Below are 72,089 nucleotides of genomic sequence, written 5' to 3'. Positions count from 1 at the left end.
GGGCATTGATACATCGATCCACATAAGCAGGCAGAGCTTTGATTGCACCACCGTTACCGCCACTTTTGATTTGACCATGCCTTGAGAACATCCCTGAGCCCATGAACTATGTGAGCCTTTGTGGCTCACCGAACTGATGGCATTCCTGCCCACTTTTTTCTCCTACCACCTCCAAACACTCTTCCTCTCTCCCATCCTTAGCAAGAACTTCGTCACATTCCAAATATAGAAAGTTGGGAGGCAGGACATTTCCAATCAGATCATGTCACTCAGACTTCTGATGACGTCTTAATACAGTGTTTTCTTAAAATAGCTTGAAACAGGGGGTTTTATGTTCAAAATACTTTGAATTTGAAACATTTGGAATGCCTTCATTTTCTTGTTATTAGTAATGGGCAAAACAGCACTACTGCTGACAATAAATGAGGTCTAATCTGCTCTTCCTCTTTGTGGTTTGGAATGACACAAAAAGCTAAAATTTCTTCCACACAGGCTTGTTTTAACCTATTGTTGCTTTCTATGTGGCTGAGCATGCTGGGTAATGTGGCAAATTTGGTTAATTCGTTTTTAATTTTTTATTATTAAGAAATAATACCTCATCTTGTTCTCCATGTCAACACTCAAGGTGGCTTACAGCTTTTTCCAAATCCATAATAACCATTCGAATTAATACTATTAAAATCAAAAATGAAAAAAGATATAATGACTTTATTCCTGACCCCCAATAAATAAAATTGTAATTCAGTGTGTTTTGCAATCCCAGAAGATGGGTCATTTCAGAGCCCAAGTTAAACCTGTCTTGTGAACACACCCTGGTGTCCTGGAATTGACCCACATTTTTAATTAACACCTAAAAGAGAGGCTGCTTAGCCAAGCTATCTTTTCCTATTTACTCTTGTGAGCTGCAAGATAACAAGCATTCTGATTTAACCGCATTTAGGTAATTATTTTCCTCTTTTGTCTTTGCTAGGCATCTAATACCTGCTAGACATGTAAATAGTCACTAATATGTAACCCTCCTTTAAAAAAAAATCCATTCAATCATGCCATTGCCTCCTTCCTAGGGCTGAGAAAGAGGGACTGGCCCAAGGTCACCCAGGAGTAGAACTCATGTTCTCCCCATTTCTAACCTGATGCCTTAACCCAGTGTTTCTCAACCTTGGGAACTTTAAGACGTGTGGACGTCAACTCCAAGAATTCCCCACCAAACTGGCTCTCACAACTTTCTCTTGCTGCTGCCTAAAGTAAGCAACTTGGGGGGAGGGGAGGGGAGGGGAGGGGAGGGGAGAGAGGATGAAGAGCTAAAACTTGCCCAACAAAAGCAACCTCTTTGGCAGTTGATTCCATGGAATTTCCTCCCTTTGGCTCATCATAGGCATTGTGGGAGGAAGCTCTCCAACACTTTAAGTACTGAATTTTCATTAATAAACTCTTATTATTAATTGTAATTATCTTGGTATATTCTCCTGTGTTTTAGCTCTTCAATATCTGACTTGCAAATTCTAAATTAGGCAGCAACACCTAGGCTTAAGTTCCAGATTTTTTTTTCAATCCATTTAATCATGTCCAGTTCTTGGAGACTGCCTGGACTAGTCCATGAAGTTTTCTTGGCAAGATTTCAGAAGTGGTTTGCCATTGCCTCCTTCCTAGGTCTGAGAGAGAGGGACTGGCCAAGGTCACTCAGCTGGCTTTGTGCCTCAGGCAGGGCTAGAACTCACAGTCTCCTGATTTCTAGCCCAGTGCCTTAACCACTACACCAAACTGGCTCTCAAGTTCTAAATAGGTACCCATTTATATCCATAATAACATTAAAATGGCATCAAATACAGTAGTATGTTACAACACTGGAGACAACTGAAAGTTCAGTTTAATAGTCTGAATGTCCTGTTCTTTTGGACCTACTGAAAGATTACTTTATAAATATTTTTTTTCTTTTTCTCTGAAAAAGATTCAAAACGTGGCTTCCCCACATAATTGCATTTGCTAAGTTTGGCTCTTAAACAAGACTTTGGTTTGCTGCCAATGCAAAAGAACCATTTGTTATTCCTACCAAGAATCTAGTTGAAAAGCACTTACGCTTCTGATTCTCTTAATGACCCTCTAGGAAGGAAATAAGTGAGAAATGTAGCTTTGGTTTCATGAACAAATACTTGTACAATCCAATGATCCTTGGCCTGGTGGAACTCTAATCAGAGCTTCGTTCATTGATTGTAAAGCAAATGCCAGATTGGGCAAAACAAATATTGGGCTGGCCTCTGGATAGCACTCTCTTAAGACTAAACTAGCAGCAAAGGTTAGTGCTGTGATTTTGAATACCTGGAGTGGGACATTAAGCCTTTGCCAACCAAGAAAACTGCATTCCTAATGAATACATCTGTAACCATGGGGGGGGGGGCTGTCAACAACCTGTTCAAGTATCATTTCTACAAAACTGAGACAACACCGTCACTTACACACGGATACATGCTGCTGTACTGGTTCTCTGCTAGAAAACTGGTCAGAAACATCAACTGATATAAAATCCACAGAGAACTTGCTGGCTGGATGTCAGCTCTTTGAGATAGTCCAGACAAGAAGAACAAACCATGGGTACTAACATTACCTTTTCAGTACTGTAAGGTTACAGAAACAGAATCTTGCTCTGGGGAGAGCAAAGGGAGAATTGTACTTTCAGACTTGCAAGATTGATGTCAGCCTTAGCAGGTAGACCAGACAGTAAACATGACCAGATAAGCTGTCTCTGTGCCCTTTCTCCCAAGGTCTTTCCCACATACCATTACGGTGGGATTCACTCAATGACAGCAACTGGGATTGCTGGAGCTGCCACTGCTAAGCAGAATGGCCATGTGACATTTTGCTTAGCAATGGAGTTGCCAGTCCCAATTAGGGTCATTAATTGAGGACTGCCTCTAATATGCTCCATTCCTTTCCAACAGGCCTGATCTTGGTACCTCTACCAAATAAAGCTCAGAAGGAACAGGGCTTGTTTAGAGGTGATACCAACTTCATGGAATGAGACTGTGTGTCATTAAGGAGAGAGAGAGAGAAGACTGAGATTTAGTTTCGGCTATGAGAGAAGTCAAAGTGAAAATACAGTGAGTGTGCTCATCCACCGTGAGTGCAGAAATACTAGCACTTCTTTTCCCCAACAATTTTATACTCCATGTTGTCCCATATTAAAACTGTTTCTTTCATATCAGAAGTATTTATAAGATGCACTTCCAATGGGGACATGGCAGACTGAACAGCTGTGCTTGCGGGCTCTGTGGGCAGAATGGACAACATGGCAGGTGTTATGGGGCGGGGGGCTCAGGCAGGCTTTTCCTGAAGCCCAAAAGTGTTTTACCGGGAAAGGAAAAGACTCGGAATTACCCCATTTGTCCTCCAGGACAGTGGCTTGCAGCCAGGAGATTGTAAACAGCATTTGCACTCGACTGGTAAGAGCTGCCGGGAGGCTGGGGGATCACCATTTCCAAGCCACGCTGTAGCCTTAAAGGGACATTAAGACCAGCCACCCCATTTCTAAATCACCCAATTTATTTTTCTTTTAAGGATGTATACCTTAAGAGAGGCTTTATACAGCAAGGAGAAATGGCTCTCTTGATGCTTATCATTATTTTTGTGATTAATTCCTTTTAAAAAGAAGCTTTTTAAGCTTTGGATTTTGCTTTCCATCCAAATATTAAGGAGGGTTGAGACTATGTAATCATCTCCCTGTTATTATTTTTGTACTAAATTTGAAGATTTTAGCATTTTCCTACATGTTGAATTCGCTGTTTTGAACGTTCAGCTTTCTGTTTCTGGGGAACTGCCTGTTATCATACTTTCACTTCTGTAAAGACATCTTGGAATTTTTCTATTACCTCCCACTTTCACTGGTTAAGTACCTAGGGGGCGCCATAATCTACTGCATGAGACATGCAGGATTTCAATCAGATTGTTTCTGACTTTCACTGAGATTTTAAACAGATGCTTTCTGAGTCCTGCCAAGTTTTTATGCAAGGTATTCAGGACATTGTGGAAAACATGAGGTTTATTAAATGTCTCATCTGGTTGGGGATGTCATGGAAGAAATTGAAGAGCTAGAACAACTTCTAATAGCAAGATTGGGGCTTCTGTCAAAATGTTGGATGAAGATGGAATAGTTGAGTTGAAGAAATTAAAGGGACAGATCGAATTGCAGGCCATAAGTGGAATTGAATTGTTGCCTCCTATACACTGAATTATGTATAGGAGGCTTTTTGTTGAGAAGTCGAAGTTCTTAAGGGGTCCATTGGGCTGTTTGATTTCTTTATGAAAAAAGCTCTGTTTGTATTGTGGGGATATGTAAATGTTCTGGTTTATTTTGAAGTGGGGTAAGGGCTTAAGAATATTTATCTGGATTGCTTCTAGGGCTGGTTTGACTTTCATCTTTAATGGCTTGGATTAACAAGGTATTATAATAATAAATGCTTGGTTTTAGGCTCAATATGATTAAGATTATTATAACTGTTGTATTATTAATTATAATGGTAGGCAATTTATATGCTTTTTTAGTTTGATTTTTATTATAGTAGAAATGTATACAATAGTAGTAGGAAGGAAATAATTAAATAACTGTTATCAGTGTTATCAATGTTGTCCTTAGTTTTGGTGAACATATTAGAACCTCCATGGATTGTGTATGATTTCTAGCTGGGCTGAAGGCCCATGTCACTCAAAAAAGTGGGGAGCAGAAATAGCAGAATCCGATGGTGGAGATAAAGCTTGTTTTTTTTTTTCCCCACTTCCTTCACTGCCACTAAGTAAATTCAGTAATGGACTGTGACTAACGTTCAGTCAGATTAAAGATGAGTTGTTCTTCATCTGCATTCTAAGGTCTCCCCTGACTTTGCTTCATTGTCCTCTGCTCAAATACAGGCCAAGGGACTGTACAGTTTCTGCACTGTGAAATAAGACATTAGGAGGGAGCACATCAACTGTCCTGGTCATCAGTGTATTCTATAGGATAGCCAAATCTTCAACAGAAGCACCAACTAAATTAGCCAAGAAGTTCTCCAAAACTTCTGAAATCCACTGGAATCCATCAGCTTCTGGGGCTGACATTTTACTTGTGGGGTCTACTTGTGCAGTGATGAATGGTTGCTGCAAGCTTCCACCTGGACAGGAAGTTATCTGATTCTGTGTGTCTTGGGAGGCCAAAGGAGTAGGAGTAAGTAACCCCATTGTTTGGTCTCTAGGAAATGACTATTTTGTGGTTATGGTCTTTATATACTGTAGTTTCTTTCTGAAAAAGGTAAGAAACCACATCTCCAATTTTTACCAATTATGTTCCCCAAATTTGGCAGCATGGCTTTGGAGCCATATGTTGTTGAGGATCCATTGGCTGATCACATCTCCTTTAGGAAATCTAGCTGGCCCCCATAGGAAAAAGTTGGACTGAGCGGGGCAGTGACCTGATCCTTATATTGTTCTTTTGTTTGTTGTTTATTCGTTCAGTCACTTCCGACTCTTCATGACTTCATGGACCAGCCCACGCCAGAGCTTCCTGTCGGTCATCAACACCCCCAGCTTCCCCAGGGACGAGTCTGTCATCTTCCGACCTGGGGGTCTCATCTTCCAATGGTATACCGACATATCTCTGGTTGTACTGATCCATTTAGTTTTCATGGCAAGAATACTGGGGTGGGTTGCCATTACCTTCCCCAGGGATCGCATTTAGTCTGACCTCTCTGACATGACCTTCCTGTCTTGGGTGGCCCTTCACGGTTTAGCTCGTGGCGTCATTGAGGTGCTCAAGCTCCAGCACCATGACAAGGTAACAATCCTTTGCTGAAGCTATTGTTCTTACTACCCTCTAACTCTTCAACCATAGAATCTGCATATGGCTGGCCAACTTTGAATCTTTTATCATAGTTATGTTCATACATTGCACTTAGCAAATCATGTGTTAAAGCTGGTTAACATTAAACTTTGCTGGTTTTTTGTGGCTTACCATTCTACGCAAACCTGCCTGTTGACTTATTTTTTACTTTAATGAATTGGGCAAGCCCAGTGGTTCAGAAACTGTGTTAAGTATATTGTGTAAAAATAATGAATCACTGTGGAATGAACATCCTGGAAGAGTAGGGCAGTGTAAGATTCTAGTTTTCATGTCTATGGAGAAAACTTTGAACACAGAAGTCATACCTGATCCGGAATTGGGCGTTTACTGTCTTGTAATTTACCTAACCCCTAGGTTTCATTTTATAGCCTATCTATTCCAGTTTGCTTGGACAAAGGATGATGCCTTATAACGGTTTGGATTATTTGTCCATTTCGTCAGCGTGGTCTGTTCTGAAGGGTAACAGCTCAAAAAGTCTGCTGCAGAGCATTTTCCCATCACCTGCTGGCTGATGCTCTTAATGTGCTGAAAGCTGCCCTGAGAAAAGTCGATTTTGAAGAGCAGCTTATCAACTTTAAAATAAATAAATAAATTAGCTAGCTAAAGGAGAAGCTACACAGGTAGTCCTTGGTTAATGATGGCAGCTAGGACTGGAATTGCCATCACTAAGCGATACGGTCATAAAGTGTGATGTCACATGACTATGCCACTTAGCGATGGCAGATCTAGCAGTCCCAGTTGCCATTATTAAGCAAGGACCACATGGGTCATTAAGTGAGACCTTATGTGACAACAACTTCTGATTTCTTGCCAGCTTCTCCATGCAGTTTGACCAATACAGTCATGAAATTTGCCAGGTGTCAGTTCTTTGCTTTCTTCTTGAAAAAAAATTATGCTTAAGTATCATAACTAGGGTTAATTCTAAAATGATAGGGCAGTGTATTCAAATGTTAAACCTGTAGAAAATTAGTAAGACCACACAACTTGACTAGGAAGGGAATACATTTGCTATAAAATGAAAATCCTGCTCTTCCTCACTTTTGTTAAGAAAGAAACACAGTGAGAATGGCTCATCAACATTTTAATTGTATCTCTTTCTCAGCCTTAGGTCCTAAATTCATAGTTTATTTCAATATATTAAGTGCCTGGAATCTTTTTATTTTAATTTTAAAATGTTTAAAAACTTATTTTGGGCTATCTATTACCATTCTAATTCTGTACAAACCTTGCAGTCTCAGGCTGACTTTTTCAAGTATTTCTGTGAAGGACATTACTGTAGAAAAAAATGCTGTGTAATTGATTATCCATGTTATTTTCCCTAGTGGAAAAGTAAATGTGTAGATTGCTGGATTCTTCTTGGAAATATTACTAGAGAACATGACTTTGAAAAACATAAATAAATAATAAATTTTATTTATTTATTTAATTTATTTATTTATCAAATTTGTCACTGCCCATCTCCTTCCACCAGGGGGACTCTGGGCGGTTTACAACAATATAATCCAAAAAACAATAAATATATAATAAAATTCCAATATAAAATACACTGTAAAACAATTTCACAAAGCTACTAAATATAAATAAAATCCAGATCGCTGTTGTCATGAGCACTGATGGTGAGCAGGAGGGGGCCCCTATCCAGGGGGGAAAATGCATGCGTAGTAGTGAGGAGTTGAGCAGCCATTCACAGAGACACAGAACAGACCCGCCTTGCCTTTTGGGGTTTATCTGTCTGGGTTTTCCCACACTTCTTCAGTTTGTTAGGATTTTCTGTCTAATGTAGCAGTAATAAAACACTAGAGACCTATTCCTCATCTCAGCATTGTTCCCGGCTGTTAGGACAGCTGTGGTCTCATTCTGTCATTGCGTAGGAGGGGCACTTCAAGGCACTAGCCAACCCCAAGTATGACTATTCTCCTCCCCACCCCAAGCCCAGTGGCAGAGCCAGGTCTTCAGAGTCCTCTGGAAGGCCAGGAGCAATGGGGCTAACCTCACCTCCAGGGGCAAGAAGTTCCAAAGGGCGGGCTCTACTGCAGAGAAGGCCCACCTCCTGGACCCCACCAGACGGCATTCTCTTATCAACAGGGTCCATAGCATGCCCCCTCTGCATGATCGATTGGGATGGGCTGATGTAGCAGGAAAGAGGAGGTCGCTCAGGTAGCCTGGCCCCATGCCATGTAGGGCTTTAAAGGTGATAACCAACACCTTGAATTGGACCCGGAAGCAGACTGGTATCCAATGCAGCTCACGTAGCAAAGGTGTTATGTACGACCTTCTTGGGGCGCCAAAAATAGCCCGCGTGGCTGCATTCTGGACCAGCTGAAGCTTCCAGATACTCTTCAAGGGTAGCCCCATGTAGAGCACATTGCAATAGTCTATATGGCCAACATTTTTCAGGATTGCCAGATTTTATGAGTTTGGTAACCTCATTTCATGATAACCTAGTGATCTTTTGGAGTCTGATGAAAGAATTAAATTTGGGGATGTTGTAGACACCCTTGGCTTTCGCAGGTACTGGTGGATGTTCCTTCATTAAACTGTGAAGTGCATCTTCTGCTAGATGATTAACATGTTTACTTTTGAAGAATACTCAAGATCTTACAGAAAGCAGTGGCATCCTAGCCAGATGTTAGGGAAGAGCTTGCAACAACCACTTCTCCTAAAATTAACCCAACTGGAGATGATGATTTATGGAATCCACTGCCCTTCCAGGTCCAGAGGAGTGAAAGCAATTGAAGCTACTAGTGTGAAGACATAGTAAGAGCAGGCACAATAAGAATTTCTCCAGCAAAGCTATTAGGCCACATCAAGAGGGAAAGCCCTCCTCTGCAGTTTTAAACCTGCCCTCTGACCTTCTTCAGTGTCCTTTACAACTCTCATTCAACCCCGAATATCTTACGGATCTCTATCTTGAATCCAAAACTATGTATTCAAATGTACCCTTTGACCCCCCCATGACCTCTTCTTGTCTACCACTGAATTAAAAAAGACCTGACTACAAACAGCAGACCACACTACCTGTAAGAAATTATTCCTCTCAGGTTTTCTAATCAGCATCTTTTGTTTTGTTTTCGTCTCTGCATTAGACCAGCCATGCCAATTACTTAAGAGTGATTGATAGCAATTATGGCTGTAAAACAGGACAGATTGCAAGCAACATTCTAATCACTTTTGGCAATGAAAGAGGAGTTATGATAACAAAATGAGATGCTATGCACACAGCTGACTTAGCTCATGGCATCTGTAGCTGCTGGACAAATAGAGCTTCAGCAGTTTCCTCACCTCATTGGAAGATCCCAACTGCTCATCTACAAAAAAAAAATCAGAAGTGAGCAGACATTTCATTGCCTTTCTAAATCAGAATGTGTTGTGTATGAAAGGGCTTCCCTTCCCTTCCACCCCAACACAAGCAAAGTTTCTTATCAGTTTGATGACAGTGGTTAATGCTAAATAAGTTCTCCTTATTTATTCATTCAATTTTTACGGCCACCCATTTCAGAGTGACTGACAGACTTCGGCACCGTCTAGTTCTGAATAACACATTGAATTTTATAGCCCAACTAAAGGGAATGCTTTAGAAGCAGCTTCAGCAAACTGGAAGATAAAGTATCTGAGACAGGGAAACCACCTTGTAGAAGAGTATGTTGATGACATTTAGGTCCTACCAGGGAGTTTAACTTGGAATGAATTAACCCTTACAGATCAATTTCAGGAGAGACTGCATGTTGAGATTTCAGATGAATTTGTCAGGGTCCAGTCATCACTTAGCAAGTCCTATATTGTTGTACCTGCACATCAGTGGATGATTGGAAGGGTGAAGGAGATCTTGCCACCATGAAACTTATGGGAACAAGGAGCTAATAACTGAGACATTCCTAAGATTGTGACCTCTGCCTTAGAAGAATCTCCTTAATGATGTGTTTCAGAACTCTCTAGATCATTGCTTAATTGTCTACTTGTATGAACTACTGGTAAATTCCACTGGTTTATTAGATCATGAGCAGCATATCTGAGTAATGTTATAGCACCTCCAGACTCATCATCTGTTTGCCAAGGTAGAAAAGTCAGTCCACAATAGACTGGGACATTGCACCTTGGCAGTTGGCACCCAAAAAAAATTTTTTTTTTTATTTATTTATTATTTTCTATCCCGCCTTTATTGTTTTTATAAATAACTCAAGGTGGGGAACATACCTAATAGTCTCTCCTCCTCCTATTTTCCCCACAACAACAACCCTGTGAGGTGGGTTGGGCTGAGAGAGAGTGACTGGCCCAAGGTCACCCAGCTGCCTTTTTGCCTAAGGCAGAACTAGAACTCACAGCCTCCTGGTTTCTAGACCAGCACCTTAATCACTAGACCAAACTGGCTCTCTTCCTTCAAAAAAATTTCTTCAAAAAAGAGATGGTACTTTTGGGGTAACAAAATACAGTACATGTGTGTAAAAGATATACAGAACCTTTTAGTTTTTGCCAATTATGACAAGTGCATCATTCCCAACTTTTCCATGAAGATGGTACCCCCTTTCCAATTTGCTGCAAACTTAGCTACAGTTCCATGAGATAGAGGCTCTACAACTGTTCCAGCTGCTGAAAGAAACCTTTATCTACCAGCCAATTCTATGTTACCAGGATCCAGAAAAGGTCTCTGTGGTCAGTGAAGATGCCTCTGCCTAGGCAATTGGTAAGGTGTTCATAAAGTCATCTAGAAAGGACACCCTTTGCATTTTTTACTCCAGAAAACGCAAATTGATTACATAAAATCACAGTAGCTGGGAGAAAGTTTCTGGTCATTAAATCAGTTTTGAGACCTGGCATCATCTACTGAAAGGGGCTCATTTCTCTTTCAAGTATGCACAATCATCACTACGTACGATAATCAAGTTGCATGAGGTATTTGCAAGTTGCATGGAGATAAAACCAGAGACTTTTTTGCCTTTAAGTTCAACTTTACAATCTCTTATATTCTTACTTTCTTCATTAACAGCATGATGCCCTTTCTCAAAAGCAAGGACTGGAATGAAGCTTTGTTTTCCTTCAATTTTATCAGAAAACTTCACAGCTACCAAACAGCCTGTATCCTTACTGGACAAAATTTCAGCTTTAATCAGATCCATATGTTGAAGCCCATCTTGGGCAATTCCAAACATCTTCTAATGGGGAAATCACCTCTTATACTTTGGCCCCTGGGATTTTGGTTGTTTGTTTGTTTGCTGGTTTGTTTTGCAACCAAGATGTGTTATAGGTTCTGCTTAGCTCCATCAGTGAAGCATTTGGACCATGCAAAATTTGTGCATCTGTTTTCCCGAATTCTGGTGGCAACAAGTCCATGCAGATGTGTACACTATGTTTAGAACAAAATGAAAGCTATATTCACTGTTAAAACCATTTTGTTTTCCTATACAGACTCCCTTGGTCTTTGATGATCAGCTTCATTGGACTTCATTATGATTTATTCCTGTGAGAAGAAATGTCACACTGGAATTTCTTGTATTGGTCTTGTCAGCAAAACAGACTTAGTTGTTCATAAGATTTCCACTTTTATGGACTGCCTGAACAGTTGCTTTTTGACCATGGCTCACAATTTATAGAATGTTTTTGTCAGGCTCTGTTCTGGTTCTTAGATGAGCAGTTTCACATATATCAATTTCTTAACAGCAGTTGGATGGGCAGATGGGATGGACCGGTGAAACATCTGGGCTGTATTTATATTATGTAATTTTTAGTTGAATTCACTTGTAATAGTTCAGTACATGACTCCACACAACAAACCTCATATTTTGCTGGATACCATCCCATTTCTTTTTATCTGCTTTACCTTAACCTGCTGTTAACTAGGCATTGTAAGAGTTACAGGTCCAGCAACAGGTTCTCTGTGATGAACTAGATCACTGATGAGGGCCTCAGACATTGTTTTTCAGATCACCATTGGCAACTGTGGCCAGTTTTGTCCACTGAGGAAAAAGATTTGGTTGTCCATCCAGTACCTGTCTACTCAGTGGCCACTCCAGAAACTTGCCAATAATTATTTTGGGTTTCTACCACTGTCACCAGGTTAATGTTGTGATTGGTAGCAATTATGGCTCTAAACAGAACAATGATGAATAGCAAAGACACCACAGTAATGTTGGTATCTCCATCAGTACTATTTTGATCATTAAGGCAAACCAGACTTCATGGTCAAGAGCAAAAGGCATAAAGGTGGTACTGAGTTTTAATTCACACAGCATTTTGCATCTTCTATCCACCTTGATGGTGATGAAATGGTGGTGCACCATACCTGTGTGCAATTCTTTGTATGAATAAAAACAGCCACACTTTATAGACCTCCCTGCATATGTGGACTTTTTTATGTATCAAAATATTAAGCCTTCTGTTGGCAGTGTTCATTTTTTCCTTCTGTATTCGTTGCAATTCATGTTTAGAAGCTGTGTATGCTACAGTCCACAGCTCCAAGAATCTCCTCTGCATCTGACTATGAAAAATCAGCAGATTGCTTTTTGCAGAGTACTAATGATGCTGATTGTTCAACAAAACAACATCCAGCTAAATGCAGAAAAAGTGCTGCCCACTGGAGAAGGATGTAATTTGAACATTGTCAGAGGCAATTGAATTATTTGTTCATTAGGATGTCTCTCCCCCTCCTTATTTCCCCAAGTGAGCTCTTTTGCCACATTAACTGAAGCATTTGCCTTGGAGAATAGGTGCATATGAGAGGTTTCTAACTGCACATAACAAGTTGCTAATCGTGAGGAAATTATAATGGCTTTTTCATGGTCTGTTGTCATTTAGTTATCTTCACGCAACGACTACCCTCTATGTGCAAATGTTCCCATTAGCACGGGGGCATAAAAGGCCAATCTATTTATTTTGCGGTGTGCAATTGCTGTGGAGGTAAAAGGGCTAAGTACACATTACAGGCTAATGTGGTTAACACTGTTCCAGCCCTGGTTTTTTAATCATGGAAACATCTTCAGCAGTGGGCAATTTAGGACAGACATGTAGCAGGGGTGCTTAACTGCTTCCTTGTTTTGCCACTCTTGCCATTGCCACTTGGATTTTTTCTCCCCTAACAAAATGCCAGAGAAGATCTGAAATCCAGGACATGAAATCAGTTTTGGCTAGTCAGATTCTAGCTGAAACTTCCTAAAGTTAAGAACCATTTGGTAGTGGAACCAATGACCTGGAGAAGTGATGGAATCCTCTTTGCTAGAAGGTTTTAGAAACCAGAGACACATCTTTCAGGACGATTTTCATTTGGATTCCTGTACTAAGCAAGATGGGCTAAGCACCCAGCACTAACTCTGATTCTGTGACTCTGTGAAATAGCCCTGGGTTGTTCTTCCTGTGTTCTATTCTAAGTCGTATCAGAAATCCTGCCTCCACTCTAGGTTTCCATCACCAGTGAAAAAGAAGGAAGCAATCAGACAAGGTATTTGAATTTGAGTGCTGTGAAAGAGCCAATAAATCTGTATCAGACACATTTGAATAGGGAGCTTACTTGGACCAGTTCCTTGAATTGCATTTTCTCTTTCTGTTTTCAGCGTTTTACTGGTGCTGTATTATTTTCTCTGCAAATGATGGCATTCTTGCTATCAACAACATCAACCAACTATCAGACAAGGTTAGGAGACATTGCTTTCATTTGCCTGCTTTGCTGTACATCAACATTAATTTAAAACTTAATTCTACATTTGTTAGCATTCCCTTGCTATCAGTTGAATTTGGAGCATGTCTTTTGAAGCTGTCCCTTTTATTCTGATTTAAGATGATGGCTACTCAGCCATTTTCTAAAAGGTCTTCCTGAAGAATTCTTTATAAGCTAACTTATAGCTGACAGAAACCTTAAAGTCAGTCTAAATGGCAAAGAAATTGGTACTTACAAATATGTCATGAAAAAGTAATCATCACAGGACAGAATGACTATCTGCAGAGGTAACCTTCCCTAACTTTATGAACAGTATTCAATGTTTGATTGCTTATTTAGGTCTAAATATTATGTGGGTTTTTTTGGTCAATGACCAAAAGAATGTTTTGATTTGACATGATAGCCCTGATATAAAAATTGTTGGGTTTTTGTATGGTAATTCAAGAGAGATGAAGTGCAACCAGTGGTGGGAATTCAACTATCAAAACAATCTAAACCTACATATTCTTCCTGCAACTGTGGGCTGGGTGTGAGTTATCCCAACTCATCATTTTTCTAAGCTGAAAGGACTCTCACCATTAAACTCTTCCTCCTAAAGGTCTTCCAATGCTTTGGTTATTTGAGTTGTACTTTGTGACAGGTCAGATTAACACATGGCATTCTTGTGAAAAGGATGTTTCTTTTTGTGTAATGGGATGGCTTGTTTAAGAAGCATGTGTGATCAAACAAGGAGAGAATAGGCTTACCCAGTTATCTGGGAGCAGTTTGATCCTGTTGGACCTGAGGAAGTGGACAGGATCCTACAGACAGTAAATGCCACCACATGTCATCTAGACCCATACCCCTCCTGGCTGGTAAAAGCAGCCTGGGAGGTGACATGTGGTTGGGTCCATGCGATGTTTAATACATCCCTGGGAGAGGGGGTGTTCCCGGCTACCTTTAAAGAGGCGTTGGTGCACCCCCTCCTCAAGAAGCCATCAGTGGACCCTACTGTTCTGGACAATTTTCATCCAGTCTCCCACCTTCCCTTTGTGGGAAAGGTGGTTGAGAAAGTGGTGGCTTTGCAGCTGCAGAGGGTCCTGGAGGAAATGGATTATCTGGACTCCTTTCAGTCAGGTTTCAGGCCCAGTTATGAGACAGAAATGGCATTGGTCACACTTATGGATGATCTCTGGCGGGAGCAGGATGGTGGCAGTGCATCCATCCTTGCTCTCCTTGATCTCTCAGCGGCTTTCGATACCATTGACCATGGTATCCTTTTGGGGTGGCTCCGGGAGTTGGGGGTGGTGGTCTTGTGTTGGTTCACCTCCTTCCTTCAGGGCCAGTCCCAGTCGGTGGTGATAGGGAACAAGAGGTCTGACCCTTGGCCCCTCCTTTGTGGGGTGCCGCAGGGTTCGGTACTCTCTCCACTCCTTTTCAACATCTACATGAAACCGCTGGGTGAGATCATCCATCACCATGGGATGAGGTACATCTCCATCCCGTTGTACATCTCCATCCTGGGTGAGGTAAGTGATGCTGTGACTGCCCTCTCTCGGTGCCTGGGGGCTGTAGGGTTCTGAATGGGGAACAACAGGCTTCGGCTGAACTCTGGTAAGATGGAGAGGCTGTGGGTTAAGGGTTCCTCTGTATCTGGGACATTAACATCTCTTGTTCTGGATGGAGTTGCACTGCCCCAGACAGACCCGGTGTGTAATCTGATGGTCCTTCAGGAGAGCCTTTGTGCAGCTATGTGCTGTGCACCAGTTACGCCCTTTCCTGGATCGGGAGGCCCTTCGAACAGTCACTCACACCCTTGTTATCTCTCATATAGACTATTGCAATGCACTCTACATGGGGCTACCCTTGAAAAGTATCCGGAAGCTTCAGCTGGTTCAGAATGCAGCCGCGCGAGCTGTCTTTGGTGCCCCAGAAGGCCACATGTAACACTGCTGCTGCGCGAGCTGCATTGGGTACCAGTTTGCTTCTGGGTCCAATTCAAGGTGTTGGTTATTATCTTTAAAGCCCTACATGCCATGGGGCCAGGTTACCTGAGGGACCATCTCTTCCCCGCTTCATCAGCCCGTCCCACCTGATCGTGCAGAGGGGGCATGCTGTGGACCCCGTCTCTAAGACAACTTCATTTGGCAGGGTCCAGGAAGTGGGCCTTCTCTGCAGTGGCGCCTGCCCTATGGAACATGCTGCCCTGGGAGATGAGATTGGCCCCATCGCTCCTGGCCTTTTGGAAGAGTCTGAAGACCTGGTTCTGCCACCTCGCTTGGGGCGGAGAGGAGAATAGATCTACATGGGGATGGCTGCTATAGACCACTCCTCCCACATTTGGACTGCTTTAGATTCTTTTGCCACTTGGACTTTTTTATTTTTTATTCTTATTTATATTATTTATTATTGTAATTTTATACTGTGGATTTTATTGTTGTTGTTTTAATTGATTACTGTAAACTGCCCAGAGTCCCCCGACGGGAGGAGATGGGCGGGGACAAATTAGATGAACGAATAAATAAATAAAATGTGTGATCAAACAAGGAGAGAAGGGATCAAGAATGAAGGGGTTCTGAATTATTTTGGACTGGACACAAAAGTGACCAAATATAGTTACCTTGAAGCAGTTTGGCCCTAGAGAGAGAATATTCAATTCAATTTCAATATAGAGAGAATAAACAAGGAATGAATTGTAAAAAAGAAAAAAGTCATGAAGGAAAAAGGAAGAGGGGGAAGATTGATAAATCTGGTTGGATGGATTTAATGAGAAACTCAAAAAAAGGAAGAATGGAAAAGTTTAAAAGACAAAAAAGTTATCTGTGAATCAATATATGGACATGATGGAACTGTGTGCAAGAAGAGAAAGGCATGGAGGTCTAGAGTGAATAATGTTTATTAATAATTAGTTTAATAATTATTAACAATTAATAATTAATAATAACCAGATGTAGTTAGAGTTCTTTTCCTTTACTCTTATTTCCTGCTTTAACGTCTATGGCTAATTATTTCTTAGTCCTGTTCTGCTTTTTTTCCTAACATTGCATACACCCAAAAGAATAGTGCAATCGGTGTGTATGCATGTTGGATTTTTTTTTAGACTTCCTTTTTAAAAAATGGAGAAAAAAATAATTTCTGCTTACTTAAAGAATCACTTAAGGACATACTAGCCTAGCCAGCAAGGAGTTCCTCACACTTTGGCAATGTTACCAAGTTTGCCATTAGAGGAAAAGGCAATAACTAAACCATTGTGAACTAGATAGAGATCTGTCAAAGGCAAAGAGTTGACAGTTGGCTTGTCTTAGACCATGCAGCAGTTGACGGCATTGTCAGATAAACTTAGTTTAGGATAGGAAATGGAGTTCAACTCAAGAAGAGTCAGTTAACAAAATAACTTGATATTCTTGGAGTCTACTTGAGCGCAAAACTGTCCTGTAGCCTGGAGAAAGTAACCCAGTGGGTGAGGAGAGTAATAAGTGACTAAATAGACCTTCCTGCACATTTTGGAGAATTTCATGCCTTATTTGTTATTTTTATTAAACCATAAGAATTTTACAAATTCCTTTGCTTTTTGAAAATAAAAATACTTGGCCTCCAACTATGGCTGTTTTTCAGATTTCCTCTTTGTTAAGCTAAATGAATAAATACAACTCTGCAGGAGAGTGCACATAGAAAAGGGTGAGGCTTCATTCAGACAGCTGCAGACACCATCATAACTTTTTTGACCTCCCCCCACAAACATGCCTGCTTCTCCAATTTTTTTTTTTAAATTGCTTCCTAAATGTGTCCTGCAGATCAATTGATAAAACAACTGACAATTGTTTTCAAGTTATGCTGAGACACAACACTGTTGTGTTGTAGGGAACTGAATGGAAATTGCACACACAAATAAGCAAACAGCTGTGGTAATTTTTCCTCACTGCACTTTATATTATATTTCACCTATATTAGGTGGTAACATATTATTATTTGAACCTGTAAAAGCAATCCTCACAGAGAGAGGATTACATAATCTAAAGTCAGATTTTTTTTATTAATTCAGGACAAAACACCAGCGCTGCAGAACTTTATTCCTTATTTTATTAAACAAAGGAGAAATGAAACAAAAGACATATATGTGCCATGTGTACAGAGACATTAACACCATCTCAACTTAGATCTTTACAGCTGCAAAACCAGGGTAAGCTATTTAGTTAAACAAGTTCTCTGAAATGTAATTATATATTTTACAATTAAGTACTTTTAGAGAAGAAAAACATTCATACAACTTAGTAAGCTGAGTTATTTTTTCTTGATAAGGGTGTTAGGATTTGTTTTGTTTTGCTTGGCTTTATTTCTGAGGCTTAGCATGTTGTTTAGTGTATTCATTCATTCATTCATTCATTCATTCATTCATTCATTCATTCATTCATTGTTGCTATTGCCACCCAACTCCAATGGACTCTGGGCAGTATACAAAACCAAAACTTCCTTAAAAACAGATAAAACATAAAACCACACAGATATCCTGGACTAAAAAGATCTTAAAAGTAACAGAAATCAAACAAAACCCCCAAAATACAATACATAATACATCAACCCCAGGCCTGGGACCACACCCAGATTTTAAGAGCTTTCTGGAACCCTAGGAAAGAGGGCACCATCCTTATCTCTAGGGGGGATGCTGTTCCAGAAGGTAGGGGCCATGACAGACAAGGCATGTTTCCTTGGTCCCACCAGATGGCAAATTTAATAGAGAGGACCTGAAGTGCACCCACTCTGCCTGGGATGGACACAAGTGATTGGAGACAAGGGGTCCCTCAGATATCCAGGCCCTAAGCCATACAGGGCTTTACAGGTAATAACCAGCACCTTGAATTCCACAGAAGCTGATTGGCAACCAATGAAGCTCATGCTGCAGTAGTGACACATGGGTAAACTGACAGGTGCCCATCACTGCTCATGCTGCTGCATTTTGAAACAGCTGTAAATTCCAGGTGGACTTCAAGGACAGCCCCATGTAGACCACATTGCAGTAATCCAATCATGAGGTGACCAGGGTATGAGTAACTGTCTGAAGGGTTTCTCAAATGAGGAAAGGGCACAGCTGGCATACCAGGTGAACCTGTGCAAAGGCCCTCCTGGCCACAGCTGCCAGCTGCTCTTCTAGCAGTAGATGTGAATCCAAAAGGACCCCCAAGTTGTGCACCAGTCTTGAAAGGGGAAGTTCAGCCCCATCTAAGACCAACAATGGTAACATCCTTGACCCCAGAGGGGCAAACAGCCACATTCACTCAATCTTGTCAGGACTAAGCTGAAGTCTATTCCATCTCATCCAGACCCAAACAGCCTCCAGACATGGGGTCAATACATTGACAGCTTCACCTATGCAGCTCAGGTTGATATGTAAGTCATTTTAGTTTTGTTTATTATTCAGTGGATTGCAAAAACCAAGAATATTTATTACATCAGTAACTTACTCAGCACATGTGAATGCAGCCAGTGAGTAACAGATGGGAAAGGGACACAGAGAAGGGGAGGGGTATGGGTCAATCAACCCATTTAAGGCTTACAATATTTTGTACGATGGGATGGCTCTCTGAAGTGACTTCTCCACTAAGTTACTGCATCCCCTATAGTCTTCCCATCACCGTTGTGCTAAACTAACAATAAGGAAGGTAGACTTTATATTAAGTAGTGGCTAAGTGATGTTACGAAGATGTTATAAGCCATTTGTGGGGAAATGGCTTAAACTGAACGGGTATATTCCTTGGAGGGCAGAGCTCAGCAAGCAACAGCCATTTCACCTATTACAGCTTCTGAAGCACTTTTGCAGCCCCTAGCCCTATAGGATTGGGGGCTGAAATTTGGTAGCAAAATGACCATTTTCAGTAGAATGAGTTAAACTCTAAAAATATTAAGCTCCTGGGAAGTTCAATAGAATTATTTTGTGTATGCCTTTGCAAAATAGGAAAATGAGGTCCATTTTTCTACTGCAAAATTCACTATGCCTCCAAATACCAGCTGAAGAGGAAAAATGGTGGGAAGGGAGTACATCTTCCTCATGTTTACAACTATCCGAGAGACATCTCAAGGGGCTTCCATGGGAAACCTAATGCTGAACTAAGAGGGATCTTGCCATGGTCCAGCCAAGCTATTTTTATGATTTGATTTTGCTAGCCTTTCAGAAGAAACAAAAAGTTGGTGGTTCAGGAGTAGTACGTGGATACATTCTTAGTCCTCCAAGTATTATTTGGAATCATCCAATGAAGCTGAATGGTAGGAGATTTAGAATAAATAAGTGAAGATGCTTCTTCATACAGTGCATAATTAACTGGTAGAATTAATTACCTAACTCAGATGGCCTTCGAAGAGGATTTGATATATTCATGGCCAGAAGGTCTACCAAGCAGTCCTGGAGACTTAGTATGACATATGATTGGGAGAGCATGCCCCCAAATAATGCTTGAAAAAGGTTATGTCTCCATCTCCTGCTTATAGTCACCCCACAGACATCTGAGTGGCCATTGGGAGAAATAAAATCATTGACTAAGATGGGCCTCAGGCTCATCTAGCAGGCTATTCTTAATGTTGATGTTCCTGTGTCACATTCTTCTACAGATTCCACCTGTTCAACAGAATTGCAAAACATAGTTCCTCAAACTTGTATGATGCCATTTTTGGAGCTGGCATTTCTTTGGAAAGAAAACAGGGCATCATCCTGCAAATGGCTCCAATTAAAGAGGCAGTTTATGGGGAAGGGAGGTACTATAAAACTTTCCTTCCCCATCAGTTTTTTTTTTTAAAAAGCACCAAAACCAAATACTTGCCAGAATGCCTATTCCATAGGAGTAATATCATCACGTACTGCAAGTACTGTAAACACTTAGTACTTCTATTAGGAAGTAGAAGGGATCACCTGCTTGGATCATGGTTGCTTTATTAAAATGCACAGCTGGAAGTGCGGGCGATGACATTACTGCTGAAAGTACCATATGTAGACAAACAGAGAGGCGGGCTTGAGGGTAACTCCGAGTTTGGAGACAAGTGGAACGTGGCGATATCCTGAAAATAAACCAGTAAGACAACAATTCAAGTGTGTCAAGCAAAAAACATCAATGGAGAAACCTACCAATCAACACTGACATACTGAATTAGAGGGATCAATGGTCTGACTCTAGCAACTTCCTAACATTCTCTGTTTAGCATTTGCTTCTAGAGTGGCAACCCTGTTATTAGAGGATCCATGCAGGTTCTGTCTCTCACACCAAATGAGAATCATTAGCCAACCAGGCAAGATGAACAGAAAATATCTTCTCTAGCATGGTTGCATTGAGGTGGAGAGGAGAAAGAAGCCTGCAGAGACCCAACAATCAGCTCAAACAGCATAAGATAAAATGTGCTACAATACCGCAGAACTTCATGACCCAACAAATGAAACACTCCCCCAGACCATCAGGGAACGGAAGCATCCTCCTCAGTCTATGTCTTGCAGAGGTTCCGATATATAGTGTGATGGAATGTGTTCCTGAAGGAGGGGGTGAAGTGGTGCAATTTGGTGCTGCTGCTGATTCCCAGGAAGGAGGGAGCGCATTCCAGGCAGACAAAAGGATTGACAGTCTGGAGTCTGTTGCTGGGAAAGTTAAGAGGTTTAAGGGAGCTCTGCCCTAGAGTCTCCTAGGTTATTTCCCCTTAGGTCAGTTAGAGTAGCTTTAGTCTGGCAAGATTGACGTCAGGGTCAGCCCACGAACAGTGTCGAGTCAGTGTATTCCAAACTCCAGTTCTTTATTGCTTTCACCATACAGACAGAATCTTGCCAGACTAAAGCTACTCTAACTGACCTAAGGGGAAATAACTGGGGAGGCTCTAGGGCAGAGCTACCTTGAACCTCTTAACTTTCCTAGCAACAGACTCCAGACTGTCAATCCTCTTATCTGCCTGGAATGCGCTCCCTCCTTCCTGCGAATCAGCAGCAGCACCAAATTCCACCACATATAATTTAAATGAGATATGGTCTTGTTATAAGCTAGATTTAATTATACAGGAAGTCCTCGTTTAGTGGCCACAATTGGGACTGGCAACTATTTGTTAAGTGAACTGTGCTTACGATCATACTTCAGCTTTCATTTGCTTTACAGACCTGTGAAGGTCCTAAATGAGAGGATTGGTCATGAAGTTATTTTTTCATCACCATCATAACTGTGAATGGTCACTCAATGAAGCAGTTGCTAAATGAGGACTACCTGTATTTCCATTTCTTTTTCTTATTATCTGGCTTTACTTTATACTGCTTACTATTTCTTAGTTTGTTTGTTTTTCCCTAAGCTTTGCATAGCATTTCTTAGCCTGAAAAGAAATAGAATGGTGGGTAAGGCATGTGTTTACGTGAATGGATTGGAATGCTCACAGTCCAGCTACTGTATGTTTAAACCATTTAAAATCAGTAGCATTAAGGATATCTGAATGGACTATGGCTGACATGCACACTGTGGCATATATAGAAAGAACACTTCCACAGAGAGAATCATTTACTTTTCCAAAATATTAACAAATTGTTCCTCTTTGTGCTATTTACAGTTAGTCAGACAAAATAGAAAGAGGTTGATTTTTCTGGAAAATCTATAGCAAAATTGATCTCTATTAATAGGGATCAGTTTTGCTACAGATTTTCCAGAAAATCAACCTCTTTCTATTTTGTCTGGCTAACTTCATATGGACATGAATGGGTATATATTTTATCATTGCTTTTAGGTGCTCTGTTATTGATAAATAGATGTTTTCTTCTTCCCTAATAACACTGGTAGATGTACTCTGACAGCACACCAACTTTGTCATCTCATTAGAGTCTAAATATTTCATGAGTGTTCATGCAGTGTGAAATACAGCTTAATATTTCTGTGGATATTTTATGATATTGTATATGCAATATTAAACCCAGAATAATATTTTACAAATGGAATGTTACACTTTTTGTAAGTCTGTAGTGGCAGAAAAAATGAACTAGAGAATACAACTGATTTCCATCACACAAACCTTACATTCATTTAAAACACTCTTAGATAAAATATCTGCCCTTATCTAAATCTGATTTGGTTAATCTAAATCCTCCAAACAAGTCAGGGTGATTCTAAAGCAGTCAAGGTTCAGTCCAGTTCAAAGTTTGGCAGAGGTTTAAATGTGCAAATTACAGTGTGCACTGTAATTTCTATAGACATAAATGTATTTATATAACCGAAGTTCCAATGAAATCAAGAAGGGTCTTCCATCCGGACACTGAAGATAGCAAAGGGAGCCCCAAGTTTAGTACATTCCTTTTGCGATTTTAAAAATATTCAAATTATGCTCACTCCTTTTTTACTGATGACTTATCTTTTTTCCATGCACAGTCAACTTTTTATTTTTATTATGGTTAAGGGCCTCAAAAGCTTGCACAAAATATAACTGACTATTTCAATGGCTATTTTATTGGATGGTGTATGTCATATCAAATTCAAAGTACTATTTTACAGCCTGAATTTGTAAAGGGAGACACACTGTTTTCCTGTAGCTCCAGGAGTCATCATTTCTAGATGGGTTGCTGGCTAGAAACTGGAGCTGAGAGTGGTTTGACTTCAGAAGACTCCACAGTGGAACAATCTTTGTAGGTTAAATACGGTCTGGCATTTTCCTACTCTCTAGACTCAGAATACAGTCCATAGTTTCTTCCCTTTTATGTGGGGGGAGCATATGTGTTATATCTTTTCTGCTGATGAATTAAAGATGGGAGTAAGGTTTGTTTATTTATTTATTTATTTATTTTCTATCCCGCCTTTATTATTTTTATAAATAACTCAAGGCGGAGGACATACCTAATACTCCTTCCTCCTCCTGTTTTCCCCACAACAACAACCCTGTGATGTGAGTTGGGCTGAGAGGGAGGGACTGGCCAAGGTCACCCAGCCGGCTTTCATGCCTAAGGTGGGACTAGAACTCTCATACCACACCTGATTGGCTCTTGGTCTGAGAGTGAGTGGCCCAAGGTCACCCAGCTGGCTTGTATGCCTAAGGCGGGACTAGAACTCTTGGTCTTCTGGTTTCTAGCCCAGCACCTTAACCACTAGATCAAACACTTGCTTTACTGATAATTCTAGAAGATCCAACACCAGTGAATCTGTGAGAATTACAACATATATGGGCAGCCCAAGTAACTGGTAACAGTACAAGACTAGCATGCTTAATTGATCAATAACTACAATAATCCATTGCACCACAGTGTGCATGATCATAAACAACAAGAACCACAACTGGCAGGTTTCCTTATCAGGTTGTAGAATCTAGACCTAGCATCCTTCAGAACTTTTCTAGCTTTTCTTTAACTGTTTGGCTACACATAGAGTTTCAGAAAACCTCTTGCTAGACCACAATCTCACAACATGAAGTTACTTATATAATGTATGATCTGAACTCTGTGACACCAAAAATTGCATTAAAAGTAATGTTTTAGGTTAGGATGGGCAAAAACATAGCCATTCACCCATGCTGGATGACAACTTCCAGCATCCCTCACCATCGGGCACAATGGCTGAGACTGCCTGGAACTGTAGTTGAAGTACAAGTAGTGGGTTATAGACTTCCTCCCTTAAATTTGTATGAGAGTAAATAAGGAAAAAATTGGCTCTTCTTCTAAGGAGCAGAATTCCATATTCCAACAAGGGGCTAGCCCCTTTAAAAGAGTAAAAATCACAGACATTTCACACTATAGTTTAAATCCTTGAATGGCAATAAAATTTGCCAGTTTGAGAGAATGTGGAAGAGGAAGATGATAAAGCCAATGATGGGACTTTTAAATCAAACATCATGTTCCCAAATATTGTGCTACAGACTGTAATTCTCCTCACCTTTGATTGTTCCTTGGCTTTTTAAAGGGCAGGAAAATGCTTGTTATCTCCCATTAGTCAGGAAATAATGGTCTTACCTTTATTCATGCTCAAAAGTGGCAAAGTAAATTGGCCAAGGAAGTCATTGGCAGTAAGCGCCATCTGATCTTCTACTACAAAGCGTACTAAGGCAAGATCTGGAACTTGGATATTAAAGGTGAATGTCTCATTCCATCTAGGATTCAAAGCTGAAATAAACAGGGAAGAAAACTCTTGTTAATAGTTTTCACTTTAACCATGAGAGGTGTTCTGAGTTTTGACTTTTTTTTTCCTTAATCCTTATTTTAGAACCTTCATGGTTCCACAATGAAGATTGAGATCCAAAAGAAAAGAGTAGGTTAAAACTCAAGAGATTTTTGGATAATGGGACTTCTGCAGATGTTTACCTGGTCTTGTCCCCAAGGGGAATTAACCTATTGTAATATCTTCATTGTTCTGTTTTTTTAATGCAAAACTTTGTACGAATGTATAGATGCAAAGCAACTAAGTGCCATAAGGAAGCAAAATTCAGGTGATGTATAAACAGTTGTATTTACATTTTATCTGTATACAGCTCAACCTTATGTAGGTGGAACACCCCACAGCTGATACTACTGGGATTCTTTTTGTCTAATCACAACAATATTTTATTTATTTAAAACTTTTATATAGCCACCCATCTTAAAACAACTCTGGGTGGCTTACAACCAATATATATTCACCAAGGTCATAGTCATCCATGTACAAAAGAAACTGGACATTCATATTACCCCAGTCTGTACCAGTTTAACTTTTCAAAAAGGCTAGCAAAAAATTCTATGCTTGTGTATATGTCTGTTCTTTTTCCTCCATATACTGTATATATGATATTTTCCTAATATATGCATATTGTATTTTTTCTTTCCTAGTGCACTACAATTTTACACAATTTTTCCTTAATGTACACATCTTGACTTCATTTTCTCCAGCATATCCTTTTTTTGCATGGGCTTCACCTTAAGGAATTATTTTTTGTGGACATTTCCCCCTAATATAGTTATGTCTGGGATACAAACTGCATTGCATCTTTTTAAAAAATTGCAGGTCTCAGTGTTAAATTGGTTTCAGTGTGTGCATAGCTTAAAGGGGTAATCCATGGTAATATAAAATAATTTGTACCTTGTGACTCATTGTTCTACTCTTTACGAAGACTGCAACTTTTTGGCACACCAGCAAATAGCAACTTTGATCAGGGAGATTTTTTTTTAAAAAAATGGATCCCTTCTATTCCAAAAGGTCATGACCTACTAAAATAATAGGTCATAATAATAATAATAATAAGTCAGCTATAATTCATGGATTTTGTGTCTCTTGTCTTCTGCTTATCATCTAAATTAAAAATGGAGATATATATTTGGGAATGATATACACAAAAATGTCTTCTATTTGTGAACATTGTGTACCAAAAAGGCAGAAGTAGTTGTAATTGGGTTAAAATCAGTCCTGGGGCTGAAAGTTCCATACAAAAATGAATATGAGTAATAGCCACGCATTATGCCTATAACAGCCATGCATTAAAAATAGCACGCATTAGAGAAAGATTTATGTAAAACATTTATAAGAAAAAGTTGCATCAGAAAGCCCCTGTGGATTAAAAAAAAATCTGAAGAACATTTGATATAACAGAATGATAAGGAAATATATGCAATATTGCAACTGACAGAACTTAGATTGTTCCATTCATCCTTAACTCTGATAGGCTGTATAAGTCATTGAATTAACTTATAGAACTTCCTATCCCATTCAACTTACCATTATTCTTTATGACAGAAGTCTGCCGTTTTGACATATCCGCTGAAACACCATGAATTTCTATTTTGACTAGGGGATCAGCCTTGTTACTCTTGGAAAGATTACTTGGAGGCAGCTGATAACCACTAATAACCTGCAGAAAAGGCATTTACATCAGTATGCATCCATTGTGTCTCCATAAAACAGTGCTGGATTGTACCAGTGCACAACTCATTCTCCAATTGCACACTCCTGGGTCTTTTCACACATGGATGGAGTTTTCCTCCCACCCTGCCATGTGATGATAAAGTGAACCCAATATTCACCTGGTCAAAAGTTCTTTACTCCCTCTGCTTTCTGCAAGGGAGAGCTCAGTGGATAGAATGGTATGTGGGAATGACCTTGGGGGACCGGGCAATGTGATGCAACCAAGGGAATGGTCAGGTGAAAGGCAGCTGGGCCTGCAGCAGGAATGTGGGTGGGGCAAGAGGCTCAGAAGGGACCCTCCCTAGTTCTGGGGCTGTAAAGGGGACCAGAAGAGAAAAGTACTTTCAGACTTGTGAGATTCTGTTAATGTAACCTTACAATAAAGTAGAACTAACTCATGTGGTCATGTTTCCTGTCTGGGCTGACATCAATCTTGCAAGTCTGAAATTCTGAAAGGATACCCATCCTTGGGTCAACAAGAGACAATACTAGCATGAAATGTGTTGCCCCCATTGCCAGTCCCTATCTGACATCTATTGCCTCTATTCCCAGTCACTGACAGTCATCTGACTTCCTTCCAAGGTCACAAAAGCCAAATGGATTTTGCACACATGGAGACTGTCCTTGGATGGGGCTGGAATAAGGTAGATGAATATATACCAGTACAGCTAAGGGTGACTCAGGCCTGTCTCATTGATGGCTGGGGATGAGATGAAAGCAGCAGAATTAAGAGGGTACCAGGCATTTTTGTGGTGTGGTTAGGAGCAAGTTGGGAAAAACCACCTACTTGGAACTCCCATTTCCAACATCTGTCAGCCAGATGTTTCTGGGAAGCCTACCAGTGTTACATGAATACAAAAGATGTCTTGTGTTCCTGGTCTTCTATATTATGAATATATTGCCTTTTAATGTGAAGCCTTTGTTTTAATAATACTCACTGAGAGACCAACTCTTCAAGCCTTTATTTAATCCCCTACACCGGTGTCCTTTATCAGCCTTGACTGTAGTGAATTCCAGCATGAACAATGCATTCAGTGAAAGAACACTTCTTTTTTAAAAACTGTCTTAAATGAATTGCTGATCAATTTTATTAAGTTAGGGTTATGCATGCAGGAGAGAATTCTTCAGCATTCTATAATGGCATTTAATAAAACACTGAACCAAAATTTTATGCAAGGTTGGCCTCAGAATACTTATTCCTAACCTAAATGAATGAATAATGAAAACAGGATGTTTGCTTTCAAGAAAACATACACATCTACAAGGATGTTGGGTCAGGCCATTTTAACAGGTCTTCTACCCTTCAAGTTAATATAAAATGAATACTGTGGGAGAAGTTGTCCATTCACAGATTGCCTGCCCCAATCTCTATGGCCAATCACAAATAGTGTTCTCATGGCTAACTTTTTTTTTCTTTTTGTACCTTCAAACCAGTCTTCAACGTGGGAACTACATTCCCTGCAGTTTTCTTGGCAGCATTTTCAGAAGTAATTTGCCATTGCCTTCTTCCTGAGGCTGAGAGAGAGCATCTGGCCCAAAGTCTCCTAGCCAACTTTGCGCATATGGCAAGATTAGAACTTGTGGTCCTCAGCCTTCTAACCTGACTCCTTAAACCACTATATCAAACTGGTTCTCATGGTTAACCATGGCTTTTAAAAACAACCCTCAATTTTCTGGTTTTGCATCACGTGATATATTCAACTACAAGCTGACCACCTGTTCTAGGCATGCCAATACCCTTGGTTAAAATGTGTTTGATTAGTTTGGTTCAATGTATTATGCAAGCAAAGCCATTCACTGGTAGGGGAATTAGTAATATTGCTCTTGTGGCAATTCTACAACATGGTGAGGCCAGATCTGCTGTCTAAAGACTCCACGTCTAGTTTCCAACAGGCTTAAGTATCAGTTATCTACTTGAGAATAAATGTCTTCTTAGGAGAAGAGAAAACCAGAGAGATCAGATGTACCTTAGAACCCAGCATAGGCCAAGGATAATAATCAACTGGATGTAGAGGTATAACTCTCTCAGTTTCTTCTAGCCAAGTGCTTTGATAGTAATTCGTGATACAAAGGAATTGTTTCTTAGATAAGCTGAAGGTTCAATGAAACCATCTTACCTTTATTGTTAGTGTAATGGGATTATACCTTTCGGCAACGTTAAATGGGTCAAAAGCAGAGTCTCTTCTTCTCAAGTATTCTGGTTTCAGAACGTAACCAGAGCCTCCATTGTCCAAAAATTTTCCAATGACTAAGTCCATCTGCACACCCGGTGTTTGGAAGTTTAAGGCCACTGTAGGCAGAGAAAACATACTTCTTATCAAATGCATCACAAGGTTTTGTTCAAAGCTGCAAAATGAGCCCCATGCCCAGTGGAGCAATTTTAGGGCTTTTTCCTAGTATCCTAATAGTACACTGCATCCATCCTTGAGTTATCTATCTATCTATCTATTGGCGGGAAATTTCCCATGCTGGCTGGGGAATTCTGGAAGTTGAAGTCCACATACCTTGAAGTTGCTAAGGTTGAGAAGCACTGCCTTAAACAATGGCACAACAAGATAGAAAGCACTGTTTTAATACCAGTAAAGCTAAAAATGCCTCAGAAATGGGCTCATCTGCATAGCCTTGTCAACGTGCTTTCCTTCGGCCCTTGAGATGATGTGAGAGAGTGAAGTTGGGAAAGGTAGCTGCAGCCAGGCAGAAACACCCCTCAACCCATTTTCCTCATACATTCATTCATTAACCCACAATGTTACTCACAAGCATCCAAACCGGGGCTCCAGCTACCTGTGATACAGAGGCAGCCTCACCCCACCCAGGCTTTTAGATTACAAAAACAAATGCTAAGACAGAGGGGGAGGGGCAGGAGGAAAGGTGATAGCAAATGGCTACAGTCAGGGAAGCAGAGGCGACCCTGAAGATTGGCAGAAATTCCAAGCGGGCAAGAGGACTGTCCTTTAACTGCCAGGGCCACCAGCTATTGTGAGCAGCATATCCTGGTGGGAGTCCTACCAGGACCTTTGCCGGGAGCTCAGCAGCAACTAGAAGGAAGCAACCACACTGAGGCAGCATCTCAACCCAACTAGTGCAAGAACTTTTGGGAAAAGTTTGTATCTTGTATATCACTTTATAGACTTTGAGACTTTTGTTTGAACTGAGTATCAAAGGACTGGGTACTAAAGACATATTTATGTGGCCACAGCACCTTGCAAGTCCTAGATGGGTGGAGTTGACCCCTAGCAATACCCTGTTGTTGGGGAAAGTGTGTGCTGCAGCAAAGCATTGGGTGCTGATTTCCAACGCTGTGGTGCATCCGGTCCTTGGAAAGCAAAGGACCCTCACAGATGGGTCATCCTGAAAGCCGCTTCCCCCACTTTCAACATGCCCCAGGAACGGAGCCAGTAGAGCTGCTGCCCTCACTCAATGGCAGCAGTTCCTGCTGCCATTGAGGAGCCAAAGAAGAACCAGCAGCAGATCCAACCCTACTATGAATCCAAGCGCTTCCTCCTCAGGCTTTGGGGCAGCATAGGGATCAGAAGTGCTGGAATGGTAAGGGGTAGAAGAGAGGTCAGTGGGAAAGTCACCATGAGGCCCACCATCAAACAGAAGTGGCCTACAGGGAGAGCCTTGTTTCAGTTCAGGTGCTTCATTCTCACCCCAGCAACCCAACAGCCACCTCCCTGGGGATGTAGAATCAAGGGTCCTTCCTATGATTAGGCTTGCAATTGCCTGTTTACTTTGGAGTACCTTTTCAAGATTCATTCATCCCCTTTATTTTTGTGCTTAGATGGGGATATCAACTCCGATCGTGGATTGGAGGAATTGGAGTTAGAGTTGAACCTAGTCGGGGGTGGTGGGAGGGTTGCCTGAAGACAGCAGTTTTGTCAGAAGGAAGAAAGAAATCTGGGAGAAGTTGACATGAGGCAGTGAAGTAAACAAGAGCTGAAAGGGCATGGGGCCAAAAAGAAAAACAGAGGCAGCTGAGAGCAACCTGTCTGAAGGTTGTTCAAGTGCAGTGTTTCTCAACCTTGGCAACTTTAAGATGGGTGGACTTCAACTCCCAGATTTCAGTTCTAGTGTGACAGTGGAAACTGTGAGAGAAAAGTTGAGCTTATTACCAAATAAAAATCTGTCAAAATCTGGATGATCACTTGATGTTAGCAAAGGGGTTTAAAACGTTTCTTTGCTGCCATCTAATAGTCATCAGGAATTTTGCAGACCAGATATGGGAGCCCAGCTAAGTATACAGAATATAAGGCATTGATTTGGTTTTTTTTTTATTATTTTTATTAAATACTTTATTAGAAAGCAAAATAACATAAACAACATAATACATACAAATACATACAGAATATAAGGCATTCATGAAGTACTGTACATTCTTAATAATGTTCTTTGATATTATTAGCATTATAGATGTGCATCATTCCAAATATTGCTGAATGACAACTCCTAGATTCTGTCAACTTTGGTGAAGCTGATGGGAGTTCCTACCAGTTCCTCATTTCAGCCAAAATTCAGACAGATAATAGGAGATTACTGTCAAATCGTCATACCTCCAAAGGAAACAACTCTCTGATTGAGATCTTTCTTTTCACTTCATAAAAGAAAAGTCACTCCTTCCCTAGGTATCACTATTCTGCCCTGATGCCTCTCTTGATATTTCATAAGCATGCAATTTTCTGCAAGGCAGGCTTCCCCAGACCTGAGCAACATGCAATTAATGTTCCTTTCATGCTAGGAAAATCTGCACTAGTATACAGCGCATCTCATCAAAGCTTTTGGTGCCGAGGAGTTCCTATCATAAAATACATCAATTTGTCTCTTGTTATACATCACACCAAGGCCATTAAGAGTGAAAATAAAGCAATGACTGTTGAATGCAGCAGGAAAAGGTGGCATTTACCTGTCACCCCCATTGCCTGCAAGACTCCCACCAGCTGCTGTAGATACAAACAGTAATCTGATTCCACACAATAAGCTTGTTTGTTTGTTTGTGCCTTCAAGTCAGTGTTGACTCCTGGCAACTGTCTAAACAAGTCCCTCCAGTTTTGTTGACAACATTTCAGAAGTGGTTTGCCCTTGTTTTCTTCCTAGGGCTGAGAGAGAGTGACCTGCCCAAGGTCACCCAGAGGCCTTCATGCATAAGGTGGGATTAGAACTCACAGTCTCCTGGTTTCTAGCCTAGTACCTTAACCACTACCCCAAACTGGGTCCCTTTGTTATGAAGGGGCAAAGACAAGGAATCCAGGCTCCAGAAAGAGGACAAATACAGTTGTTGAGAAGACCAGCACTGTAGAATTACTGTCTCAGAACTACTATTGCAGAAAGTTGACATGGGAAGACTTCGATTCTCTCTCAGAAGTACATCTGCTATAATCAGATCAATCTTTTCCACCCTGACCCACTTCTGGGATAGTGGACTTCATTTCCCAGAATTCCAGGTGAGTTTGGACACAAAAGTGGGTACTTCCAATTTTGTTTCTCTGATACTCCGAAAAGGAGAGGGTTTCTCATTATATCTGTATGGTTCCCATAAGTAGCATCTGCAGTCAACCTCAGTGATGTCAAAATGAAACATGTGCAGTGATATCATCATGTAAATACCACCTTTACATATTTGCATTCCAAAGGTCAATGAAAGTATGCAGATTGTGGAATTTGTGTGATGATGGTTGTCATGCCCATTTCTTTGTTTTCCCCCCTGCCCTTCTCACAGACACCCCTGGGTCAAGTGTAGTTATGTCCTTGTCCTCACAGGCAGCTTTTCCCAGTTGGCAATGCACATAACAGCTTCAACCCAGATTCAGCATAAGAACCAATATTAAGTTGTTCACGTACTTAATGAGATTTGTAGTTAACTTGAATAAACAAATCATAGCTTAGAGCAGTGTTTCTCAACCTTGGCAACTTTAAGATGGGTGGTCTTCAACTCCCAGAATTCCCCAGCCAGCCTTGCCCTTTGTCAGTTTTTACCTTGCTGGCTGGGGTATTTAAGATGGGAATTTAAGATGGGAATTAAAGTCCACCCATCTTAAAGTTGCCAAGGTTGAGAAACACTGGCTTAGAGGGATGTATATTTTGGTTTCACTGTTCCTGTGAACTTTCTGGTCTTCTTAGCAGTAGCTCACAATTGTAGCCTAAAGGTTTTCCTGTACTTTTGTCTACTTTTCAAACAATTTTGTCTCCCAAACTGGCACAAATAAAAAATAGAGGCCTCACCTGTTGAAAGTTGAAGCTGTCATGTTCACTGTTTCAATGTGCACTGTACATCATAACGTTTCACATGCCATGGCGCTGACGCACGTTTCTGTTGGGAGGGAGCTGCTGTGAAACCTTGTGCCAAGCTCTGTATCTGAGTTCATTTCAATGGAATGTGTTTGGGTTATGTGCTCTGCTCAAGGACTTTTCCCGCGGACCAGCAGAAGCCGTTAGGAGCACCTGGAATTGTGAGCCTGGGAAGATTCTACGGGGGGAGGGATCTCATTTGCACCGAGGGTTTTTAGTTTGCATTTGGCGCGCTTTCATCATCCTCAGCTTTCTCTGTGATCCTGCACACTATTCTTTAATAAATCAGATATCTTTGCATTCCTGCTCATGAGTCTGAGAGTGTTTTAGAATAGGCATTCATTACAGAAGCATTCTGAGTGTGTTTGTGTTTGTGTGAGAGACAGTGTGTGTGTGAGAGAGAGAGACAGAGAGAGAGAGAGAACATATGCCTAAGACCAGAAATCTGACTTGAGCAATGATTAGTGAAGTAGGCTTGGTAACTAAAACAGAAAGTTTTACTTACTGGAAATACATTATAGACATAAGCAAAACCTACCACCTTGCTGACTACATCCCACCTGGAGGAGAGTCAAAGAGATATGCTCCATGCATTTGAGTTTGAGAATTAAAGCAGAAGGAAGTGACCTCAGATTACCAATCTCTTAGACCAGCATTTCCCAACCTGGGCACTTCATGATGTGTGGACTTCACCTCCAAGAATTCCCCAGCCAATATGGCCATTGCTAAGAATATTGGGAGTTGAAATCTACACGTCACAAAGTTGTCCAGGTTGGGAAATGCTGTCTTAGACCAAGAACAAACGTGAGAAGTAAAAAAGGGGCACAGGATAAATCCTTCATTCTACTTCCCCCTTTGGGTCAGTAGATCATGAGGTACTGAAGAGTCATTGCCATTGGATTTGGACCTCCAGAACTGCCATCACACTTACAAAATGAAAAGGCCTTTCAAAAAAGGAATGGAGGGCATGGAAATAGTGGATATGAATCTTCGAATCTAAGTGACCTACCTAGCTGGCATCCGACGTTCCAGAATTCTTGAGGATCATAATTTGAAGAGTCTGTCCTGGTTCCCTTGGGGTAGATTCTTGTAAGGAAGCGGACTGTGTGTGTGACAAAGTCAGGAGCTGCAGAGAGAAATGTTCAAAATGTTATTGCAGAGGAATATGCCTAGCTTATTTTTTTTTTACTGCTGCTGTTACTCTCTATTATTGGTTCACTGCTTCTTTTGCTGCTTCTTTTATTATGCATATTTTTGCAATGTTTCAAAGCATGCTTTTCTCAACTGCTTTAACCTACTGTCTGAATTCTGCTGCAAACTGGGTTTTTTTTTGCAATGGGAAGCAATATATAAATGTTTTAAATAAAATAAAATAAGTGTGGGAAAGGCCACAGGCACTTTTTCAATAACAAATATAATAAGTTGGTAATATTTGAAAAGGGAGATTGTGTGTGCTGATGACAAATTCGCGATATGCCTGCATGCCTTTGTCAGGGCCAGGGGGAGAGCACTAGAGCCAGAGTGATGTTGTGGTTAAGGCACCAGGCTAGAAACTGGGAGACCGTGAGTTCTAGTCCTGCCTTAGGCATGAAGCCATCTGGGTGACCTTGGGCCAGTCACTTTCTCTCAGCCCTAGGAAGAAGAAGGCAATGGCAAACCATTTCCAAAAACCTTGTCAAGAAAACTGCAGGGACCAGTGCAGGTAGTCACCAGGAGTCAATACTGACTCAAAGACACAGTATATCTGAAATTAATTTAGCCATGAAGAAGCTACATTGATTTAACAACAATTAAGATAAGAGAATTTCAAGGGAACTGTCACGGGTATTCTTGCACTTCCTTATCTATGAGGCAGCCAAGGGATGTATATGAGTGTGAATATGAGCAGTCAACCTGTCTTCCCATGACTTCATTAAATTCCAAGGGAAGACATCAAGAGGAAACTCTCCCTATTGTTTATTTATTTATTTTTCCAGTAGGAGTGTTGTCCTCACTAATGAGGGGTATATGGTTTTTGTGAAATTGGTGCAGAATTTCTCCTCTTCCTGAAGAAATTCAGATAAATCATCCACCCAGTTTCTCTATCTGCACATTTGCTGGAGAATTTCAAAAAGCTACTTGCAGCTAACTACCCTAAAGATTTTGCTTTGAGCCACATCTCCTGCAGACTGCCTATGCAAGCATTAAGGACCACATTCTGAGTGAACTTCCACTTCAGAACAAGAGAGATGACATGATTAGGCAAACTGCTGGAAATCCTATTTACAAGATTTATTCCAGTTTGAGTAATAGGAGGGAGAAAGGGAGATAAATTGAGAAGCCTTGAAATTACATCTACTGTAAATATCAGGCAATATAGTATGCCTCTGTCTTGCCCGGTTAGGTGGCAACATCTAGCTGACTTGGTTGATCTAAAAAAAGCTAAGTAGGGTCAGTCATGGTTAGTATTTGGATGCAGTCTAGTGGGAAATCCCCAGACTGAAGGCTAGATTGGGAAGTAAACAAATAAAAAACAGAAGATGGCACTGGAAAGCCACATCTGTGTTGTTACCACAACAACTACGTGGAAGTGTCCATGAAATCCCAGGGTTAAATTTGATTCAAGGGAGTCTTTATATATCCTTGTAATACAGTGAAAGAGCCAGTTTTGTCTAGTGCTTAAGGCACCATCCTAGAAACCGGGAGACCATGAGTTCTAGTCCTGCCTTAGGCACAAAGCCAGCTGGGTGACCTTGGGCCAGTCGTGCTCTCTCAGCCCCAGGAAGGAGGCAATGGCAAACCACTTCTGAAAAACCTTGCCGAGAAAACCACAGGGACTTGCCCAGGCAGTCTTCAAGAATCAGACACAATTGAACGGATTAAAAACAAAATACATTGAAAACTTTCATATATTAACACAAGGCATTCCTGTTCCTGAGGGCATTTTGAAAACTATGCTAGCTCTGAAACAAATAGAGAACTATGCAGCTCACTTAAATATTGTTTGGTGGTTGGAACTTCTACATTACCTCTCCGGCTGATGAGCTTCTGACCTTTCACTTCCCCGATGGAATTATTTTGGTAGCATTTCTGCTTCTCCCTGGAATCTTCAAAGCTGACAAACTTCCGAGAAGCAGTATAAATCACAAGTTCAGAGAGCAGCAAAGCCACTTTGACTTTATGGCCCTAAGAACAGAGATTGACAAATGTTATGACTCTCAGAAGTAAAAATAATGTGTAGTGTCAAGCAGGTTTTTAAATACATCAGGGGAGACAACTGTTGGAACACAGTGTAGGGTGCAGCGAGACTATTATATGCCCAAAGGTCGAAAGATTTGATGCTACCCGCAGTGGAGTAATGGATAGTGAAGATGATGGAACTTGCTGAGATGGCCAAATTGATTTCTTTGATCAGAGAAAAGAAAATATCTACATTTATTGCTGACTGGAAAAACCTTATGGACTTTTTGCATGAAACAGGAAAAGTGAATTTATGATTTATGGGTTTGATGATTGGACAGGATAGATTATAGAAAAAAGAGAGTTATGTTATGAAAGTAAGAGGTAAATGTTTAATTGTACTTATAATTTATAAATTTATAATTTATAACTTTATAATTGTACTTATAACTGCTGTAAAGAAGATCGGAAGCCACTTCTTTGTATCTTTTTTTATTTTATCTCTTTTTCTTTTAGTTTTTTCATTAGAAAAAAATAGGTTATAGAAAAATTGAAAGTCCTGTTGTAACCTTAGAGAAAGAGGTAAATTTACACTTATAATTGCTATAAAGAAAATTGGAAGCTACTCCTTTATAGTTTCTTTCTTTTCTTTTCTTTTTGCACTTTTGGCTTTTTCTTTCTTCTCTTTTTTTTTCTTTCTTTATTCTGTATTAGTTTTTATTAGTTTTTATCTTTCTTTTTTAAAATTTCAATAAAATTATTTTTTTATAAAAGGAAGAAAAGCAGAATTAGGAGCAAAGAAAAAACAAAAAAAAGATGGTGCCATGATGATGTCATCAAAGCTCTGCATTGCACATCAAAAACAAGAGGAGCTTCGATCACACCACCATGGCACCATCCTGACTTTGTGGACCACACCCTTGTGCTTTAGACATTTTTTTCTGCAGAGAACACTTTGATGAAATTATCCAGAATGGATTGTGGCAGACATGTCTATGGTGGAGGGTTAGGTAGAGTAATACAAACAAAAGCAGCTTTGTGTTGTTGTGATAGAAGCTCCACCCCTTGTGTATGTGCACTGTGATGCCACTTGCACGCCCAAACAAAAAGGGGTGGAGCTTCCATTGTGATGGCACAGCTGCTTTTTTGGTGCCGTGGCAGCAAACGTGGTGATGATGTGATCCCAGGCTGGTAACTGCGCAACCCCTATCGGCTGCTTTCAGTTGCAGGGTCTACATTGACCCTTTTCAGCCCTGGCAATTGTGTAGTTTCATCTTCTGAAGAGAAAGGGGTCTCCCTGTGCAAAGATAGGCATTCTCTTCCCATTTGTTCAATGAGAGGTTTACTGTTTGCAAGCTATATAGGTGAACCTGGAATAATTCAAACCCTCCTGTGTTGGCTCTCTTGCAAAGACACCAGTGCAGCAATATTTTCTGGCAGTGGAAGCATCAGAGAGAATGACCCCCCCAATGCCAGGGTTGAGGAAGGATGTGTAACGGTATGTGGGAATGACCTTGGGAGACAGAAGGAAGAGCTGCAGCCTAGACAATAGTCTGATAAATGAAATTTGAGTCCGAAGGAGGAGGGGTGGCAAAAGTGTCTCAGAAGGGAACCTCCCTAGTTTTTGGGAGAGTAAAAGTGAGGGATCGGAGGGGTACTTCCAGACTCGCAAGATTCTGTTAATGTAACCTTACAATAAAGACAGAGCTAGTCCTCCTGGAAGTGCTTCTTGTCTGAACTACCTCACAAGGCTAACAGGATGGCAAGAGAAGTAGGGAGTTTACTTGTCAGCACCTGCCAATTGCCCCCATTAGCTGTTTTTAGAGAAAGGGAGAGACTGTGAGTGAGACAGCAAAAGAGAGAATGAGAGTGAACAAGCAAGAGTGCACAAGAGAGAGTGTGACAAAGCAAGAGCATGAAAGAGGACAGGGGTACCCCTAAGGCAAGGTTTCTCAACCAGCGTTCCGTGGAACCCTAGGGTTCCAGGAGAGGTCACTAGGAGTTCCCTGGGAGATCACGATTTATTTTAAAAATTATTTCAACTCTGGGCAACTTCACATTAAAGAGGTAAGTTTCATTCTCTATTTTTAGTTTAAGAACACTGTTAATGAGAGCAAGTTTGGTCTAAGGCAACAGGCTAGAAACCAGGAGACTGTGAGTTCTAGTCCCGCCTTAGGCGTGAAAGCCAGCTGGGTGGCCTTGGGCCAGTCACTCTCTCTCTCTCTCTCTCTCTCAGCCCAGTTCACATCACAGGGTTGTTGCTGTGGGGAAAATAGGAGGAGGAAGGAGTGTTAGGTATGTTCGCCATCTTGAGTTATTTATAAAAAAATAATAAAAGTGGGATAGAAAAGAAATAAATAAATAAATAAATAAATCGTATATACAGGCCTACCCATGAAACGAATATAATAATTTTGTAACTCCTGGCCTATATTTGAGCCTGAATGTGCAGGAGGTCCCTGAGGCCTGGAAAATATTTCAAGGGTTCCTCCAGGGTCTAAAAGTAGAGAAAGGTTGCCCCAGGGTATGGTCAAAAAAGTCAAGGTGGCAGCCTTGACCGTGGAATTGAAGCACCACCCTTTTTGTTTGTTGGTTGGTATTGCACATAAAACATATATGGAGCTTCAATTGCACAGGCCTGGATGCCATCTTGACTTTTTTGACCATACCTGGTGGATATCCCTGAGGGAAAAAAGGACTGAGCAAGTGAAAGAATGAATCAGAGTAGAAAGATGCAAGTGGAAAGAAGCAAACAAGAGAGTTATAGACAGAGAGAAAGGTGAATGAGCAAGGGAGAAGACGGAGTGAGAGAGACTGTGAATGAAAGACAGATGGGGGAAAGTGCGAAAGAGAAAGCAGAAGAGTAGAATAATTTGGGGATCATCATAGTGCAGTGTCAGCCAGACTAAGAAACCAGTGCCATGTAGGTCACTACCACATGTATTGTCTGGATGCGTCTTTGCATTATTCACTGCAGGGTTATGACTTCAGGACGCAAAGTCTGACTTGCCACTTGTTAATGTCCCTGTGGTTGGAATGGAGTTAGTTCAGCAGGGATGCAGACGCTTTGAAAATAATATGGAAAAAGTGCTTTAGACCAAGTGCCAGTGCAATTAAAGCAGGTATGTCCTTTTTCAGGCTGGTGCGCAAGCTTAAAAAAAGATGTTCCTTTTTGACTCTGTAACTAATGGAAAGATAGAGGACACGTTCAGTACATGTGAAGATTAGCACCAGATATTTTGTTACACAAAAGACAGAATTCACTCTGCTGTCTTTAAGCACCAGGAGAGGACATTGGATCAGAAACTGAGTCTTTCAGTGCTGCAAAATGTACACAGTTACTGACTAGTTGTATCTGCATAGTATAGAGTGTGGACATATGTGGGAGCTTGCTACTTTTGCTAAAATGACAAGAGCAGTGTTGCACATGCCATCACGCCACAACCTCCACCCCTTTCATAAATGAATGTGACATCACGATGCATGTACAAAAGTGGCAGGTCTTGCATCACAACGGTACAATGCTGCTTTCATCCTTTTGCTACCCCTCTGATGGCACTAATATAGACTACCACTGAACAAGTGGGAAGGAGGAGAGTCACAAGGCTGGCCCCAACACTCTCTACTTCCATTGGATAGAGGAACATTTGGCAACAGTGGTTTACCTTGTGAGTAAACTTGCAGTAACCAGTCAAAGCCAAACATTAGAGTATGGGGTGACCAAAATTTGCACCCTCAGGGTGTTGGTGCCCTCGGAAATATCCCATCAGATTATCACTTTAATGTTTGACCAAAGAGGCAACTTAGTAAACATGTAAATTGTATCAGGTAAACCGTATATAATTAACTAAATTTTGATTATCTCAAATTTAAATTAAGCCAAATGCAATTTTCTCCTGGCCTCACTCTCTTTTAGGAGATGCCTCCAGCTATTAAACTTAGAGACCAAGTGTGGCGACCAGTTGAGAAAAGGTTGCCTACATTTGTAGGAAGAAAAGATACTCAAGCACTGGTGTCAAGATGGTCTTGTAAGAGCCAGTTCTCCTGTGGTCACAATAAACAGCTTGATACCAGACCAGTCCATTGCCAAAACAAGAAATTAGTAGAATTAATCTCTCCATTCGAAGGAGAGTGGCTTCTAGCTCATTATACTGCATTGATGGGAGCAGGAGGCTCAAAAATCTGAACCCTTTTTGCATTACAAATATGGCTTACAGTGGCCGGAATTCTTTTGTAATGGCTTCATTCGTTTTTCTTCAATAAATCTACTCATCAGGACTTCCATGTCTTTGGAAGTCCATTGTTGCAGTTTCCTGCCCAGCTAGCCCAGGGAAGCCTAACAGGCTTCCAAACTATTGAGAAAACCCCCATTTCTGTTTTATTATTTTTAAAGTATCACAGCAGCGTTGTCGTACAGGATGGCTTACCTTCTTATCTTTTTTGCTTTTTTGCCGAATGAGTGATTTCTTTACCAGACGTATATTACTGTCATCATCGAGGTCATCTTCTGACTCCATGGTATCTTCAGTTTCTTCTACCAGGCCCTGATATCTCTCACCCCTCCGTTGAAGGGTTTCTTCTAGTGTTCCAGCTTTCTTATTCTTGATCAGGATCTTGAATTTCAATTGCTATGGGGGGGAAAGATGCATCTGTTCAGCACAGTAAGCCACAAAACTAAATGGCAATGACAATTAAGTTTCTTACCTTCCATGCTAGGAAAATACTTGATAAGCAAATACTGAACAGGTTCACTCATCATATTAAGTAGCAAACAAAACCACATTATGGCTTAGTACAGAATGTGAATTTGGTCTGTGTAAGTTTGCACCAGGACAGGGATTGTGCATCATCCAGATAGATTTTTCAAACTCAAAAGGCCTTTCACATGTTGGCATTCAAGCCAGGGACTGCTCTGATGTCTCAAATATTCACTGAATCAGTCCCAAGGCAGCCAAGCAAATGAAGATATCATGGCTCTGCACCAATTCACACATGCCTGTAACGGGATGCATATGTCAATAAACTCAAATAATGCTGTTGCAACACCAATAAGCACAACTGTCATATAATCTCTGACACAATGCATCTCAGTCCCTTAGCTATCAAACCACATATGTGAGCTCCACAACCTATCAAAAAGTCTGCAAACATCTCTCTCTCAGCAAGTGGCAACATCTAGCCAACTTAGGTCTCAGAAAAGCTAAGCAGAGTTGAACTTAATATTTGCAGAAGCGACCACCAGGGTATTCCAGGGCTGTGGACTAGATTGGGAAGTTGAAAAAAGATCCCTGAAGAAAACAGTGACAAACTTCTTCAAAACCGTTGCCTCAAAACAATATGGATCTTTCCATATAGTCCTAGCAGTTGACCCGGACCTGAGTGAGACTTTTTTCTCTGTCTATGGCTTAGGCTGCATGGTCTGAAATGGATGACTATTAACAATCTCTTTTATATTGTTTCTGCTGTTTGAAGAAACAGGGATGGGCAACTTTCTCACAGAGGCTTCAGTCATCTGTTTTTACCCCTTACCTCCCACCAAAACAAAAGGAAAAACTAATGATCCAGTTTCAGAGGAGAAATGGATGCCTTAACCTCTGCAGTTATTAAAGCAGCCATTTTACTCAGTTCCATCCCCCAAATATCCAGTCCTTCCCTTAAATGCGCTGAAAAATTGGCTCTGTCCACTTCAGAGGTGTTCTAGGAGGTGCAAATGGAGTGCTGTAATGGCCTACAAGGCTGGTCATCCTGTCCTAAACCATGGTTTAAAAACCAGAACGGTTGGAGTAACATAACAAACAAAACCTTAAAAAAAAGGCAAATTATCATTTAGGGTAATGTGCAAAGCCAGGTAGTGAATTTCACTGCTGATTGGGAGATTTTGAATATTTCTCCAGCCCTACTCCAGCGCTATTAGCAATTGACCATAGTACCAGAAGACCATTAAAAGCATTGGTCTTCTCATAGTCTTGATGATATAGACACCAGAATAAACTGGAAGATAAAAATGAAATGATGTGGTGGGAGGAGAAGGGAGATACAGGTAGACCTTGCTTAACCTGCCCTGTTTAGAGACTGTTCAAAGTTACAACGGCGCTGAAAAAGTAACTTTACCACCAGTCCTCACATTTATGACCATCACAGCATTCCTGTGGTCAAGTGATTGAGATTCGGGTGCTTCACAACCAGCTGGCATTTACGACCATCACAACATCCCACCATCACATGATTGCCATTTGCAGGCTTCTCAGCTGGCTTCCAACAAGCAGAGTCAATGGGGAAGCCAGCAGTAAAATTGCAAGTTATGGTCATGTCATGTCTCACGTAATGATCAAGTCGCTTAGGGGTGGAGTTGCTGGTACCAATTGTGAGCGTTAAGCGAGGACTACCTGTACTTGGAACCAGATTTGCATTGATCGGAGGCAGAATGGGTGTCGCCATCTCTCTTTTCCCGGGTCAGTTTGTCACAAACTCAGTTTTTATTCGGGAAAAAAGAAACCTTAGCAGATCTACCCAAGAAATATCTTTCACCCACAAGTTTTGTTTTTCCTAAGGAAGAAGGAGCACATGATTTTACCTCTGGGGAGGGTAACTCAGTTGGCATAGAATTGTCAATGGTTGTAGTACACAAAGTATCACGGAGGATGTCGAGCATATGAGCTGCCATCCTTTCCTGCTGTGGAGGGCTGCAGTGGTTCTCCAGTGACAAAATAATGGGGTAATCTGAAGCCTGAAAATAAATTTAACAGGTATATAGGATGTGCCACATAATCAAAACATATACACTTAGTCTTCAATTTATGACCATTCATTTAGCTACTGTTTGAAGGCACTGAAAAAGGTACTTGTGACAGGTCCTTGCACTTATGACCATCACAGCATCTCTGCGGTCACATTTTGGGCACTTGACAACTGGCATGTATTTATGATGGTTGCAGCATCCTAGGGTCACATGATTGCCATTTGCGAACTTCCCAGCTGGCTTCCAACAAGCAAAATCAATGGGGAACCACCTGATTCACTTAATGACCATGTGATTCACTTAACAGCCACATAGTTCACTTAAAGGCAGCTGCAAAAATGTCATAACATCGGGTGCAATCACATGGTGCCTCACTTAATGACTGCACTGCTTAATGATGAATTTTCCATCCTTGTTGTGGTCATAAGTCAAGGACTACCTGTAGAGACTGACAAAGACTATGCCTATCAATTTGCATACACTGTGGGTTTTTTAGCTCTTTAGCCTTCTGTGTTATTGCCATTTCTTTTTATAAGCCATTTTATTTTACACCACCCTATTCTAGTTCTCAGTTACAATATTGATATTAAATGTAGATTTAGTGATATACTGATTTTATGTTTTGTATTAGCCATTTTAAATTATATTTAGTTATTACCCCACTGTTTTATCCAAATTGTATACATTTCTACCATACTCACTCTTGTCTTTATAACCTTAATCTTAACATCTTAATGGTATTAGTATAACAATTTTATAGTTCGTGCTAGTGATTTAAATCTTTGGCATTTCTGATAGTATATAGGTAGATAGTAGATAGTAGATAGTATATGTAGTATAGAGCCACCCAGAGTCCCTCTTTTGGGGGAGATGGGCAGTAATAAAATTTGAATAATAAATAAATAAATAAATATAGCTTAGATTACTGTTACAATGGGACAGCTGTAATTTTATCTGTGAATGTTATGTAAGTCAATGACCAAAATAAAGATATTACTACTAAAACATGTAAGAGGTTTACGTTGATTTATTTCTAAAAATAAGGAAGTTCATCCTGCCATTTTGAGAATATGGAATAGATACAAACCCAGGTTGTGCCCAAGAACACTTTTGTGGCTCTCAGCGCAAGAAGCATTTTATAGACAGGAAATAATAGGCAAATACAAATGGCTAACTTATTGTGAGATACTAGAAGTTTGTCAAAGGGAATACAAAATAAAATCAAGAGAAGAACTGATGGCAGAGTGATTTGGTTGTCAATGATTTTCTTATCTACAGTTATTAGAAAGATTTAAAGTAGACAAAAAAGTTTATGGTTTTGAACATTGTAAGACTGAGTTTGAAATAGAATTGTGTACAAATGATGAACATGTACTTGCTAAAACTTTTATTGAAATCTGAAGTAGAAGAACAAGTGAAAGAATGCATAAGTGGGCTAAAATATTTGGAGATAATATACAGATGGAACAATGGGAAAATATGTGGTTGAAAGGATTGAAATTTACACTGTGTTATACTCTTAAAGAGAATTTTTATAAAGTGATGTACCATTAGTATATGTTGCCAGAGAAATTGTCTAGAATGTGTAAAGGCACTTCAAATTTATGTTGGAAATGTGAACAAGAAGGGACATTTTATCATGCTTGGTGAACATGTAGAAAAGCTAGAAAATTTTGAATTCAAATACATACACTGATTCAGAAGATTTTAAAGATTACTATACAATTGAGACCAGAGGCTTTTCTTTTAGGATTGATTGACAAACAGCTGGAAAAAAGTCATGGAACTTTGTTTTTGAATATGATAACTGCAACAAGATTATTATATGCACAAAGATGGAAAGATTTGGCATTACCCACAATGGAGGGATGGTTGGTGAAGATGATGGAACTTCCTGAGATGGCCAAATTGACTTCTTTGATCAGAGAAAAGACAATATCTACTTTTATTGCTGACTGGAACAACCTTATGGACTTTTTGTGTGAAACAGAAAAAGTGAACTTATGATTTATGGTTTTGATGATTAGATAGGATAGATTATAGAAAGAAGAAAGTCATGTTGTAACTATAGAGTAAGAGGTAAATTTATAACTGTACTTACAATTGCTGTAAAGAATATTAGAAGCTATTTCTTTGTATTTTTTTCTTTCTTTTCTATTTTTCTTTTACTTTTTTTTCTTGCACTTTTAGCTTTCTCTTTGATGTCTTTTTTTCTATTCTTTTTCTTACTTTATATTAGTTTACATTAGTTTTTATCTTCCTTTTTAAAGAATTTTAACAAAATAATATATATAAAAAAATAAGGAAGACCATCCTATCCCCTAACCGGTGGTTTACAATTCCATAGTACTCCATGAGGTATTGATTGCAGGCAGACCTTTGTAGAATTATATCTAGCATTATTCAAGATGGGGAAGGATGCAGCAGGATGCTTTGCTTGCAAGAGTATTGATTTATGTCCTACAGGACTGAATAGTCAACTTAAAATTCCAGATTTTAATGTGGGATGAAATATAAAAGTTCATTAAGATTACTGGTATGATAATGGCACAATTTAGTTTGGTGTTCCTAAATTCAGTCTAACTGGCAGCAATTGTCCACTCAAATGCCTGCCATTTTGACTTCACGCTGACAACTATCTGTAGCTCTTCCAAGGAAATTCTTAATCCTGGCTATCCACCTTATCTGTTACCTTTATCTTTTTTTCACTTACCTCATTCTTGCCATGCAGAGTTGTTTTAGCCCATCTCTCGCATGCCTGAAATGTGAATTTCTGCTAACTCACCACCATCTCAAGAAAACCATCAGCCCTTGAGTCCAAGATCAATTGAGTGGTTCTTCCTGCATTCCATGGTACTCATCTCCAAATCCATAAATTGAAAGCATCCATCTTCTTTCTCCTGCTCTTTCTAAATGTTTCACTGCCATACATCACCACTCGGAAAGACCCTTGCTTTATTTATGGTGAACTTGCTTGTCATAACAATATCCTTATCCTTCATCACCTTGTCTATGTTTATCATTGCTCTCCTCCCTAGGATTAATCTCTTTACTACTTCAGCACACTGCCCTTCTTTATCTCTATAGATAAATTGATAAAACCATCTACCACCTTCGTCTGTTCATAGTCAGCCGTAAGTTCACAAAAGATGCAGATAGCCGTGTGGATGACTTCTTAATATTTAACATTAACTCAGATATTTCATTTTTTCACTTTTTACTTGCTGAATGAGTTTGCCTAAGTCTTCTTCACTTTGCCATTGTCTGTATATTTACTGCTTTTAACCCTACTATAACAAATTGCTGCATGATTTAAATAAACACAAGGACTATATACTTCCCTATTTTGAATCAGGCTGTTTTTCCAAACTCAGTTTTTACACAAGTTTCTTGTTCTTTATAAAGATTCCTCACAAGCGTAATCAGGTGTTCTGGCACACTCATTAGTCTTATTATGTTGCAATTCTAGCATTATTTACACAGTCAAAGGCCTTGTTATCAATGAAGCAAAGTTAAATGTTCTTATTATAATATCTTGCTGTGATGTTAGATATCTGATCTTATGTCCTCCGTATTTTACATTATATTGTATTTTATTATATTATGTATTATTTAAATCAGTGTTTTTCAAACTTGGCAACTTTAAGACATGTGGACGTCAACTCCCAGAATTCCCTGGCCAGCATGAGTTGAAGTTCACCCATCTTGAAGCTGCCAAGTTTGAAGAACACTGATTCAAATGTAAGTAATGCTCCCAAATAAAATTTTTTGAAGTGATTACAGTAAATGCCTTTCCTGAACCCTGCCTTTTCATTTGGCATTTCCTCCACCTATGGCTTCGTTCTTCTTTGTAAAACCTTAAGCGAAACTGCTTGTGTAAGGGATTAGTGCAGTGGTACAATTGATAGCACGCTGACTTGCTGGGGAATTGGGGGGCGGGTTCCAAAACTGTATGCCGCTATTACCTTGCATTTCCATTCCTCAGGATATATGGAGCCTTCCAATCTGTAGGCCACACAGTCTAGTTCCACAGTTGTTAATATACAGCTGATAGCACTTTAACTGTTTCTTCTTCTGCAACTTTAAATAGTTCAAGGAACATTTAATTTGCATGTTTTCCTATTGGATAACTTGTCCATTACATGAGAGCCAGTTTGATGTAGTGGTCAAGGCACCAGGCTAGAAACTGGGAGAACGTGAGTTCTAGTCCAGCCTTAGGCATGAAGCCGGCTGGGTGACCCTGGGCCAGTCCCGCTCTCTCAGCTCAAGAGCCAATCAGGTGTAGTAGGAGAGTTATAGTCCCGCCTTAGGCATGAAAGCCAGCTGGGTGACCCTGGGCCAGTCCCGCTCTCTCAGCTCAAGAGCCAATCAGGTGTAGTAGGAGAGTTCTAGTCCCGCCTTAGGCATGAAAGCCAGCTGGGTGACCCTGGGCCAGTCCCGCTCTCTCAGCTCAAGAGCCAATCAGGTGTAGTAGGAGAGTTCTAGTCCCGCCATAGGCATGAAAGCCGGCTGGGTGACCTTGGGCCAGTCCCTCTCAGCCTTAGGAAGAAGGCAACAAGAGCAAACCACATCCAAAAATGTTGCAAGGAAGACTGCAGAGACTTGTCCAGACAGTCGCCAGGAGTCAACACTGACTCGAAGGCACGTACACACAATCCTTTCTAGTGGATTCATTTCATGGATGCATTTTGTTTTCACAAATGTTTCCATCATTCTAAAATCCGATTCCTAATGGGGTTCCATAGAGTCTTAAAATTTCCTTTGTCTTTATTTGTCTTCTACAACTACTTTTGAGTATTCCTAGCTAGCTGTAAACTCTCCTACAATTTCTCTGGCCTGCTTAACAAGATATCTCTTTTTCCCTTTCTGGTTATCTTCTGTCATTCCTGATTGAGATCTCTTTCCCTGTCCTTTCTGGGTTGCTACTGCAACCTGCATTCGGTCATCATTCATCTTTTTCAAGGACTGCATCTTTTGTCTTTCCCTGACAATTCTGATACTTTGCTCAGCACGCGGCTAGATCTTCTCCTCTCTGAAACGTTGCAAGTGTTTTTCCTGTCTCCATTTTCACCGCGTTTGTTGACTCTTCCCACAGTTCCTCATGTTTCCTTTTGCCTGAGTTAAGCATAAATGTGCTTATGGCCGTATGTTGAGTAACTGTAACTGTAGGTCCTCCGAGCCCACCTGCTCTCTTTAACATCCTAAATTTAGGCCATATATTTGATGTCAATTCATGATCTGTTCCACATTCTGTCCCTGGAGGTGTCTCGGTTGACCAAACTCTACTTTTCCATTTTATGTTCGGTTGCTTCCTGTTATATAGTTTTATATAATTATATAGTTTTATGTAAGTATTATATTCCTTTTTCTTTCTGTCCAGTGATGTACAGGTACAGAGTCTGTGTTTAGGCTGCCTGAAGTAGGTGCTGGCAGGGACAGAGAATTATCTTGCAAAACTCCATCAGGTGCTCTTTTGAATGATTGTGTTTACCCTGTCCAAGTAATTCCAGATGTTTCCAATGTTTGCATTCCCATCTCATGTCTTTTCTGGATGGTGTTATCTTACAAGCTGAAGTAGAATTCTTCGGTGTCTTCCACCACTGCATATGTAGTAGGATCATATACTTGTATAATATTTATGTGTACAGGAAGTCCTCACTTAACGATCACAACTGGGACCAGAATTTTGGCTGCCAAGCAAAGTGGTGATTAAGTGAATCCGACCTGATTTAATGAAGTTTTTTGCAGCGGTTGTTAAGCAAATCACTGCTGGCATTCAGCAAACCATGTGATCATTAAGTGAATCATATTTCCCCCTTGATTTTGCTTGCCAGAAGCCGGCCGGGAGGTCAAAATTGGTGATCACGTGACCACAGGACACTGCAACCAGTCGCAGTGCATAAATGCAAACCAGTTGCCAAGGGCCCAAATCGTGATCATGTGACCAGGAGGATGCTGTAAATGTCGTAAGTGTGAGGACCAGTCTTAAGTCAGTTTTTTCAGCACTGTCATAAGTCAACAAATGGGTGTTAAGCGAGGACTACCTGCACTGAATATCCACAAATGCTAATAGGTATGACCCTGTCATTGATTAGGTTACAGCCAAGCACATACCCAGCAATGTATAATTCCATAAATCCAAATCCTTCAAAGATTTGCATTTTCATTGTTTCCCAGTTTTGTTTGAGAAATTTGTCTGGAGACATTTGTAAGCCTATGAGTTTTTGTGTATTTTGGAAGAATTTTAAAGCAATACAGATGAAATGTTTCAAGGCGTTAGGGCCAGGATACTGTATTAAGTGATCCTAACCCATGTGGTTGAGGGAGAAATGTTGTTTTTTTACTGGCCCTTGATGCATTGTATATTCCATATTGTTTTGATGGTTTTGTTGATGTTATAGTTCTTTTTCATTTCATTTCATTTTAATTACTTTACTTTTTTTTTGGTGGGGGGAGATTTCAGTGTTGACTTTTTATGTACTATTAGTTGCCCATAGTTGTGAGAATGTGATGGGCAGCCATATACGTTGTTTAAATAAATAACTACAGAAATATAGCACATATACATAACAAAAAAACCAGATCTACCCTAGATCTTTAATCACTTAGTTGGGATCCAAGTTACCTGAACGTTTGCTGGCACATACTATAATACATGTTGTTTAAGTACCAGGAAAAGTCATTTTGCTATTCTACCTGATCTGTTAATCTTTCTTAGTCTTTATTTTCTATGACTGTCCTATATTTTGCTGTTTTCTAATGCTTATAATGGCTTTTTTACCTGCTTTATTACTTGTTATAGGCTATCTTCTCAGAGCTGTTATAAGGCACTATATAAATAAAGCAATCAAATGCCAGTGGTGGGATGGCTTGTTGCCTCTGACAAGACCCACAGAGCAAATCCTTTTATGTCCCTTTCCAGCCCTTGCCTATAAGCATGTCTAAAGCCCAACAGCTTGAGGCTTCTCTCCATCCTTTGGCAGTAACACATAGGGGGGACAGTTACATAAATGGGATAGGAAGCCATCTGTGCTCATTCATTTCTATGACTTATGGACAGTTGCATCTGCTTTGGTCAACATAGGCACCACCTACCTCAAATGCATGTTTGTGTATAACATTGATGACATTCTTGAAGGTAATTTTGCTTGTCAGAGTATGTCCATGATAAACCACTGGCTCATTATTTGGCCCATCCCAGCAGTCAATTTCCACGCAGCGGCATCCCCTTCTAAGGGAACTTTTAAAAGAAAAAGTATGTGTTTGGGGGGTTTCAAGTAATGCAACAAAACAAAACATCCTATTTTAGCATCCTATTCATTAGAACTCATTCTGGATTTTTTGGTGTTTTTGATTTTGTTTTGATGCTGTCCGTAATTGGTCAGGAACCTGAATGTGGCTTGATGATTTACAAATCTTTGGTCAGTAAATCAGAATTTGCTTTATAATTTGCAGGTTTTTTTTTTTTTCAACAGCTCATTTTCATGTAGAAGCCAAAACCTGTCACAACTGTTTGTGCATGCAGATCAGTATGTTGCTGAGTTTCTACATCTTTATTTTCAAAGCATGATGTATTTGACAATTTCCACCAGTTGAGGATTGCCCCTATTTGTGAGCTACGAAACATGATATGGCCTTGATGTACCATCATATATAGCCTTTCCTCAAAATAATTGGAGGCTATATTAAACAACTTTATCCTCATATCAGAAGATAAAAGTCACAACAGTAACTTGACCAAAGTAATTCGTTGAGCGTTGTGGCCCAGGAAAGATTTGAATGGAGAATCCAATCTTCCCCAAGCTGATACCTTCCATATGTATGGATTTCAGCTCCCTGAATTTTCACTAATTTTCAGTAGTAGCTTTAAATTCTGGGAATTGAAGTCTGCAGATCTGACTGACTCCCAGAAATAAAGTAATTGAGCTGCACGAAATGCCAGTGTCCTTGGTGAGTTTTGTGATGATACTACTGACTAAAATGCAAGACTCTAAGTAAGTTTTTCCCAACTTTGTGTCTTCCAGATGTTTGGAACTACAACTCATAGAACTCAAATTGGTGCGCCATCTTTTTCAATATACCCAGAGACCCAAAGTTTCAGAACACTACTATAGTCGGTTTTATGACATTCTTAAATTGGGAGTGCCCATTTCAGAATCCTTCCTGATTCCCTATAGAAAGTGTAAGCTTCAGGGAAAAAAAATCAGATTTTAAATATGGGCGTGCTAAAACCGTTCAGAGGTCTTCTCTCATGTTTTCAGACCAGAAGTCCTTGGAGGTAATATCCTTAGGTGCTACTATGTTTCAGCAAAAAAAAGGTACCCCTCTCTAGACTTTTCCAGGTCCACCAGTTTTCTTAGTCCATTCTCCAAACCATGAAGAAATAAACATAGGTCTAGGATCAGAAAAGTATGAGCATCTTCCCCATGCATCTCCAAATCCCATTGCCCAGAAGCCCAAGGCTACACAGAAAGCAGGACCACAGTAATTAACTAACCACAGCTCTCAGAAGGCATGGTCTGAAGACTGCTTACTAGAGATCCATTGCCTGTGAAACCCATGCTTGCTCTTCTTCATCACATTTAGTCTCTTTTGATAATGGAAATCGTGATTCTTTGACTTTCTAAAGTCTCTAGCTTAATTCAGATTACCTTTCTTGATCAGTAGGTGAATTGTTTATTTTCCTAAAGCAAGAACAGATCCTTCCTCCTGAAAGCTGATGGCATTAATAAATTTGATTGATTGATTGATTGATTGATTAATTAATCTAACTGTTGCTTCTTGCAAAGAAAAAGTGTGCTCAGGAACACACACTCCTCAAAGAAATTGCATTAATGGGTTGGCTGCGGCAAATCCAGTGAAGTTGTCAGTATCATCTTATGATGCATCTGCTATGATGATGTCATATTTATTTATTTAATTAATTAATTTCTACATTGAATTGAAACAAGTCAATTCAGCAAGCTGAGTATTCCTTTAGTCTTCTGTTTGGCTACAATAAATCTCATTTTAATTTTCCTGATTTGTATGCTATTTCTCTTCTTAAACTCTGGAAGCAGCCTAGTGTATGGCTCATTTCAGGTGGTCAGTTAAATTTTACAGATAAATAATATTAAACCTCAAAATTTCGAAGTGAATCACAACCTTGCAATGTATCTGATGCAGGAAGAGTTCCTCAGTGTCAATTTTATTTATATATACATTTACAGATATATCATATTTGAAAATGTTTACATAACAGTTAACAAAAATATCATAAGACCAAAAACAATCAGCAGCAAAAGGAATTAATCCCCAATAACATTAATGTGTGTGTATCATTAAACAACTCACAAAAATATAATACAGTAGTACAGTGTATATATGTGTGTGTATGTATGTATAAAAGTTAAATGTTCACAGTAATAAATCAGTGATACATTCATCTTTAAAAACAGTAACAATATATTAAATAATGCTTCAAAATATAATTAAACATTTCAATAACAAAGTTACTCACAAAGCAAAGAAATTTACAATTGTTAGATCAGAACAGTATTCTAAAACTAACAATTCAGTGAGAAGGATATAATATTAATCAATAAATTACCCAGTACAGGAAATATTCAAACAGGTCAGAAATAAATCAAATTAAAACAGATTAGAATTGACTTACTTGTTAGTTATGACTTACTTGTCCCATTGATTTCAATGGGGGAAAATGTGACTAAATCTGGCTCCAACTTAATAAAATCAAAGGAATAGTTAAGAAAGTCTTAATAACAACTCACTTAAGTATATTATTTCAAATAACAGCATTAGATATTATGGCAAGGTATCAAATAAAGATCCCACTGACATACCAAGTTCATATTCCATGAATGGTTACGTAACTGCATAAATCAAGGTTCTGTCATGGTTAGAATAGAGAAAAAGAACACTTGAATAAAATGGGTAATCATTTTGATTATTCTAATCTGGATTTGAGGTTTTGCTTTAGCTGTTATTTTTCAAGCAGCTTTCTTTTATACACCCATCCATCATCCCTCCTCTCTTCCTCCCTCAAGAGTAGTACATACTTGGCATAGCCCCACAGATGACTTGGCCCTATAAGTTGGTCCTGGATAAGGTAAGTGTTGTGTGAAGATGATATGAAGTAATCACACAGCGGGAAACTCATATCTTGGTAAATCGCTTTGTTCTCCATTTTGAATAAACTGCACTCTTCTGACAGCATGTATCGTGTAAAGCCTTCGATGGTCATCTCCTTTTGGCTTCTCGCTAAATGGGGAGGGGGGATTAAAAGAAACAAGCTCAGTTTTGGGTATTCATGTTCCGCCTGGAACTAAGCAGGCTGGAAATAGTGCGCATTTCATTTCCCCATGTCTTAAACTGCACACTGAGACTTACTTTATTTCATGTTGTGAAACCCTAGGCCAGCCTTCTCCAGTCAAGAAATCTGCAGAATTTCCAGCTAATTTGACCAAATATTTTTTATTTTTATTTATTTATTTATCAAATTTGTCACCACCACCCCCATCTCCTCCCACCAGAGGGACTCTGGGCAGTTTACAACAAAATACTCACTAAAACAATAAATATATAAAAATGCCTTATAAAATTACATATTAATAAATATAAATAAGAGTAAAGTCCAGATGGCTGTGATCTCGTTCAGTCTTTGCGTGGAAGGGGTACTTCAAGGCACTAGCCAACCCCAGGCATGACTGTTCTCCTCCCCACCCCAGGCCAGGTGGCAGAGCCAGGTCTTCAAGTTCCTCTGAAAAGCCAGAAGTGATGGGGCTAGCCTCACCTCTGGGGGCAAGATGTCCCAAAGGGAGGGCACTACTGCAGAGAAGGCCCACCCCCTGGTCACTGCCATATGGAATTCTCTTACCAATGGGGTCCTCAGCATGCCCTCTCTGCAAAATTGGAGGGGGGGTTGATGTAATGGGGAAGAGGAGGTCCCTCAGGTAACCTGGCCCCATACCATTTAGGGCTTTAAAGGTGATAACCAATACCTTAAGTTGGACCCAGAAGCAAACTTGTACCAAATGCAGCTCGCATAGCAAAGGTGTTATATAAGCTCTTCTGGGGGCACCACAAATAGCCCACGTGGCTGCATTCTGGACCAGCTGAAGCTTCTGGATACTCTTCAAGGGTAGCCCCATGTAGAGCACATCACATGAGTGACCGTTCAAAGGGCTTCCTGATTCAGGAAAGGGTGTAACTGGTGCACAACATGGAGCTGCATAAAGGCCCTCCTGGCCATGGCTGCCACCTGCTCTTTGAGCAGGAGCCATGAGTCCAAGGGGACCCCCAAGTTACACACCAGGTCTGTCTGGGGCAGTGCAACCCCATCCAGAACCAAAGATGACAAAGTCCCGAATACAGAAGAGCCATTAATCCACAGCCATTCCGTCTTGCCAGGATTCCCCCCCATTGGGGGAGATGGGCGGTGATATAAATTTAATAAATAAATAAATAAATAAATTCAGCTGAAGCCTGTTGTTCCCCATCCAGGCCCTCACAGCCTCCAGGCACCTGGAGAGGGCGGTCACAGCATCACTTACTTCACCTGGGATGAAGCTATACAATTGAGTATCATTGGCATATTGATGATACTTCATCCCATGGTGATGGATGATCTCACCCAGCGGTTTCATGTAGATGTTGAATAGGAGAGGAGAGAGGACCAAACCCTGTGGCACCCCACACAAGAGGGGTTGCAGGGCGGATCTCTCCTCTCCTATCACCACTGATTGGGACCAGCCCTGGAGGAAGGAGGGGAACCAATGCAAGACTATGCCACCCACCCCCAACTCCCTGGGCCACCCTAAAACGATACCATGGTCTATGGTATCGAAAGCCGCTGAGAGATCAAGAACAGCAAGGATGGATGCACTGCCACCATCCCACTCCCACCAGAGATCATCCATAAGCATGACCAATGCTGTTTCTGTCCCATATCCGAGCCTGAAACGTGACTGAAAGGATTCTAGATAATCCGTTTCATCCAGAACCCTCTGGAGCTGTAATGCCACCACTTTCTCAACCACTTTCCCCAAAATGGGGAGGTGGGAGACGGGATGGAAATTATCCAGTACAGTAGGATCCAGCGATTGTTTCTTGAGGAGGGGCTGCACCAATGCCTCCTTAAAGACAGCCCCTCCCTCAAGAATGTATTAACCATCACCTGGACCCACCCACATGTCACTACCCGAGCTGCTTTCACCATCCAGGAGGGACATGGTTCTAGATGGCAAGTGGTGGCATTTACTGTCCGGAGGCTCCTGACAACTTCCTTGGGTCCAACAGGATCAAACTGTTCCCAGATAACTAGGTAAGTTCACTCCCTTGGTATCTCCACAGACCATGCCTCACGCTTGGAGTCTAGCGTAGAGAGGATCCGAGCGATTTTATCCTGCAGATGCTCCGAAAACTCCTCTGCATGGCCCTGTAGGTGGGTCACTGGGCCCACCTTCCCCAAAAGGGATCAAGTGATTTTAAACAGGGCCATCGGGCAGCATTCTGCGATGCAATAAGGGCGGAGAAGTATTGACACTTCACTGCTCTTATCACCACCAGGTAGGCCTTAATAGTGGCTCTAACTAGTGTTTGGTCAGATTCAATCTTTGTCTTCCTCCAGAGGAAGGCTCTAGAGGTCTCCTAATCCTCTTCAGAATCCTCAGCTCCTCCGTAAACCACGGAGAGTTTTGGGTTCGATGGAGTAAGAGAGGTCGCATAGGCGCGATCCTTTCCAAGGCCCCAGCCGCCTCTCTACTCCAAGCGGCAGCCAGGGCCTCCGCCGGACCATGCAGCAGATCCTTGGGTATAACCCCCAGCTCCCTCTGAAACCCTACTGGGTCCATCAGTTGCTGGGGGTGGACCAATCAAATGGGTCCAGCCTCCCTGCAGGGGTGGCATAGGAGAATCTCAGGGCCAAATATGGCCATAGAAGCTAGAAACCAGGTACAATTCTCTTGTAGGCTTGTAAAACAATACTCTTCATCTGGGGCAACCACAATAGTTTCTCTGAAACTTTGAGGAAAATTCTCGGTTAGTTTTTATAACCCTTCTCTGCGGTGCCTGGGTTCACTCAATATATTCCTCTAAAGCTAAACTGACCCTGAGTAATTTTGATTCCTCCTGTTATGGGAAATCCAATCACTCTGTTAGCATCTTGTCTGAAGCAAGCCGTCACATTAAACCATAATTATTTGGGCATAGCATGTGACCCAAACAACAGAGACATCCACAGGATCCAAAGCTTTTGTCCATACAAGGAAAAGAGCATCACGCTGTTGAGACATAACTCTGCCTTTTTCATACTTCAGTGTGACATCATGATGCATTTACATTACATTGCAATGGTGTGATCCTGGTTCTGTCATTTGCCCTCCCTATGGATATTGCTGGTGAACACATCAGTTGTGTTTGATAATTTGGAGTTGTTGGTTAGCTTGTTGTTCCACCATTAATAACTGCCTCTTGCAATGCAGAAACACCCAAAAATGTTGCTGGGCATAAATTGGGATCTACTGGTACAGCATTTTTAGGGCAGTGACCATGGTTTATCAGGGCCAACACAGAAAAGTTTTTCTCTTTCCCATTTTCTTTCTCTCTTAATGGAGCCATTTACCCTTCTTTATCCATACTGACTCAGAAATATACTTGAATTATAGATGTAGGTTATCCCAGAACCTCCCTATCGCAAAGAGTGTGATAGGTGACTCACTATTTCACTCAAGTTTCTTCCACAAGATACTCTCACAAAGGGATCTGCAGGGTGTGGTAAAAAAAAATCAAGACAGCGGTCATAATGGTGCAGACAAAGCTCTGCAGGCAAATCATACCCTGAGGACACCCCTGTACTCTCAACTTATGCAGCACGTTGCTTATCACACAAGAGACTTTTTTCCTGCAATGTGTGAATCTCCTGCACTTCTAGAAAGTGCCCCCTAAATTCCCTGCAGCACAAAGACAACTTCCCACAACTTAGTGCCTTAGAAATGTGGGGATGATCAGAGTGCTGAAATGTTAGCCCAGTTCTTCCAGACAGGACCAGGTTATAAGATGGTGCTCTAGGACAGGAGAGAGGCTGTTGGCAAGCAACAGGACAGAGCTGCCACAGAGCAGAGAATGTGAAAATGGTTGTTCTAAGGATGATAAATGTGTCATCCTCATTACTTCAGTTCTGCTGTGTCACACTTCTAAGTGTAAGAGATTGTGAGGAGGTTGGGAAAAAAGAATGGAAGGGAGAATAGAGAAAAATAATCAACTGACTAAAGGTGAACCAGTTGGCAGCTTAGCTCATAAATGGGAAGTTAGCCCAAGAGGGAACAGACAGGAGAAGAAGCGTTTCAAATCATTCAAAGAGATTCTGCCTTAATTAACTCAATAGAAATGAGGCTGGGATGTCCTTTATGCAGGTTCCGAGATTTCCTATTTACCCTTGAACAGCATTAAAGAGACTTTTCTGAAGTCTGTGTACTTCTTGCATAGCTACATGGGGCTTAACAAAGAGCAGTTTCTATGGGGGGTGGAGTGTCAAAAAGGGCAAGATGGTGGATGTGTTATCATGATGCAAGCCTGCCACTTCTATACATGGGCCTTTTTGCCTTTTTTGACCCCCTTCCTTATGGACCCCTTTCCCTGTGGATATAATTGAGTAGTTTCCTAGTCCCTTTTTTCCCCACCTTTAAACTTGGATGGAGACCTCTCTTGGCACTGTGTGCCAATAGTGTAGTAACAACTTCATAATTATTTTTAACAATTAACATATGACTAATAAATTCTTAACTGAATTAGCTATCCAGATTGGAAGTGTTTCTATGATATAGATAGATGATAGATAGATATATAGACAGACAGACAGACAGACAGACAGACAGATAGACACTGTATATTTAATTGGTTACCATTGCATTGCTCCTGTCGAAAGTTCTTTTTAGCAAATCTAAAATTAGCCCACTATTATTTTTTTTAGAATTGTGCATGCTTCAAAAATTATTTGGAAGAGGTGCTTCAGAATGCATGGGAACACCAACACAGCATCTCTTTAAGACAGGTAAGCCTGAAAAAAAAATGCAGCTGCTTTAATGAGTTACATTAAAGATGTGGTTGTCAGAATGATTAAACTCATGTAATGAAGCATCTTAATGAATTTAATCAGCTGCATTAAAGACATGGTTATTTAGAAGAGTCAACTCCTTAAAGCTGGTCCTGTTTTAGGCTTTTGTGCAATTCATCACCCCAAAGTAGCTGCTTTAAAGAGATGCTGCTCTTGCACTCCTATATGTTCTGAAGCATCTCCTCAAAATCATTTCCAAAGCATTCACAGCCACAATTTTTTTTGAAACTTTTACTTATCTCGGTACTTTTTATCCTTTTCTTCTTTCTGTTCCTAGCAATTTCTTTCCCTATTCCAGCCTAGATTATTCTTTTATCTGTCTGGTATGTTCAAGATATTTTTTATCCCTACCCTTTCCACCTTTGCCTTCTTAAACCAACTAAGTATGTTTTTCCCTCTTACTGAGATATGTTTCAAAATGTATCCCCTCTTATTCTTCCCTCCATGAAAATAAGGTGTGATGGCAAGTGAAAAGCCAAGAGAGAGAGCCTCAGCACCATGGAATACATCTGTTATGGAAAAGCTTCTCTTCCCCATCTCCATTCCTCCCCTGCTTTTTAAACTTTGTATTGATTCCCTCTGTTATAGAATTGTGCTACAAAACAATATTGGAAACCAGAATCATGTTTTAAACCCAAGTACCCTCTTACTTTCATGACCCTTATTGCCTCCAATTCCTTTTGATTCATGTCTCTTGAAGCTTCTTTGACTGTGAACCATTCATCCAATATTTTTGCCAAAAGCTTAGAATATTTTGGGTACTACATTAAGTTTGTAATAATAAAAGTGTATGTCACCTGGAATATTGAGTTATTCAAGGCTATGATCCAGGGTTCCTCCCATTACACCAATTGCAGTGATTTATTTTATCTATAAATAAAATTCAAGCACCAAGGAAAGCAGAATCACTCCAAACTCTATTACTCAGCTGGAAAACAATTGTCTCAGCTTGCGAGTCACACTGAGCCCAAGGTTTAGAATTAGGGTAGATGTAGCTAAGAGCTCGGAAGCTGCAAGAGAGAATGTGTACTTTGATATGAAAGTTATCCTTCCCTGCTATATTTTAATAGAGCAAGACAGGAAAGGAGAACACTGTTCAAGAAGCATATCTTCTATATCTAGGTTATTAGAGCTGTGCAATGCTTCAAGAATTTGCTTCAAGGGTGCAAAATAGTTCTTTGAAGTCTGCAATGGTAGCATTTGTCTGCAACCCTTTAAAGCAGCTTGTCTTTTCCTGGAGGGTAGTATAATATAAATATGTGTGTATAGTACTACATTCACATCCCTGAATCTAAAGCTCTACATTTATCTCAATCTGCTCCTGCAATAGCATCCCACTATCATCTACCTAGCAGAACCATCCTAGAACTGGCTGAATACTTGAAGAAATCTCCCACCAATCATATGTACAGGGATCAGAGGAAGGGTAGTCCTAAAATGGAAAACTACCTAGAGTCCATTTTTACCCATTGCACTTGTAGAAGTTGCATAACCTGGCCAGTTAAAGACCAGCACTGGAGATTTGAATTCAGCAGGAGTTCTTGTTAGCGTCAGGTCGAGCCCGAGAACAATGAAGAGTCAGTGCATTCAAACTTCAGTTCTTTATTTGCTCACACCGTATAGACAGAATCTTGCCAGACTAAAGCTACTCTACCTAACCTAAAGGAGAATCAACTGGGAGAGCTCTAGGGCAGGGCTATTCTGACCCTGTTGTTTTTCCCACCATTGCTTCCTCCTCTTATCTCTTCCAACTTTTTGGAATGTGCTCCCTCCTTCCTGAGAACCAGCACCACCGTCGAAATCCACCACAGTTAGAAATGTACTCCTGAGCAAATGCAGAGCGCTAAAAGATTACCAAGTAATTAGGCAGCACCATTTAAGCTCTCTGAGCTTGGTTGTTTTCTTGAAGATAGTTAATTTCTAGGCTAGGTAACATCATTGTTTATCTGGTGCTGTTTCATGCAAATCTGGAAACACAACCTTCTTAGTAGCCAACATCCCAATAAGCAGAAGGAACAATCAAGGAAGAAACAAGACCGTAACCAAGGAACCACAGGTCCCCCGTGTGGGGGAGATGGGTGGTGATAAAAACATGATAAATAAAAATAAATAAATAAATAAAACCATCAGAGAAGAAACCACAGCCCAACCAAGACTGGCAGGGACACTCTCCCCTACACCGATGATGTTAGCAGCCTGGTATTGAAACATCTGCAAGAAAACAACCAAGCTCAGAGAACACTAAGAATCCAACACTACAACCTGGAATGACGTAACTTCTCTACGATTTACTCACTTAAAAAAGAAATACTCATAATACAGTTGTCTTGGATGCAGAGTATGAGCTCATCCCAACTATCAGTGAATGCTAATAGACATTCATTGCATTTGAGGTAAAAGAGCATGGAGAGGTCAACCTACTGAAACTACATCTTGAACAGAGGGAAGCACAAGAAGGAGAGAGAGAAGTAGGACGTTCCCTGTTGTTTCTTAAATCCAAATACTCATTTAACAATAGGACCAATGAGAAACAGCCACAAGGAGAACTGATAAAGACCCATCCCACAATCTCCTCTTGCCAGACAACTGACCTGAAGATAGAACCCCCCCAAAAAATAGCAAAAATCAAATCAAAGGGGCTCAACCACCATCCTAATCTAAGGCCTGGGAGAACAACCAGGACTTTTGCAGTTTGCAGAAAGTCAAAAGCAGTGTGAATCTCTGGGGGATATCATCCCACAGGATTGTGTGAATCCATGCTAGGTCCATTTGGTTAGTTTGAGTTCTAATGTGTGAACCCAGAAAAGAAAGAAAATAAAATAAAATTTTAACAGCCACTTTAAGAGTATTGTACAAACCCAATTAGATTATTTTAAATTTAACTCCTGTTCTAGTTCAATTAGCATAATGGTATGTGGGAATGACCATGGGAGACAGGAGGAAGAGCCACAGACTAGACAATGGTCAGGCAAGCAGCAGCTGAGTCCACAGAAGAAATAGGTATGTGGCAAATGTCTCAAAAGGGACCGTCCCTAGTTTCTTGGACTGTAAAGGCAAGGTGAGAGAGATGGACTTTCAGACTTCCAAGATTCTGTTAATGTAACCTTACAATAAAGTTAGAGCTAGTACTTCTGAGAGTGCTTCTTGTCTGGACTACCACACAAGGCTGACAATTAGGCATTGCAAAAAGAGAGCAGTGTTAGTCTGTGATAGCCCAAAATCAGGAGTCTGGTAGCACCTTTTCAGACTAACAGTGAATACAATGGATTTTTAACACATTACAATTTTCAATTGATAAGGTACTTGTAATGTCTCTGACATGTAACCTACATCTACATAACTGCCCTGTCTTCCTCTCTTCATCCCAGTTTAAATCCTACATCACTCTCAGCCACTCCCTTGCAATCTAATCAAGTGAACTGTAGCTCCCCAGAGCTTATGTCTCTTAATAAAAAATGTTAGTCTGAAAAGGTGCTACCAGACTCCTCCTAATTTCAGGTCAGCTAGGGGAACTCGGGAAACATCAACGAGATTCCAGTTAAGGTGTTAGACTTCAGAAAGTAGATTCACTCATTGCACTAAGACGTGGTTTGAATAAGCATGGATCACTGAAGAAAACATCGTTGTTTGGGTTTAAACACTACACTGAATCATAAATCACAGCTGATGAATCACAGTGTAGTCACTGATTCCTATAGCAAGCTAAGGCCAAAAAAAGAGAAACACGTGGTTTGACACATTATAGATACCCAACCTTATTCTCAACAACCTGCCAGCCTCAAAACTAGATTTTTTTCCCCTAGATCCCTTTTCCCCCCCTAAAAGTTTAGTATCCCTTAAAATCCCAAAACCATCTGCATTCCACAGCTTTCAGTCCATCCCCATGCTGGTAAAGAAACCATAGTTCACCTAAAGTGAATATAGGTTAATTCCTTCCATTGGTTTCGATGGAAGAAAAATCCTTTAAAAGAAAATAATAAAAATGGTGTGGGGCAATGTTCCACTACCTTCCCTTCCAATCTGAAAACCAAAGCAATAGGATTGCTCTGTGAGTTTACTTCTTCTTTGCAGTTACAGAACATTTAAACCCCTTAACTTGATTTTCCACTCTTGATAATATATGAGGCCTTTCAAAAGGAAGTCAGGTGAAGTATTTTGGTTAATAATGATGATGATAATAATAATAATCCCAAACATTTTCAATTATGGCTACCAGATCTGGTCTGCACAAAACTCCAGGCAATCAGTAGATCACAACAAAGATGTAGTATTCTTTGTCCTCTTTGCTACCATCTAGTCATCATCCAGGTTTTTGAAGGCCACATCTGATTGCCTACGTGCAACTGAAATAATAAAATATCTTATCCCTATTTACCCCCATCCCCATCCCCTTCCATTTCCTTTTCCTTCTTCTGTTCTTCCTGCATTTAATTCTAAGCACCACAAGGCTTTCTGAATGTTTCTTTATTGTCATCATAATCCTGGTATTATTGTTAGTTTTATCAGCATGAAGGTAAGAAAGAATCTTATTGATATGCATAGCAAATCCTGTAGTAGTAAACTTTATGGTATACCTTGCTCCACCCTACAAGTTTCCATATGTGTGAAACCAATTCCCAGCACAGCAAATAGATAATGACTGGGAATTATGGGGGTATAATCCCACACATCTGGAGTTTATTAGGTTGGGTAAGGCTGCACAACAGTATTTACTTTAGGAGTGCTTGTAACTGCTAGCATGAGTAGTAGCAATTATAAGCACTCTTGGAGCTGATAAAACTTGAAAACATGAATGCAACAGGCTAAAGCAAACAGCCAAACACTCTGTTGTGAGGGGTGGGGGGAAAAGTGTTGAAATTAATCTCAGTAAGGTTTTTGCACATTTGGAGTTAGCAATTTATGCCTTCTACAAGGATTTCTATTTTGTATGTTGCTGTTATCTAGGTCAGGGATTTTCAAAGTTTTTCAGGCAGTTGAACCTGTTCCTTTAAAAACAAAAATTCCCAGAGTCCCTGTTCAAGTTGCAAAGCATTCACAATAGAAAATAGCAATAAAAGAAACTGGTGCCAATTGCTGCCTATCCGTAATGAAAGGGCTGATTGGAGTCACTCATCCAAGAGGGAAGCTCCTGACCACCCGAAACCATCCGTTTGGCCTTGCTCCAGGGAAGGGGAGGGAGGCATGGCTGAATGTGCAGAAGGAAGACAGGGGCCAAATAGCAGCTGGACTGTTTTTTTCTCGGGAGAACTCAGCACAGCCAGAGTGTTTTTTGTGGGTGAAGATGGTGGCCTTCATCTCTGTCCTTTCTGCTCTATCTTAGAAAAAATGTTATGGATGCTCCTGCTGTGTTTGAGTTAACTTTTGGAGTGGGGGTGGATTTGCCCTTAGTCTTTCATGAATCCTATCAAGTTCTGGTGAAACAGTTCGAAGAACTCTGATCTAGGTGATTTTGTGATAGAATGAGAGGAACTCTCTTCTGCGCATATAGTGGAAATGACCTAATCCCCCTAATGATTCTCATCTGCAATCTCTGGAAAAAGAAAGTTTTATGATTTTCTGGCTATCAAAGTAAAGTTTAATACCTCATGTGAATATGAAATATTTCACTATGCAGAATATCTCTGTTAACCTTTCTAGAAGTCCTACTTTTTTCATTTTGGGGTTTAGCATAAGACATTTTTGGCCAATTGCAAAACAAGAGAGGGGGAGGGAGAGAAAAAGAAAGAGAAAGAGAAAGAGAAAGAAAGAGAAAGAGTTTGTTAGTCAGTAACCTTAAGAAAAAGTTTCTGCCTCTCTCTTTTCAATATGCACTTCATCAAAACATAGAATATTCCAAGCATTGTAAGATCTTTCAGTTTCCACTAAAGGCCATAGACAGGGTTTCCACTCTGGAGACAGTAGTCTAACGTCAGATCCTACATGCAACTCTCTATACCTAACAGATCAAGAAATCCAAGGGCTACCATACATGAGCTGTATAAATCCAAATGATCAATAGATGACAGCACTGCAGGACTTACTTATTTAATCAATTTATAAGCCGCCTCAGTCACAACAACAACTGTAGATGGTGTACAACAATAAAGTCATAGACTATAAAACAGTTAAGAAGGTGGCTTAAGCCAATTTACCAAAACTGGAGAAAGTTGGTTTACAAGGCATTAGGAAAATACAGTATTTTTCTAGTTTAGGAAGTACTTGTTCATTTTACATGTATAGGGCATACTTTGAATATTATTTATTTATTTATTTATTTTTCATTGATGTATTAGATCTATTCATCACAGAGGAATGAAATATAACACCCATAGAGCCTTTGGATTTTTTTTTTCCTTGATAAATTAAGAAATTAGTGTTGGTCTCTTCTGCTCTTTGGACTTTACCTATCTATTATGTCTTGCAACATTTATCCATGGCTTCATGCTACACACATCTAAGGGCTCGGTGCACTACTGGATGGCTGGAAGGAGTTAATGTAATAAATACAGCTTCCCCTTGAAATTGTAACCTAGCCAAAATCAAGGTGAGAATTAAGTGGGGAAGACTGGTCTTACAGGTCCTAGACTGATGTTGCCACGCCTTTCTATAGTTACTGTATATATTTGGAGAGAAGCCCACGATGGCATCTGAGGTTAGTAGGTTTCCAAGCAATTCTTGCAAGGTCTGAAGACCCTGTTGTGAAATTTAGCAAAGTCGGGAAAGAATGAAGGGCATGGCTTCCGTAATTCTTCCCAGTCCCAATCCTTTTACTAGCAGTGGCTATAGGAGGTGTCTGTATGTTCTTTTAATGAAACTGTAAGTTGTGCTTGTGTGATTACTGTGCACTGAAAAGTCCTGGGCAGCCTAGACATGTGACTGGGAAGGAAGAGGGCTTAAAATAGAGCAAAGTTCCAAGCCCCTGCATTGAGGAATACTTTTTCTGGAATGTTATTCTCCACAGCCACACCTGGACCATTTTCAGACTCAATCTCCTTTTTCCAGCTTCCTCCACCACCAAATCTGGTCCCATCCTGTTTGTTCTCAGGGAGTTATCCTGCTGATGGACACACAGAGCCCACACTCTGCATAATTTCCTTCCAATGTTCTTTGGGTTGGAAAGAATAACAAGAGAACTTAGGAAGTTGAAGGCCATAGACTAGATGACCTCTCTGAGCTCTCCCAGTAAACAACTGCTTTTTTTTCAAATGGACAGAAGGCATTTTCAATCATTTTTCATTAGCAGAAAAAGCTTGATGTAGCTAGCACTAAGCAGAACACTTTTAAGCCTTAAAGGTCAGAGAGATTTCAGGCAGAGAGCTAAGCATATCCTCCCACTACGATCAATGAATGTAAGCAATCCAATCGCTCTCTGAACTTCTAATTATGAATTGAATTGAAAACAGCTCTATAAACCGTACATCATTTTTTTTTATTTACATAAGCTCTAGCCAAAGTGACTTTACTGTGTTTTCATATGGATATTTGTGTAAACAATTCTATCGATAAAAAACTCAACGTTTTCCATTGCAACATTTATTCTTCTGATCTACTTCCATTTCCATTGGAAAAATATGGCCAAGTAACCATTTGCAGAAGAGCACCCAGTGTGTAATTGTGATGTACCTCATAATCAACTGAGCCATGTTTTATTCAGCAGGTATAAATCACTGTACATAGTAAAGACAACTGCAACTGCTGCCTGCTTCCTGTAGCATGTACATTAAAAAAATATAATATAGCTGCTAAATCTGGGATGAGAATGGCCATGGTCATTTCTAACAGAGAATCCACCAAAACTTAATTTTAAATATAAGATGTGTGCATGAAACAACACATCACCTGATACTTCTTGTTGCTTTCTTATATCTAACAATTGATTCTGATGATGAGTGAGTTCTTTTGAGGATGATGGTCACTGGCCCAAAGCCAGAACTAGGAATGAAGGGCAGATTTTATGACGTTTCTGTGATCAGGTTCTGCAGTGGACTAATCTGGATGTCATCACCTAGTGTTGCAACAGATCTTTACATCAAGAACAGTTATGGTGATCAGTGGCACTAATGATCATGTAGTGACTTTTTTTATTAAGCCATGATAAAGGATGGGAAGATGACATTCAGTGCAACAGCAGAATTGGTTAGGCAGGAATTGACAGTAACAGAAATATAGATTGAAACTTCCACCCAGCTTAACAGGAATAGCAAAAGAAATGTGCTCATTTACGAAGTGTAAAACACCAAAGAAGAGGACAGTAACAAGAATTATTTGTAAAGGAGGATTTAACTGTACACCAGTTCATATTTTTATTTCATTAATAGCATTTCTATACATTATGTTGACATAAATATACAAGTCCCCAAAGAGGGTACAGGAATCAGTTAGTTTGTGCAATTACATAAATACAATTCCATAAAATTACATACACTTTTGTAAAAAGTGTAAAAAACATTGTGAACATTTTGTGTATAATATATTTCTAAAAATAATCATCCTATTACATGAAAATCCAAACTTTTTTAACTTACCACTGATAGGAAAAAAGTTCCAAAATTGATATTATTAGGCTAACCCAATTTCAAAAAATAGAACAAGCTTTTTTAAATATCCAAGGATTATATCACTTGGTCTTAACATTTTACATTAACTTACCATCACATTACAATTACTGATTAGCTTTTAGATACAGCATTACTGAAAGGCAATGGAGTTGTGAATGTGTCAAATCACAAAACCTTGCAGAATGTTTAAAAGGCCTAATGTACAAAAACCAGAAAAAAAGGGTTTGCATTTCAAAACAGGGTTGAGGAATTTTTAAAACCAATTTCATATGGGTTTACTGATGATCAGTTTAGTAATACTGGAACATATTCATCTAGACTTTGTTAGTGTTTTTGCAGAGGTTGCCCATCATTCCTCACAATGTGGTAAAAGGCCAAATGTTATTCCAATTAATGAGGTTCTCTCCTAATAACAGAAGGCTGGAATGTCCTGACCATGAAAAATTCTATTTATTTATTATAAATCATGTAATTTTTAATGAAATGACAGTACATTCCTTGAGGTCAGCAGAGAGAAATCATTTATACAAGATATTAACTGTATTTCATTACTGGAATATTATAGTTTCAAGTACATTCCTACGCATGTCTACTGCGTTTAATAGACAAACATAAGGTTGTGCTACTAATCAAAAACACTGAGGTGGCTTGTTTTTTTGCTTCCAATGTTTTACCATTTGCCTCCATTGCAATCTGAACTGTAAAATTATCAGCCTAGGCTGCCGCAGAAAATATATTTCAAAAGATTAATCTCATAATTTACTATGACTTGAAGTGATACTTGTATGGTCTCATTTGATATGCGAATGAAACATTTACTAACAGGAAACAGGCACACAAATGACAGTACAGTACAATGTATATAAACCAGTGTTTGGCTTTAAAATAGACAAAAGTGATAAAGAAGAAATGCAATACTTTTGAAAAAAGACCAAACTAGCTGTAATGTTTTCTCATCCTATTCATAGAACAATTGTTTTTCAACAGAGAATTATAAAGCATATTTATAAGCTGTGCTCTCCGTTCATCTTTTCAGGACATGGTGACTTAGCACATAAACAATTGAATAAATTAATACAATTTAAATTCATAAAAGCATGTATAAAATACAACAGATACTGTTTTAAAGATTTTACACATTTTAAATGTTTACACTTCACTTAGAAGGTGGTGGCTACACAAAAATGACAGTTCTGACCCATTAAATAAAGATATGGTACAGAAGGTACAATTGCAACAACAGACCATGTCTAATGACTTCTTCTAACACGCTAGTATTTTTTTTAAGGAAGCATGACAATTGTTTGCATTATTTGTATTTTCAACATTCATAGTTTCCTTAAAAAATGAAGTTACACTAAGTAAACCGTAACTTGAGAACTTTAGGGTACCTTCATCAATGGGTTCATATTGATTAATGAGCGAAACAGCTCTCCCTTCATTGGCATTAAGTTCAAATTGTTCCTTTCTAAGAAATTCGGCTAGATTTGCTGGTGATAGAACTTTTTTGTTGGGCGAGTAGCTGCTGAAGAGTTCAGTCAGTTCAGGTCTGTGCAGAAGCGTTCGATAAATTGCTCTGAAATCTTCCATGGTAATAAGTCCAGACTTCTGTTTGTCATTTTTCTATAAAAAAAAAAAGGATTCCAAATAAGTCTAGTCACATGCATATGGCCGTACAAATAATCAGGTGAAGAAGTGAACTCTGGGAAAGTTGCCTTTCCTTTGGAGGTAAGTCACCAAGAAGATGAAGTCGAGCCTAAATATGGCAAGAAAGCAGGGAAATGAGAAGTATTGACATAATTAGGATACATGTTGAAATTCCACACTGTCAGTGACCTAGCTTCATTTACCTCATACAGCTGGAGAACAAACCTGTAAGAATTATGCTACTCTATGACTGTAATAAAGATTTGATTTGATTTGAAAATTGTAAGAACAGCCATTCACTATTGCTCCTTTCTTTTCTCCCATGCTAGCCGATGGCTTAATACCAATAATTAATGAAAAACAGAGAACTTGCCCAATCCCCTTCCCCCCCCCTAACTGTCCCAGGCCCAGGCAAGAAATTCTTGATGCAGGTCTTGCCATGATTAAGGATGCCTTTCAATGAATTAATTCTTTAAGGGGTGGGGAAAGCAAGAGAGAGAAAGAGTTGTAATGGAAAAATTATAATGGGAAAATAGGAAAATTATAATGAGCAGGAATGACACAACACAATTGCATCAGAAATACCTCAACTTGAACTACATAGAACAAACACTTTTCTGTACAAATCTAACCAGGTTTCATCTACACTGTTTCCTAAACAGTAAATGGGAATATTACCCATCAGCAATACATTTCCATACTGAAATAAAACTTTAATCTAGAAGTCCTGTTCATTTAGCACCTGATAAACTTGTTTGGATCATATTTTTACTGCACATTTAAAAAGAATAAAATCACATTTTTCTCACCTTAAACACTTTTTTCACGTGAACATAATCATAAGAGAGTTCAAACTTATTGAGCAGCTTTAAGGTCTTATCTATATTGATCTTGCCTCCCCTAAATTCATCAAAGATGAAGTCCATGAACCATGTACAGAAAAGCGAATTAAGGGAATTTTCAACAACGTTGACAGTCTTAATCCAGAAAATATGTAAGAGACAGTCCCATAAATTACTTTTAATATTAAGATTTCTATGACCAAATGCACTTAAATTGCTTACATCCATCTATTTCATCGAGACACGGCTATAGATGACTGAAATAACTTTGTACGGAAACATTCTACCTGAAACATTACTACAAGTTCTTTTCCCCTGGAAAAGCAACTTCTCTGCCCGCCCCGAAGACATTCACAGGAAAAAAATAATAATAATTCCCCTGTATTAAGTGTAATAATATATTAAATTTACATGTTGCTCAGCTCCCAGTGACTCCCAGTTTAGGCACACACACCAAGCATATATACCGAGATATACAGTACATAGGAGTTAGACTGCCATTAATTCAGCTGAAGCTTTCTTTGTTGCAAAGGAATGGGAGTAATATTAGAAGAGTTCAAACAATAAACAAAAAGTAGGAATCCTCAGCAAAAGGGTTACATATATATTTGGTCAGACAAAATGGTGTTCCTCATAGTGCAGGACTTTGTTTCGGACTTCTTAATGTATTGCCCATAAAAAAAAGTCCTCCAACAGAAAATCTATTATTATTTATTCATTTATTCCATTTATATCCTGCTGAAATCTAAGTTGATAAGATACGAAAAACATTAAAACATCCACAGTAAGCATTAAAAGTCAGCATAAAAACAATTAAAATCACATTAAAAATCTAGACAAACAGAAATAAGATAAATAAATGATAAGAAGATGGTCAAAACTAACTACTTAGAGCACTTTCGGATGGGTTTTTAGCATCCTCCAGAATGCCACCAGGGAGGGGCCCGTCTGATCTCTACTAAGAAATTATTCTAGAGAACCAGTGCTGACCTCAATTCCTTTTACTTCCAAATTAGGTCAACTGGAATATCATCTGTTTATTTCAGTGTTTCTCAATCTTAGCCATTCTACGATGTGTGGACTTCAATTCCCAGAATCCCTAGCCAGCAATGCTGGCTGGGGTGTTCTGGGAGTTGAAGTCCATACATCTTAAAATGGCTAAGGTTGAGAAACACTAGTTTACTTGGAAGAGAGTTTCAAAGTCCAAGCAACACTGAGTCCCTCCCCTAGGAAAGCGGGAAAGATTAAGAGCTTCCAATATCCAAAGATATATGGATCTGGGAGATAATTGCATAAAAATACTCTTATTTTTCCTTCTTCCTTTTCATAGGGATATATATATATATATACCTGAATGTGAACTGGATGCTTTGAAACTGATGTAAGATCAATAACAATCCACCTTTCCATCCAGAAGGCACTCAAGATAGCTTGGAAATGGGCACCTTTTGAATTAGGAATTAGTTAATAAGGGCCATTGTTCCAGATTCATGGAACAATGTCCCGGTGTGTAGCCTTCAATTCCCAGAATTCCCCATCCATGTGAGAATGAGAATGAGCTGAGAATTCTAAAACTTACACAAGATTGAGAAACACTGGACTAGATCAATGTTTCTCGACCTCCGGGACTTGAAGATGTGTGGACTTCAACTCCCAGAATTCCTCAGCCAGCCATGGAAGTTGAAGTCCACACATCTTCAAGTCCCGGAGGTCAAAAAACACTGGACTAGATAGATAAATGCTTACTATTCTGGGCAAGTATTGCTATAGAAATTACACTATTTTATTCCCATTCAGGTTTTTTTTTTTAATCATTCCACCAAGTTACTTCCAGACTTCTAAGATCCTCCCAGAGACGATAGTCAGAAAGCAGGGGAAGATACCACTAGAATTAATCCTACTGCCACTACTAATCACAATGAAAGAGGAAGAGGACGTTTACTTTCCAAGAATGCCCGGGGCATCCTCGCTCAACCTGGTGCCCAAAAGGTGACCTGGGACTCCAACCCCCGACCGATCAAGGGCCAACCAGATGGGGAGTCTGGGCAGCCGCAGTAGCCCCTGCCCTGCTGGAGGGCGCCGGGTTGGGGAAGGGCATTGCCCCCCACCCCCCCACCCCCGCTGCCCTCCCTCCCTTCCGAGCCAAGGATATTTATTCTCCATGGTGCTGAAGTCGCCTCCTCCGCAGGGCCCGTGCGCCTGTTCCTTACTGCGATGGTGTCAGCAGCTCCCAGAGCGCCACCCGCCCGCCCGCTCCCGGCTCTTCCCCGCGGCTCCCCTTCGCTGCTGCGCGCCTCGCCGCGGCCAGTCGAAAGCGGGGAGCGGGGCGGCCCTCTGCGGCGCCAGCGGGCACCCGCGGGGTTTCCGCGACGTCACAACGGGCGCGCGGGGGGCGCCCGCGGCGGGGCTTCCCCGGCGCCGGCGGAGACGGCCGCAGCCTTCTCCTCAGGCTCAACGTGGAAAGCGGGCGCACCGCTAATCCCCTCATCACAATAAGCCAACGACCTGAACACGTGAAGCAAGTCTAGAAATAAATAAGATAGCAAGATGTTGAAATACAACACAAAACTCCTCTGCGCCCAGGCACTTCACCTTTGCCCTCCCTCTCTGGGCGGCCTCTCCGGTTTTGTTTCGCCTCCCCGTCCACCCCCCCACCCCCCATGACGCTACTAAAGATTAGAAGGGCAACAGTAAAAGCTAATACAAACTAGAAGAAAGATAGGAAAACAGAAAGAAGTAAAAGGTGCAAGGGGGGAAAAAAACAGGAAAAGCGTAAAGAATGAAAAAGAAAAGGAAAACAATATATAGAAAAATATATATAGGAAAAGAAAAATATAGGAAAATATAGAAAAAGAAAAATATGTAAAGAAGCGACTCCCAACCATCATTGCAACAAGTGTAAATAATTTTAGTAACTTTTCACCTGCCTCTCTGGTTTTAGTTGTGGAGTTTCTACACCTAGAAGCATGGAAGTCTGTAGCATAAACCTTCCTCAAGGTCTGGTCTTTTCATAAATTAATCACATTCCCCAATCTGGTGCCCTTCAGAGGGGATGGACGGAGTACACCAGCGGGGAGGGTGGATGTATAATACCTGAAGGAACCTCCATATTTGCAAAGTGCCTTTCCCTTACAATGAAACATGTTTATTTTTATTTTTGCACTCCTGTTATAACAGGGTGGCTGCTTTAATTCATGTTGGCACTGTGCTTAGTTGTAGGCTCAAGATGAATCTATCTATGACACACACTATTACGCACACACAGATTATTCACTAGTTTGAAAGCCACTGGAAACCCAAAACAGCTACAGAAAAATTTTAGATTATAAATGAATTCGAATTATGAATTATGATGTATAGTCATTATCTGCAGCCAAATAAGAAGGATGTTCATACATTTGCACACTGGAAGATCTCATTGGGGTGGCCA

The 72,089-nt window shown here is 40.2% G+C and overlaps 1 protein-coding gene across 1 annotated transcript; it reads right to left on the bottom strand.

Moving 5' to 3' along the window:
• Positions 1–20,442: 20,442 nt before the first annotated feature.
• LOC134500901 (1-phosphatidylinositol 4,5-bisphosphate phosphodiesterase zeta-1-like) lies at positions 20,443–70,822 on the bottom strand. The gene is made up of 13 exons (XM_063308378.1): positions 70,812–70,822; positions 68,627–68,750; positions 67,562–67,793; positions 52,580–52,781; positions 49,617–49,761; positions 42,357–42,509; positions 40,210–40,410; positions 35,632–35,788; positions 33,633–33,749; positions 28,456–28,628; positions 26,153–26,285; positions 24,421–24,570; positions 20,443–20,531 (listed from the first exon to the last, which is right to left on the bottom strand). Exons 1-13 carry the CDS (start codon positions 70,820–70,822, stop codon positions 20,443–20,445), a joined length of 1,887 nt encoding a protein of 628 aa, XP_063164448.1.
• Positions 70,823–72,089: the final 1,267 nt, after the last annotated feature.

The sequence above is a fragment of the Candoia aspera genome, chromosome 7, assembly GCF_035149785.1.
Source record: "Candoia aspera isolate rCanAsp1 chromosome 7, rCanAsp1.hap2, whole genome shotgun sequence".
NCBI lineage: Eukaryota > Metazoa > Chordata > Lepidosauria > Squamata > Boidae > Candoia > Candoia aspera.
Note: the sequence above shows the minus strand (reverse complement) of the source record. Positions and strands in the feature narration are given on the sequence as shown.

Bases quoted from the DNA above. Each gene is read 5' to 3' on its own strand.
- LOC134500901 (XM_063308378.1), bottom strand. The intron at 52,782-67,561 runs GTACCCTAAAGT...CTCCCCATTTAG, and splicing joins ATATGAACCCATTGATGAAG to CGAGAAGCCAAAAGGAGATG. The intron at 24,571-26,152 runs GTAAGTTGAATG...TGTTTATTTCAG, and splicing joins TTCTGTCATAAAGAATAATG to CTTTGAATCCTAGATGGAAT.